At 32.0% G+C, this 63,484-nt stretch overlaps 2 protein-coding genes and 1 long non-coding RNA gene across 7 annotated transcripts; 2 read left to right on the forward strand and 1 right to left on the reverse strand.

Annotated features, from left to right (window-relative positions):
• The first annotated feature begins 1,610 nt into the window (after positions 1 to 1,610).
• LOC123546955 (monocarboxylate transporter 9-like) lies at positions 1,611 to 11,032 on the forward strand. 2 transcript variants are annotated; one of them, XM_045333645.2, is made up of 6 exons: positions 4,077 to 4,259; positions 4,678 to 4,781; positions 5,751 to 5,894; positions 6,268 to 7,053; positions 7,520 to 7,570; positions 8,049 to 11,032. In XM_045333645.2, exons 1-6 carry the CDS (start codon positions 4,219 to 4,221, stop codon positions 8,162 to 8,164), a joined length of 1,242 nt encoding a protein of 413 aa, XP_045189580.2. In that variant the 5' UTR covers positions 4,077 to 4,218; the 3' UTR covers positions 8,165 to 11,032. The 2 variants fall into 2 exon arrangements, with proteins under 2 accessions (XP_045189579.2, XP_045189580.2); XM_045333644.2 differs by lacking the exon at positions 4,678 to 4,781 and having other exon boundaries at positions 1,611 to 4,259.
• A 9,657-nt stretch (positions 11,033 to 20,689) lies between these two features.
• On the forward strand, positions 20,690 to 43,085 carry LOC123546954 (mas-related G-protein coupled receptor member H-like). Of its 4 annotated transcripts, none has more exons than XM_045333642.2 (2): positions 20,690 to 21,513; positions 41,106 to 43,085. In XM_045333642.2, exon 2 carries the CDS (start codon positions 41,171 to 41,173, stop codon positions 42,191 to 42,193), a length of 1,023 nt encoding a protein of 340 aa, XP_045189577.2. In that variant the 5' UTR covers positions 20,690 to 21,513; positions 41,106 to 41,170; the 3' UTR covers positions 42,194 to 43,085. The 4 variants fall into 4 exon arrangements, with proteins under 4 accessions (XP_045189577.2, XP_053407215.1, XP_045189578.2 ...); XM_053551240.1 differs by having other exon boundaries at positions 20,690 to 21,127; XM_045333643.2 differs by lacking the exon at positions 20,690 to 21,513 and adding an exon at positions 39,071 to 39,873.
• On the reverse strand, positions 36,280 to 37,679 carry LOC128559484 (uncharacterized). The gene is made up of 2 exons (XR_008372395.1): positions 37,332 to 37,679; positions 36,280 to 37,181 (listed from the first exon to the last, which is right to left on the reverse strand). It is a non-coding gene; the product is annotated as an uncharacterized LOC128559484 (long non-coding RNA).
• Positions 43,086 to 63,484: the final 20,399 nt, after the last annotated feature.

A 63,484-nucleotide genomic window follows, 5' to 3' on the forward strand; every position in this document is an offset into this window, starting at 1 on the left:
TAAACATGGCTTATAAATGAAAGCTTGTCAGTGCCGTAACCAGCCCTGAAAAACTACCGAGGCAGAAGAGTTGTAACATAGTTACATGTTTGTATTATCATGTGTTTATGAAATATTGTTTTGTAATTGATTTTATTTACATTTGATGCCCATTCTAATCGTATACATGTATTACATATATATTGCATTTCAATTTTGTCTTAAAGTTATACATGTAACCAACTTGCCTGATCACGAATTCTATTTGCAAAGTTGTAAACAACAGATGTTATATTAGTGCTACATCACGTTCCTTTTTAACATTTCTGTATTATTCTCCGAACGTTATCACGTGCGTTTAAATTCCTAATTTATAACTAGTAATATATTAATTCAGACGTGCTATATATGGTGTATATCTAATCAATATTCTAACTAGTACGTGATGTGTAATATCCGCCATGCCACCAAAGTAGATAGAAATTATAACTTTCATTATGCCATTCAAAGATGTTTTACTGTAAGTGCTTTGGACGAGATCTAATTGTGAGGCCCTAAGATATATGTGCTATAATAATTCAACGTCAATTAGTGAGGCGTGACCTATCCGCTATCCTCGGCGTTTACCGCAGTATTGTTATGAGCTAGAAGTGCAGACAAGCCTCGATGCATAAAGTTGATCTATAGATTCGTAATCATTTTTTTCTGTTTTGTTTTTTATCTGAGTAAACACGAAGTAAGAATAAAAGTTATAGTAAACCTTGTAACTGAACTTGTTGTTAGTAACTATACGATCACGGGTGTGACTACGCTATAGAGTGTTGCATATATGGGCTTAGATACAAACTACACTTTTACAAGTCAACAATTGATTTGAACTATAAAAACACATGGAGTTGTGACAAATGTTACTACCGTAGGGTTACAGGGGCCCATCCTGAGAAATATTTTGAAATTCTGCGAGACAGAATGGTGTATTTTAATTTATTTCAGATATAAAATCTTAACAAAACAGTTTTGGAATGTACATACAACTCGTCTGCAATATTGGAGCGGTCCTCCTTAAAATGTTTTGACACAATACAATACAACGCTGTTAAATCCAAGCGATTTCTGACAAAAATCTGAGCACATCAGAGTAAAATGTACACACTACACGCCTGCATAATTGGAGTTCACGTAGAGGGTTGGAATCGGGGTTCTCCCCAAGAAATTAATTATTTTGAAATTATACAAGACAAAGCTGTGCATTTTTAGCAACCTTCGAAAAAAAATCTGAGCAAATAAGGTAAAAACATTTTGCACATAGTCGCCTGCATAATTGGAATAAAGGTAAAGATGGGATTTCAAGGGTCCTCCCCAAGAAATTTTGAAATTATTAAAGACTGAATGGTGCATTTTAAGACATCTATGATAAAGAATTTGAGAGAATAAGGTTGAAATGCACACATTACTCGCTTGCATAATTTGAGTAAGGATTGGGGGTCCAGGGTCTTCCCCGGGAAATTTCGAATTGATACAAGATAAAATGGGGCATTTACAAATGTTTTAGCAAATCAGGTTAAAATGTACGCATACGCACTACTCGTCTGTGTAATTTGAGTAAAAGTAGAGTTGGGGTTCGGGACCCTCTTAGAGAATAATTGGAAAGTTCAATAACTTTTTAAAGGCAAAACTATGCATTTCAGTCATTTCAGACAAATGAACCTGAGCAACTCAGGTTGACAGGTTTACCATACTAGACTTGTAAATCGGAGAACAGGTAATGGGCTCAGAAGTTGTTAAGTTTCACAAGAAAATGGTACGTTTTTAAAGCCATTTAAAACATGACATTATTAGCAAAACGTTATGTGAATCACAAGAAAAAGTACAAAATTAAATGCTTACATGAGAAATGTTTGGAGGGAAATGTGTGACTATTTTTAGGAGTTAACTGTTGACTTCGTGCTCAAGTGAGCTAAATATCAAGACGAGGTATCATTTTCATCAATATATATTATGACTTGGGGCTTTCTTAATGGGACACATCAAAATGAGTTTTCAGTACACAGAAATCCTAAAATGGACAAAGAAATATATACAATCATTGCAAAAGAAATATCCACCAGTTACAAAAATAAATTTGCCTCATTGAATATATAGACTAGATCTGGTAGACCGAGTATTTCTCTATTGAACATGTCATGAAAACAGAGAAAACAGGAGACAAATCATGTTAGATATTTGTATCAAATACAATGTATATCTATTTTGTTTTGAGCGAAAACAGAACTTGTGAATGTTATAGATATATCACATGTAACAAAAAACAAGTTGCTTAAAAAAAAATCCGAAGCAGCTGCCTCAGTGTGCCTCAACGTAGTTACGGCACTGATAGTAGCGTTGTTTGTGGAGTGTAGCGGCCGTAAAATATGTTCCCGTACCTTCATTCAGCGTTTTTATATCTCTCTCTTCAGATCGGTCAGCACGATATTGATGTTGTGTTAGTGAATTGTTTAATTTTTCAGCTTAACCATTTCGGCTTGGGTGGTTCCAAAACAACCGCTTTAGTAGCTTTTGGTTTAATCACCATTTAAATACGGTGCCTGCTATATACATGCTAGATACGAACACATTTTGGAGGTCCCAATAAGCTTAAATATTATACTTTTCCATCTTTTGATACGAATTATTTTTAGAAGTCGTGGCCGTTATAAAATGTGTTGAAAATAATAATATGGTCAAGCTTGTGCCACGTGGCAATTGGACAATGGAGTAGTTCACACTTATTCACAAACAGGCACTCGGTTCTTTGTGTATCATGTCAATATAAAAACAATTTAATCATGATCAATTGACAGGTCAAGATTTAAAGAGGTGTAAATAATTTTAAACACATTATGGACGTTCTAGTGTCGATACAGGTAGGTTGCGTCTTACAAAATATACAAACTTTTATACCTCTAAGACTGATTGTTATAAAGTACCTGCTTCAATGTTGGCGGTGGATGTAAATTGGCGCTCTGGACCTCGACCGCACATTAAAATTTAGATTATTACAGTTTTACCTGTTTAAGTATGACTTTTCTTGAATAATTGCAATGTTATCTGAATAAATTAACTTAATCAGTTTAAAACTATTAACTACTTTCATATATCGGAATCTATTCACCGATGATACCGGTGATACTGCCCAAATTGCTCGGACAAATTATCTGGTCATACATTCATTAATACGAATTTCGTTTGATACGAACATATTTTTTAGGTCCCGAAGAGTTCGTATAAAGCGAGTTTGACTGTATATTTATTTTGTCTTTTGGTAGTTTTTGTGATATGCAGGTTCCATAGCCTCAGATTTCCTCTCTAGATTATCCCAGTTTGTTTAGTTATGCTTTCTCGTAAAGCTATTACTTTAACTGTGGACCATCATAGAATTGCACTCTGTACTTCAGTGAAGGTTCATAAATACCTCTGCGGATTTATCTAAATTATATTCTGGTACTTATGACATTAGTAAATGTTGACGATCTGCTCAGCCTGGGGTTAGAGGGCGTGGACTGTAGCTTGCATTTCCACTGCCAACCATGAACAGGCTCAGTCAAACCGAGCTTGCAACAGTTTAGTTTATGTCATGTTGGGTGACCTGTGGTTTCAACTTTTCTATTTTACATATCAATAACAAATAAAATGAGATATCTTGTACATGTATCAAATAAAATATCCATTCAATAAATGAGCTTTTACATTTATATAATTCTCTTGATATAACAGTGTGTAGCAAATAAAATATACATTCAATTATAAAATTTATTATATTAAATGATATTTAACATTTATGTAATTCTCTTGGAAAGCGGCCAAACGCGCACTTCAAAATATAACAGTGTGTGGTAATAAGATATCGTAGACGTATATCAATTGAATTAACATTCAAGTTTAAATATTTGACTATGCATTTTATGTAATATTAAAACATGTTTAAAATTTGAAAAATAACTGAAGCTTTTAAAACATGAGGGAGACATATACTGTTTATACAATTGACGATAAAGATGATAACAATGACGACAATGGTGCAAGCAGTTCTACAAGAGATAATGAATCAAATGACTTTAAACACTTGGATAAAGGATGGTCGTACGTGATACTATTTGCCAGTTTTGGAACATGTTGCATAATTGGTGCTAATAATTACGGTACAGGAATAATCCATAGAATACTGCTGGAAAGATACAATGAAAGTGTCGTTCTAACGTCATGGTCTGGATCATTACAGTTATCACTGATGTGTCTCTCAGGTGAGAAATACTTAATAGTCATTTCACTTTAAAGAAAAAACTAGCTGAAAATTAAATTAGTTTCATCCATTGTGTTACTTTTCAAACACTGAAAGAAATTATTGAAAAGGGTGTATAGCTTGAAATCGAAGAAAATTGTTTACCACTGAGACAGCCGCTTTAGTGTTGATGTGTCTCTCAGGTGTATATTACTCTTCGTTGAGATTAAATTGTTTTGACAAAAGATAACATTTGTAAGTGGTTAAGATACAATTAAAAACATGTATGCCTTCTCGATTTTAGCAGGAATTTATTTAAACTTTGTTTCCAAATCAAAAAAATGTTATTTAAATATTAGCTTTAAACTGTATTGAAAACATTATTTATTTTCGGATAAAAGGCTGCAGATTTTTTAAAGTTTGCCTTTCTCATTTTAAAGCTATTCTTTCGCTAAGATCTCATGCTGGCCGGCAATTGGCAGCAAAATCAAGGAAGAATATCCAACAGGGAATGCCACGTTCCAAAAACGCAGCCTCCCCAAAGGTACACACGAGCATCACTCGCAAACCACACACACAAAATAAACACACAATGATAAAACAGACAAATACAGGAACACAGTGGGGCACCGCCTTCGAACGGTCAGTAGCAAAACCACCACTGGGGAGTTTAAACCGGTTTATGGTTCAGTAAACCAAGTTTTTCCTTCCTTTTAATGGTGCCAAGGTGCCAGTTATTTTATAAACACATCTTTACCTTTTGAAATGACAATTGTTAAATAGCTAGGGTTTAACTTCAGAAGGAAATGTTTATTTTCAATTCACTGAAAAACTAAAGTGTCAGAATTTCCTCACAGCCGAGGAAGCCTGTACTATTAGATACAGAATTATCATGAAACCATCAAGTGGTCACATGAGGTAGCCAGGTTATTGCCCATTGCGATCTGATAAGCCTAATTACACATGAATACAAAAAGTAAATGTGCAATATATTAGTCGACACAAAATGAATGATAAGAATGAGAATCTATGAAGAGGCTAAGATTTCTGTAGGGTGTTCTTAAACTGTTAGATTAAAGGCAAAAGTCTAACTTGCTTACCCATCAATTGTCCCAAAAAGCATTGCAGAAACTGTCCCAGTCGGCACATTTTGAGCCGAAAACAATCAAAAAAGACGACAGAACGTGTATTATGTTCGATCCCTTCTGACATGAAGATTCGTTTCTTTACTCAAACATTAGAAGAATTAAGTTATTACCTGATGGCGTAAATGATTACAATTACAAATTATTAACTTTTACGACAATATATAAGCTGCCAATGGCAAGGTTTTGTAAAATATATATCGTTGATTAATGAGAAAATTAATTTCTTGTCCATAGGTAAGTTAGACATGTCTTAAAGTTCACTAGAAAACAGAACACAAATGTCTACTAGAGTTAAATAAAACGTTATGTTACATTGTAAAACTATAGTCTTGTGTTCTGCTCTATACACGTATTTATTTTCTCAGCTCCTCTTGCAAGTGTAGCGATAGATAAGTACAGCTGTCGGACATCTGTTATTTTGTCTGGCATACTGTTTGTCTGCGGATACTGGGCAACTGTGTTCGCCCCAAACATGCACGTGGCAATATTTACTTGTGGAGTGACAGCAGGTTATTTTCTATTTATTTTCTTTATACACATCTTCGAAGTATATATATTACCAATACAAAGATGTAATAAGGCTTGCAAACCTAACGTCTTAAGTATGTAGCATCCTATTGTAACTTTAATGAGTATTTTTGACCGGCCTGAAAAGCAAATCGAAAAGTCATGATTTTACATGAAGTTTGATTAAAATACAATTGCATTGCATCATTTATATCTATATTTCACCTGAAAAAAGATGTAAAATTTTCAAAAAAAAATGCTAGACGGATACAGTAATAAGTTCGGCCGTGTGTGCTTATCATTCAATTTTGTTGTTTTTAATTGGAATTTCAGAAAGTTTTAAGTATACCAGACTTCTTCTTAACTTCATTTCAGGGATTGCCGCAGGGCTGGGATATACTGCTAGTATAGTGGTGATAGGTTTCAATTTTAAAAGGAGAAAACACATTGCGTTAGGACTCACCTTGTCAGGAATGGGAGCTGGAATATGTGCGTTTGCTCCTCTTATGGACTTTGTTCATACGCACTATGGTTCAACTGGATTTTTCATAGTCATGGCAACACTGTCAGCAAATGTTATTACATTTGGAACTCTCTACTTTCCAAGCAAACTAGAAATTTATACACATAAACAGCGTGAAAGAGAATCTGAATCTAGATTTGGAGGCAAACATTTTGTTGGCACTATAAATATGTATTGTAACTCGATTTTAAAGAAACCAATCGTTTTGTTGTCTGTTGCCACGTTTGCATATTTTGGTGGCACAGACATAATATTTCTAAATTTACCGACTTTCGTTTTGTCCAAAGGATTTACGTCAATTCAAGCAGCATTAATTGTCTCTCTTAATGGAATATTGTCTGTAGTTGGACGTTTCATCACAGGACTTCTGGCCAGTTTCAAGAAAATTAATGTTTTTTGGTTGTATTCTGGTTGTGCATGTATAGTTGCTGCAGCAATCATCGTATATCCACTCATTGCGAATGTCTATTTTGGTCAACTTACATTTAGTTCAGTTCTGGGACTTTTCTATGCAAGTTGTTATGTGTTAATTTCTCCTCTATGTTCATATTTTGTGGACATTCATCTTACATCAGCGGCAATCGGGTTTGTGCTGTTCAGTGGAGGGATCGGTTCCTTGGTCGGACCAATGTGTGCAGGTACAGATACCATTAAATTTTATGTTCTAAACTGTGTTTGGAAAATTTGAACGTCTCCGCAATATTGATATTATCATATCTTATTATCAAATCTTAATACTTGTGATGTAAATAAATTAATTGCAAACGGTATTCTTGCAAACGTTTTATTTCTCTACATATTTTGTAACTATTATAGCTGCGCCAAACATTCACATATTTGAATGTAACTGTTACTTGTATCACAGATCTTACTAAATGCATAATATACAGATGGTGAGTTTTAATACTTTGACGGGAGCGCATACGTGTATGAATGGTCCGCTTAATAAACAAATAAAAAAATGAAAAAAGTAACATAACTTAGATTAATGTATTAGAAGATAACTACGTTTTCTATTAGGAGCAAACATTTCAAACACATGTTTAGATGTGTAGCAAAATGCCAAACGTTTTGTTAACTAATCTTACTATGCTTTATTCACAGGTGTTCTGCTTGATAACGGTGGAACTTACGACCAATGCCTTTACTCAGCAGGTACATTTTAAATTTAGTTTATAGTTTGTACATTAAACAGCCCTTTACAAGACAGACATGTTCTAAAATAATTTGTATCATTCATGTCTTTTGACGTTAAAATATAAACATATAATATAATTCAAAAAGTGTTTTCAGTCTGAAAAAAATTCCTGTCAAAACATTCCCTCAAATACATCCGCTAAGCATGTCACCTCTGACAATACCTAGTTATTACAGTCATATGCTTGAGACAAGGGAACTATAATAAGAACTATATCACTATGACACATAAAGTAAAACGATGTAACGTTTTTTTAAAATAACAATGTCTTAAAAGTATGTCTTAAAAGTATTTTGCACGGAAAATATAGGCAACACAAAATCTTGAAATGTGTTTTGTTTACCCATGTAGAGTAATATCATAATGTATAAAAACAATGTGAGCATAAAAGTATCGGGAATTGATTCTCTAGCGGCTAATATTTCTGTTTTGCAGGAGGTTGTATCATGGTTGCTTCTGTACTGGGTTTACTTACATCATGTTGCCAGCGAAAACAGAGAGACAGTTCCAGTGGCACTGAGCCTATATGTCTCAGCTACAACCATATATAACTATTATCTGCCTATCTATGGTTAAGGAACCAGCGCAGAAGCCATCTAGTTTATTCAGCTGACATACTAAGACTTTTTAGTGACGGAAATCATATTTTTCTCACAGAAGTGCTGAGCACTACTAAATCTGCTATGAGGTAGGGTTGGCAGGTCGATCAGAATAAGCACGGCTAAAATAGTTTTCATTTTGCCTTTGTCAAGACTTTAATTTATACATGTAGGGAGGAGTAATAATGTTTAGTGACAGCCTACTATACCCTGCACTTTTTCAGTTGAATCCTAGGACTATGTTTCATTTTGGATAGCTTAAGGTCATATTTTGTTGGACTAAATTGAGTATATATTTTTGACATGTTTGGTAGATATAATAGAGAAACCGTATTTGGTGAGTACCTGAAATTCAGTATTAGTCTGATTTTACTAAATCCAAGTACTGTAATTTGTACGTCTGCTTTGTCTTCATTTCATGTTTGTTTTAAGATGCCTATTCAAATTGAGGCAATGACTTAAAATCAAAAATAATACCACGCTACGAACATTGCACATTGATACAAGATATACAGGGAATAGTATTTAGAGCTTCAGTATTTAAACAATAAACAGTCTAATTTACCCATTCTTGACTTGATACAGGTTTCAAATACATGATATCTTGTTTGATAACAAAATGAAAAATTGCTACGGCAACAATGTATGTACGTCAAAACTACTAAAGTTTAACGTTTTTGTCTGGATAAAAAGTTAAGTGTGATGGTTCGGAAAGTGTACATAATTATTTAATGTATTATTACCACAGTATGAATATGTACTACTACTAAATGTGCCAGTTTTTGTCAAATGACAGTTTAAAGATATTGCTTGACAGTTGTAAATGCAGGTCGACATACACACTTTTGCATATGAATATCTTAAATGTTTTTATCTCAAACAGAAAGGCGACAATTTAGATCACGACGTTCCCTCTATTAAATAACTACATGTAGATTTGTTTTGAACTTAAAAAAGCGTTTATAACTCATCTGTCCGAAGACCCGAGCATCCGGATGTCGCCGTTTGCATCACACACTGGTAACAGTGTTTCATGCAAGAACATATCTGAGATCTTTAAACTTCAAATAGGAATTTCTAGTCATGAAATCTTCTGTATAAGCAAAGTCACATAAAATACCTCCTGTCTCTTTTACGGCCCTTCATTTTGACTTTGCATGCTAAACATGACATTTCGATGTAGGTGCTAGCATCATTTGAAAATGTAGTCTTAAACAATACCGTTTTGTCTTTCTCCAGAGTTTGCATTTGTATTGAGTACCTTTTTTGTCCTGTTTTATATCTAGTGTCATTGTTTAGACGTAGCCGCCTAAGTGGAGAGTCATGCAGCCGGTTAACTCAGTCGGTATAGCACTCTCCTGCAAGCGAGAGTCCTCGCGTTAGAGCCCCAGACTTACTGCACATTTATTTCACCGTGCGACACTAGGATATGCATACCTGGGAAAACTATGCTTTACTTTAATTTATCATATGTTTGACGTCGCGGAATGAAATAAAGCCATTGAATAAAATTGATAATACACTAGTTTAATAAAGCTTTCACGTCGACGTCGAAGTATGGGGGACGTTGGTGAAATTAATGTGTTTGTAATAGCTAAAGAAAGTAGATTTGTTGGTGTTAGAGCAGGAAAAGCTATCATGTGATATTGTATATACTATTGTATATTACATTTGTGACTTTCCACATTGAATTTATTAAACTCGTTGAATAAAATTGATAAAATGCTCGGCAGAGCCTCGCATTTTATTATTTCATTCAACTCGTTTAATAAATTCAGTAGGAAAAGACACTTATGTAATATCCCCTATGTGGGACTAATTACCACCCACAAAATCACCCCTTATTTGATGATGGTGGACATAAACCTCCATATCATTATGCTAAACAAACAGTTTAAAACGAAAACTAATATCAACGTATTTTTTTCAACATTTAATCTCCATTTTAAAACGAAACGAGTCGAAAATCTTAATGTTTAACAATAAAGAAGGCACTTTGTTTTGTCTGCGACGACTTCGTCTGTTTTCCGTTACATAAAAAAAAAATCGTTACATAAAAAAAAAATCCTTTGAAAAACAATTCGTATATTTATAGTAATGCACCGTTTTGTTACACTGACCTATTTTTTCTCAATAATTTAGATGGTGTCTGATACGCAAACTAAAACATGAATAAAGTAGAGCAGAACCTATTTAATCTTAACCTATCCTAAAACAAGTACAAAGTCTTAACAATGCATGATTGTTTATGTTAATTGTAGGAGCTATTTTCATGTTTATCAAATTTCTTGCTATTTAGAAAACAATCAAACAAGTGCGCAGACTTTGGGGGAATGTTATTTTTGAAGCTTTTATACGTTCATTTTTATCTTTCTATTTTACATTTTCATGACATTTAAATTTATATAGAGGGGACGTTTTTGCTTCGATCAGACTGAATTGTCTTTCATGAATGAACACCAGATGCAATATATTTTTTCATGAGTTGCATAGCCACGAATGAAAATGTAATAAATGATGTTTATGTGTGAAAGATGTTACATGTAAAACAAACCTATTTTCTTTTTATTTCATGTTTTGAGTAGAATTAACCACTTTATTATTTCTTACTTGTGTAAAATATATTTGATATTTTCACTGTGACAAAAAGAAACAGATATATTTTGTAATGGTCACTCTGTTGGCGAACACTGACTAATAAGTTCCCCTTCCAATATGAGGTGTTAACCTGTAAGCGTTGGTATAAAACATGCGGCAGTTTAGATTCTTGACGGATAGAGTATATCTGTAGTATTGTGCAAATAAACGTATTAAACAATTCCTTCGGGTCCGTTACTTTCTTATTTTTTTATATAGTAGAATACAACATATTTCACTCTAATATTTTGGTAATTAATAATTCCCTGAAAAACAAGTAGTTATATATTTTTATATTGTATACCTTTGTTTAATTTTTAAATAAAGATGTACTAATTTACATGACAAAAAGATGGTTTCCATTCAAAACCATCGTAATTAATTATGGCTTGACAATATTTTGATGTCGCTGCGCTAATACTCTCAGATATGTGATAAGATGCAAACATTTTCATATCGTTGGAATTTCTTAAGCACCACGCTTAAGATTAACACGTAATGTTTGCTTCCTAACAGAATGAGTAAAATTTATCCCTCAATAAATGCGATTTTAGTGTTGAGCAAGATCTTTCCAACGGTGAATGCTTGAATAAAAATCAGCCATTTGTTATCAATCTATCAAACCATTATTATTTTGACTTTTGTGTAAACACGATTTGTCGCTTATTTAAACAAAGCAAAAAAGCAACCTTGTTATAATCTGAAAGGTGCAATATGGTTTAAGCGGGAATCGATAATGTTAAATTGAGGCATCACTTCTGGTCAATTACTCCTCTGGAAAGGCCTGGACTATTTAATATATCTATCAAAAGATAATACACAAAGGCAAGAGTCACAAACACATCTTATTCTTATACAAGTTTAACTTTTAAAAAAAGCTAGAAAGTGGCTCGCTTAGCTCTTGTTCTAACAGGGCAGTTATGAAGCACAGTGGTATGCCAGTGAAAATTATAGGGTCTGTGATGCCTTGATAGGTCAGTGGTAGAACGTTTATTGTGGGTACACAGGTTATGTGTTCAATGCCTGAACGTGAGCATTTTACCAGAAATTCGCTTGCTTTTTGCTTAGCATTAAAAAGAAAACCAACTTCCTCTCTCTTGTACATTCATGGCGATTGGTATCATATAGCGTAATATAAGTTACAGCTATGGCGATGAGAAATTATGTCTTGCGTTTGCGGGAACCTCCAGTGTAGAGAGTTGCAAAAACCGAAAAATTTAAGGAGAAGAGCCGAAAAGGAAGGAAGGGAAAAAAACGAAAAATTAAACAAGAAGAACCGAAAAGGAACGATGGGTACTGTATTCTGTGTTGATAACGCCTTGAAATTTTGCCTTATTACCTATATTCATTCATTCCAGAAAAGGAGCAATCTGAATCTTTCATTGAGCTTCTTTGTGTTCATTAATATAAGATGGTGGCGGCCTATGTGGATTACATGACTTTTTCGTAAATCAGCTTTCGATTGGTCACTTTTTGTAAGCCTGCTTTCATTGGACACTTCTCGTAAAGGAAACGCTATTTTGTTTTCTTGGTTGCTGGCTTGCATTTGTAATGAAAGTAAAAAGCTGAGAGCCAGGTTTAGGAGATGGTCTGCCGTTTAGGTAGATTTAATAGTAAAATCCTATCGTCGAGACGAGCCTGCATGACAAACCATTTTTATTGCAATTAAATTAGCCACCGGTGAGGTAAAGTCGACCTACTATTCTAACATTTTTATTATTATGATAGTTTGATTAACAAAGAAAAAGGTCAACGAAAATCAGGTTTTCTTACCGACTTTCGAACGAATCGTTGTTTATTGCAGAGATTGACCCGCGGAACAGTGAGAGATAAAAGTAAAATAAATTTGTTTCTTAACAGATATGTTTATCTAGTCCTGTAGCAGCAGAGATCCCTTTTACCACAACATCATTATTGTATTTGTATTTGATTTAAATTCATCTAAAGTGGTAGGTAGGCGAAGATCAATGTCTACTATTTGACAGATACAAAGTTAGAGACTAGTATACACGTGTATCCAAATTTTCACTATTTTCACACATTAGGGGTTTCTCTCTTGCATGTATACACGCATGTTAAAAAGCATAAACGTGTGGAGCTTCTCGTGGGCAAGTTACAGACAAGGCATATAAGCTCAAGTACAGGGTGATGCGTAATATATGATAACATAAATAACTTTTATAACTTTGTCAGTTTTTACAATAATCTATATTGTAATATATATTACATTAGCATACATATGTTAGTTTTTTTACAGGTAAACTTCACTTCATTTTCACATGACACTTTTTTAAGTTATAATAGATGTTTAAAATGTCACCCTCGACTTTGCAAAACGAGCTGTAAACGATGGCGCGTTAAAAATCTCGCTATTTTGCCTTTTCGCGCTGTGTTTTCTCGCTTGTCGTTTCCTCAATCTCGCCCTCTCGCTCTGGCGCCCGCTATGAAGCGAAATGGCGACAACGTCCCACACCAAACATCTCGCCTTTTCGCTTTGTCGCGGGCGAAGTTGGCAGAAATCAGTCACCATAGAAAATTTCTTAATGACAGTTCAACTTATAAACATGGCAAAAGACAAAGAAAAAAATGCACAAAAAATACGGCTTCTGCCGTATTGTGAAAATTGCCTGAACTATTATCAAGTAATTAGGATTAATCTGCAGAAGGGAAAAACGAAATTGTTTTGTAATATTTCAGCTACCGCTGAAGTAACTCTAACGCTTCAACTGTGCAGTGGTACCCCTCACCCCACACAATAACAATCTATCTCTCAAATAAAGGTTGCCTGAGAAATAGCTTTGTTGTAATCGTTGTTTTTACAACTCCTTTGTAGTGGTCTGTACGATAGAGCATGGGATGTTTCACTCATAATCCAGCGCCACATGCGGAGGCTAAAAGTTTCGGGTCTAGCATATATACTATTATATTTCTCTGGGTCCGATCGGCTCATACAGGTACAATCATAATTAATTTGTGTGGCGAAATGACCGAAGAGACTGTCGGAAGCATAATGTTGAAATGGACGTTGACAGTGGTATCCCGGTCAAAGTCGTTAAAGAACCCAAATTTGGGACACAAGTTGGAAAAAGAATTAGTCGTCCTTGTTGTTGTACTCTATTCAGTCTTGGTGGAAATATTTATATTTTATGTACTGTATATTTAATAATACCTTTTCTAAATTCTCAATTTCTCATTCAATACAAAAGTTAAAAGCAATGTTACTATGATTATCAAACTGTATAGTATTACAATGTCTTATTATATTCTTAAATTGATTTAGAGAAATAGAGAAATAATAGCATGTTAAAAAGTTATCGCAGTCTTTCCATTTCCTTTTATTAATACATATTTACATCTCAGGACTTAATTACTTTTTAAATAACCACTTAAATATAATACTTTATTTCCAAAGTTATAGATGCTTACAATTTAGTTATATAGAACATTTTAATGCAGATTATTAAAATGTTGTATACTGTAAGCTAAAAGTTAGTATTCAGCGTTTGTTGACCTTTTTATCCATTAAGTGGTTAAAGAAAGTAGGTCGTCCTTTGTAACTCTACTTTAGCCAGGTTTATATTATCGTATCACAACTTAAATCTAGAGGCGTCTCAAAAACTAGGTCAGTTTTAAAAAACGGTTAAATCATTCAGAAATTTTGTTGCACTGTTTAAACCTTTGTATTATATTTTAATCTGATGCCCATACCGCGAATGTCGAAATTACGAAACAATGGTGGAGGAAGTCAAAATTGCGTCGAATTATACAAATGATATACAGCTGTACAAATGTTTACAGCTGTAAAAAGGAGAAAGTTACAGCTGTAATTATGTCTAAAAGTTACAGCTGTAGAACTATTACAGGTAGTGAAAAAGAGAGCATTATCTTAAGGGACGAAGGCAGAGGTATAGGATGAACCGTAGTTCTCTAGAAATGAACGCCATTATAATAAAAATGACAAAATAAATTATCTAGAAAGGACAGAATAATATAAAATATGGTAACAGTACAACAAGTGCAAAATCAGAATACAAAGTAAATGTGAATGCTTTGCATCATATCTTGTTTTAAACATTCTTTGTCACGAAAACATATAACTATCTTGTAATTATTTCTTTTAAACTTATCAACTTCAAATGTAATGATCAAGCACACATTATAGCCTCGCCAGCCCCCTACTAGAAAAGAGATCAAGTGAAAAAGGAACACAGTAAATGTAACTGTTCTTGCTGAATGGCATAAAATAACACATAAAAATCTGTAAAGTAGTCCTCAACACAACAGAAATTTAAGCAAAAACGTTAAAAATGAAAAATTAAGAGATTCATTTTGACATTTTACCTACTACCTTCTCAAGATTCTAATTTAACACTACTTATTTAACAAATGAATATAATTATTTTATGTTTTTATTAATTACATAACACAGTTTACTTTATGAGGCACTGAAATAATACAATTTATCGAATTACTATGAAAATACTGAAAAACGTGTGTATCTTACATGCTACCAAAAATGATGTGAAAACATTGTCTGACACAGGCTAACTAAAAACGTTTGTCAGAATGCTTGATAGGATTAAGTATATATTAAAAATAGGAGCAAACCCCAAACAATTTGATATAAGAACTCCCAATAATAATTATTGCATGTCATAATGCTGATGATGGAAACCATGGAAATTCCATTTGAATTGGATTGAAACTGTAAGTAGAGTTCAGTGCATACATTGTATATATAATGTATAAATGTAGTTGTAATATTGTTAATAAGAGGCATTATTAAAAAAACAAAACAAAGATATTTGGACATGAAAATACCGACAATATGCGCATATCCACTTCATGTTGGCGATGTATACCACATTTTATTTAAATCTGAATGAAACTATAGAAGATGAATACACTAGGTACAGAGGCAGTAGTTCCAAAAATAATATTTGGACAATAAATTTCTGATAATATGCACATGTCCAGATCATGCTGGCAACATGTACACATTTTTAATTGGATTGTGAATCTAGAATCTGTAAGAGGAGTTGAGTATACATGTACTCATGTAGTTGTAATAGTGCTAAATCCAGAAAAATGGGTCATTACTTAAAAAAAATAATAAAACATGAAAGTTCTGATAATATGGACATGCCCACTTCATGCTGACATACAAAGTCTTATTTAAATTGGATGAACACAGTAAGAGGAGCTAAATATACAAAATTAGGTGATGGACAGACTATCTCTCGGGGTCTTCCTCGGCAAATGGGCCACCAACATGACATTTTAGCGACTTGGCTTTGAATTTGAGTTGTTACCTTGAAGTTTTTCAACACTGTTTGTGAAAATTTCAAAACATAATTTATTCTTCGCTGTTTTTTTCTGACATCTGTGATGATAATAAATTTCTTTTCTTCTTTGTGTTTGAAATATCGGAGGCAATATTTAGAATGCTGTTTTGTAATTCTCCGTGTACATGTGTATACTTGAGAATTTCTGTAATTGAAATAGTACGGTTTACTTTATGCTGCTTTGAGTTATAACAGGTTTGCCACTAAGTAGAGGGAATGAAATTCCCTGACTTTTCCCCTGACTAAACCATACTTTTCACTGACCAATTCTTCCATATTTTTTCGGCCTTTACCTCCCCAACAGCCGTCAAACCCGCCGAAATTGATTCAGACACATTTACATTATGTTTATACACAATTACACCAAAATGTGGTTGGAAATACTTATAAATATTACTTGAAGACTGCCATAGCCACTAAACATTTTAAACATCGACCCAGAATTTCATTTTTTCCTGACTTTTCTAAAATTTCATTTTTTCACTGATCATTATAAAGATTGCCCTGACAATTAACTGACGTTGAAAAAAAAGATATTTTCCCCTGACTTTTAAAGGTAAGTGGCACTCTGTACCTGTATAACTTTGGTCAAACTTTAATGAAAATTTTGATTATATGTGCTAAAAAAATAGGATAAAGTGAAAGTTATAAGATGTAATATTTTATTGTTGCGAGCACATTTTTGCAAAAAATGTCAGCCATTTTGGATGCCATATTGAATTTCTCCATAGTAACCAACAGGAGAGAGTTATGTTGTTTAGAAAATACTTGACATACATTGTTGTTGTCTAGTATGATGATAGATAGCAGATTATTCAAAATAAAAATAAAATAATAAAAATGATATATATTCAGAATACATTTTTCTAACTTGAAAAAAAAAATAGCAAGAATCTTAAACTTCAGACATTTGCCATCATTTTGGTATATAACGTCCTTTGTTATACTTTTGTGACCACCTACCCCTTGAAATAGGCCTCTATTTCTTGGCTATAGTCACCCTACTATGTGGTAAAGAAATACTTCAAGAAACAATTTCAACAATTTAACAATAATAAATACAAAAAACGCTAAAGCAAATCATTCCACGCATTTTCTTAGACACACTAATAAACAGCATCAAATCCGAGGAAACTTACAATAGACACGTGCACTTGTTTGCTTTTGTGTAATTATCTAGTTTTTGCGCTGAGTTAACGACATATTCATTAAAATTTTTATAAGATATTAATAAAAATATACATTAACATGTTCATGGACCTGCACAATGTAGTTATTATATCATCATTGTGGCATTATCGTCTCTGAATGCTCAATTATGAAACATGATATCATCACTTTAATGTCAAATAGAAACCAAATAAACTTATGAACTGATTGCTTCATTACTAATTCGAAAATGGGATATTGTAGATAAGTGGTTTTCTTTAAAGCAGCATGCCTCCAGATTTGGCTAAAATAATATTTCTTTCAAATTGAAGTTTGGTCATATTATGAACATTAGAATATGAATTTTTGTTTCTAAAATATTTTAAAAGTTCCAAATAAAGAAAAATATATGGCCGCGCCGGGAATCGAACCCCGGACCGCCGCGGCAATAAAGACATTTTCCCGTCGTCGTAACCAATAGCGCTTTAGCTTAAATAGTGAATAATGACTTCAAAATATAGATATTTATAACCGAGACAGTTTAGCTGGAGTAAAAGCGTAACAAACGCTTTTCGATTTTCATCGTAAAAAGTAGTAAAAACAGCAAAATCTCATGTGTTTCCGTAATATAAAGTTTGTCAGTAATTAAGTTTTAAAGCTTTCTTAAGAAATACAACATTAATTTCCAGATATCTAAAAATAATACTTTATTTGTTGTCGAACGATTTGGAGGCATGCTGCTTTAAAATAGCCTAGAGTCCTCTTATCGAATCGCTGTTCATTTCTTCATAGGATAATACACCATTATCTATGTCGCCATGTCTTATGTACGATATTCTTTAATGTAACATGATATCGATCTGGTAAATAGCTCTAGACATATATCGCTATCGAACATGTCCTTCCTTTTTATATAAATGTCAACTCTAAATTACTAAAAGCTGGACAGATGTTTTAATTACGTAATTCTATAGGGTAGATCTGCTTTTCTGTGTTTTGTTTGATTCCTTGTTGATGTTTTACTGATCTATGTTAACATTTGCGTTAACACAACATTTGTCTGACGCTGATACTCTGCTGCTTCGATGCTGATGTGATTTTTTTCTGTTTTCTTCTCGACAGATACTCATTCAAGGGTAACTAATTCAACTGTATTTTTTTCTGTTGGAGGTACAAATGTACCTCTTTGATTGGATTTTGTTAATACCATTATTTTCTGTGTTTGTACAAAGCATGCAATAATTGAGTCACCCTACTATGTGGTAAAGAAATACTTGAAGAAACAATTTCAACAATTTAACAATATAAAAAACGCTAAAGCAAATCAACTTTGTATGGCGTCTTAAAATCGATAGTTAAATATTAACGTATGATGTCGAAGTAAAAAAACACATTTAACAGCTTTTACAAAACAGTATGTTTCCTTCATGAAGCTATATAGAATTGAAATTGTATTAACAGCACCAGGGGAAATTATTCCATAGTTTTCCCATTTGTTCCTCTTATAACGGTTGTTTCCCTTTACTTCAATATGTGTTTATCATAATTGACATTTTAGCTTTGCACATGAATACAAAAAAATAACTGTCTTCCTAGAAAACAACGCAAGGTTACAATGATAACAGGGTAACCGCTTAGTTTTGTCAGGGAGTGTAGTAAACGATTGAAATCTGTAGATGTGTTTGATCATCGGACAGTTTCAACTCCTGTTGTCGCTGACACACTGGCTTGTCTTCAACTATCTGCGTATTTCCGTCGCTGCAATTTGATTAATTCAAAAATGTATAATACAACTGTCCCTTGACGCTTTTACCAGAAGCGTAACACTTTTTGATTTCTTATCTGCCGACTTGATTTGAAGAAGAGTTTAGAGGAATTGTCTTTCACTGCGGGAAAGTCTATTTGTACTGTAGCAATCAATGGCCCATCTCATTTCAACATTTTAGGGTATAGGTTAATGTCTCTTTGTTTGTTTTTGCATACACCTATGTCACCCTAATTATGATCACGTCTGAGAGAATCTACTACAGTAACTTTTGTAGCAGAAACATGTTTTACAATCTTTTTAAATTGAGTTTAAGTGGTTCATTACATTAAAATGACTAACAAAGCATGAATTTTTATCCTACATTCTTATACCAGGAATGTCAAAAATTAAGTAACAGGGACCATTGATGTCATTTTGCATTTGACTTATGCCGTCCGGATTCAAACTAACTGCATTGATCTGTGAAATATGTCTAATTGATATATAGAACATATCAATATTGTTGAGACCAAGTTTTTTTGTTACTTCAAAATATGACAGTTTTTGAAACAAAATTGTTCAGCTTCTCAACAAGGAAAACATCTTTCACATAATAATATAAACTTTGAAATCCATTATTTGACATAATTACAATGTTTTATTGAACATTTTAACACCCCGATTTATTTTTCTATAAAACAAAGAAGGCTGAAAACAGTGAATTATTAAACAACAATTTACTGTTCTGACGTCACAATTATTACGTCATAGCGTCAAACGGCATAACAGCGCGCTGGAAAAGAAACCAATTGAAAACGGGAAATATTTAATGAATGCCGCCAAGAATGTACTTTAAAGTCCTTGGTTACGTGTTCGAATCGAAATGATATATCTCATTGAGTGATTTGCTCTTGAATAAAATAATTGTTTGACGTTCAGATGCGTATTATTATATCATTCGGGCTGTACCATCGTGATATAATTCTTTCGCATCTGAATCCCAAACAATGATTTATTCAGCGACAAATCACTAAATGAGATATATTATTTCTTAAATATTCTGCACAATTCGTTTCAAAGTGAAAAGGAATTCAATATTATTCCTATTTCTAAGTTCCATTTCATTTTGAAAATTAAATTTTATAATATTTTAAATGGGAAAGGCAGACTTTTATTTTTTACAATTCAACACGTTTTATAAATATGTCTTTATCCAATGATAAGTATACTTGGACTGCACCAGCCATAAATAGAGTTATTTCATGCTTTTTTTGTTCATTATTGAGCCGCACCATGAGGAAACCAACATACTACATTCACGACCAGCATAGATCCAGACCAGCGCATCCGCGCAGTCTGTGCAGGATCATGCATGCTGTTCGCTTTCAAGGCCTATTGTAATTAGAGAAACCGTTAGGGATCATCGTGGATCCTGACCAGACTGCGAAGATGCGCAGGCTGGTGTGGATACATGCTGTTCGCAAGTGAACTATGTTAGTTTCCTCATTGTGCGGCTCCATTTATGTTTGCAGGTCAGAATTAGTGATCGATAAATCATGTCAGATATTGGTTATTTTTGAATGCTTTATCACTTTCATTTAATATCACTATCGATGCAAGGGGAAATGCATTTCAACTTCAAGCACTAGTTATAAAATGAGTTAAATCTAGTTTAGAAAACTAAACATACATCATTACAGTTGTCAAACGTTACAAGGTTATATATATAACTTCACTTCCGGTATGGGACGTTTGTCGATAAGCAATTATAGTTGTTTGCTTCCTTAATATGGCGCTAAATTATTTGTATATACCTTAATGCTGGTGTTCTAGCTATAAATCTGCTATTTTCCGGAAGAAGTCGATTGTAGACAGTATTTGGTATGTTATGGGGCTTTACGATGTGGTGATTCTATACAGTGTTGGATGAGTCAGGGGATTGACTTAGACATGTTGGACCTGACAACGTGACGATTTTCGAAAATGCAGTGTATGTTATGGGTTTGGCGATCTGGAGATTTATTTAGACAATATCGGGTATGTGTTATGGACTTCACAAGATTTTCGAGATTTTATGCAACATTGGATACACATATGGGGTCCAACGATTTTGAGATTTCAGACAATATTGAGTGTGCGTTAGTGACTTTACGATTTGGATTTTAAAGACAATGTTAGATGTGTCCTGGGAGTTTTACGATGTGGGGATCTTAGACATTTTTAAAGGCAATTTCGGGCGGGTGTTTGAGGCTTGAGGATGTGAAGATATAAGACAATGTTTGGCGTGTGTAAGAGGCTTGGCAATGTGAAGATCTAAGATAACGTTGGTTGAGTTAGGGCTTGACGATGCGAGACTGTCTTACTTTTATTCAGCAAAAAACAAAAAAAAAAATGAAAGAAAGAAAGCATATTAAAGAAACCATGTGCGTGTATATTTTCTTACAATCCCTTGTACACCAACCTCTGTCCTACCTTTTCTACCCTTTAACTACCCATCAATCGATTACCTTTTCCGTACTCTTTGCTGAATAAGACCTCGGTTGTTTTGACACTTGCACGTAGAAATAGCAGTCGACATTTGAAGTTCCGCATCCAACCGAATCTATTTCCATTAAGGACAGTTTGCATGATAGAGGTTATAAAGGTGTCCATTCTTAAGCACCACAACACAAAATCCCAACTGAATATCATTTTGAAGGATAACATGAGTAGTGAATAAAATAAGGTTTCTAGGCCAATTTGACCTCACTTGACCCCATATCCAAATTTTATAAGTGGACTTTAACCTTACCCTAAACTTAAAATACTAACTTGGTACCCTTGGTACCCTGAAAATCTTTGGTTAAACCAAACGAAAACCTCCAGTTTAACCAAAAAAAAACATTTGATTTGATGGACGTAAGTTTGAAGGGTCAATCTAACCTTATTTAACATTTAGTCTTTGGTCCAGACTGACCAATGCCGGACAATTAAAAACCCACAGGTCTTAAACCCAGTAAAACGTTTTAAATACATATGATATATATGAGTTTACAGAATAGAATATATTGTTTGAAAGAAAGAAGATTTACTGATAATATAAATCCTCATTATGTTACAACAAAAAACGGGAGAAAAATGATAATGGCTACCTGTTCATCTTGTGGAAAAATGAATCAAAGTTTGTTAAAAGTACAGGGGGTAATTTAGATATTCACAAAGCAATGTTACCTTTATTACCTAAGAAAGGTTTAACACTCCCAGGATATAATTATTGTGGGCCAGGAAATCCCCTAGATAATGGACCCCCTGTTAACGAACTGGACGCAGTATGTATGGACCATGACTTTTGCTATGACAGCGGTGTAAAAAAGGGTACATGCGACAAAAAAATGCTTTCCAATTTAAATAACACTAAATCAAAATCATTTGGAGAAAAGATTGCAAAACATTTAGTTGTGAAACCTATAATTAAAACGAAATACAAACTTGGGCTGGGACAAAGTCAAAAAACGGGAAAAGGGGGTAGAGTATACCCCCGGAATCACATGGAACGATGAATTAGCAGAAGAATTACACAAACCGATTAAAAGAAAATTTAGGAAACGAAGAGTGATAGTTAATGATATTGATGATACTTGGTCAGCTGATTTAGTTGACATGCAAGCTTTTTCAAAATATAATAAAGGAGTAAAGTACTTGTTAACCGTTATTGATATATTCAGTAAATATGCTTGGGTTATTCCATTAAAGAATAAAACTGGAGAATTTGTTACTGAAGCATTTAATAGAATAGTTTCAGAAGGTAGAACACCAACAAATTTATGGGTAGATGAAGGAAAAGAATTTTATAATAAAAAGTTTGAATCATTTTTGAATAAAAATAAAATTAACATGTACCATACATTTAAGGAAGGAAAGGCTGTAGTTATTGAAAGATTTAATAGAAGTTTAAAAAGAATAATGTGGAAATATTTTACAGCAAATAATACTTATACTTATTTAGATAATTTGCAGGATATTGTTGATAAATATAACAAAACAAAATATTCTAGTATAAAAATGACACCAACCGAAGCTAGTAAAAACTTAAATAAAGGTACTGTTTACTTTAATTTATATGGTGATTTAAAGATACCAAAGAGTAAAACAAAATTTGAAATTGGTGATCGAGTTCGCTTAAGCAAACTTAAAAGACATTTTGAAAAAGGATATACACCAAACTGGACAGAGGAAATATTTATAATTTATAAAATTAATAATACAAATCCAAGAACATACATTATTAAAGATTTAAATGATGAAATAGTTCAAGGTTCATTTTATGAACAAGAACTTTTACCTTCTACACAAGAAGTTTTTAGAATAGAAAAAGTTATTAGACGAGACTATAAGAAAAAACAAGCTTTAGTAAAATGGAAAGGTTACAATGAAAAATTTAATAGTTGGGTACCATTTAGTGAATTGGAAGAAATTTAATTTAAAAAATATATTATATAAATGAGTCATAAAAATCTAATTTCTAATAATGGAATAGAAACAATAGATCAATTAATTATTCACTTAACTAAACTAGCTGCTGCTTACAGAAAAAGTTATAAATTTTTTTTTGGGAGAGTAAGTACCGGATTATATTACAGCAGGTATCTTTGGTTGTTCAGCTGCATTAGCACTTGTTCCAGCTATTCCTATATTTGTAGCAGTTGCTGGCGCTGTTCCATCAGTAATTACCATATTTACTAACAGACTAAAACTTGACGACAAGAAATTTATTTTAAAAGCACATCATCACAAAATAAAACAACTAATAACAAAAGCACGGATTGGAAAAGTAAATAAGGAAGATAAGAAAAAAGTTATTCAAGATATTTTTACAATACTATTAGAAATGCAGGAAGAAAAAAATATTCAATGCCTTTTGAAACGTATATGAAGGAATTTAAACTTAACGGATATAAAAGTAAAAAAGAGGAGGAAGAGCTGTTTTAAATTTTACGTGTGTTTTTTAAAGATTTTTTCTATAAGTATATTATATATAGATGGTTAATAGAAAGGTAGATTTAATGATTATACCAAAATTATCTAGCACTTTAGGAGAAATAATGAATCCAGACAAAAATTCATATAAAAAAGTTCTTAAAAGAAGAAATGTTATTAAATCAAAACTTGATCAAATAGTTAGCGATGAATATAAAAATCACGTTATTGATAAATTACAAAATGTTATAGATCCTTATCTTTTAAAAAATAATTTATTTGAATGGAACTGTGGTTGTCTGTTAACTGAAGAAGAAAATGCCGAAAGGTTATGTGATTGTCCCAGACCAAATAATCATCGAAACAACCCTAAAAAAGTTATTGCAACCAATTGTGATACTAATGAAGAAAAAATATATAGAAGCACTTACGCAGCATTTAAAGACCTTGATATTTATTCTGGATTAATAAAAATGTGCTGCGAAGGGAAAAACAGAGTAAAAAGTGGAATATCAAAAACTAATGGAAAAAGATATAAATTTAGATATTTTATTTCTTCTTAAACTTTATTTATTTTATTATTTTTTTAATCCTTTTTTGCTTAACGAATTTTATTTTCTAAATATAATATATATAGATCGAAATCGAGAGATCTACAAACCAATATTATAAGAAATTTGAAATTAAAGTTGAATATAGACAAGATCCAAAGAATCAATTATATTTAACTATAAACGACTCTTATGAAATACTTAAATCTGAACTTAAAACTTTAAAAGGTATAAAAATAAACGTTGTTTTAAAAATAACTTTTGCAAAAATGGATAAAACTGATACAATATATAAATCAGCTTATTTTCAATCAAAGGCTTTAGAAATTATTAACACAAACGAAATAAAAAACACTTTACGTCAAGCTTTTGATGAAATAATAAATAGAATTGGTAATTGGATTTCTGAAGGAAGCGGCTGGAGAATAGGGTCAGTTGATGCTCATTATATAAATAGATATAAGTATAGTCCATTGGCTGCTTCAAGTTATTTAGAATTACCAAAACCATTACAAAATCCAAAGAAAGGATTGATAAATATAAAGAATGATGATAATGAATGTTTTAGATGGTGTCATTTAGCTTACAAATTTCATGTAACAAAACATTCTGAAAGAGTTTCAAATTATAAAAAACATATAAACGATCTTGATTATAAAGGAATAAAGTTTCCTGTTACATTAAATCAAATACCTAAAATAGATGTTTTAAATGAAATATCATTTAATATATTTGGTTATGAAGAACCTGCAGGTATTTATCCATTGTACATATCAAAATATCAATACGAAGAACACTATGACATGTTATTAATTAATAAAGATAAAATAAATGGCGACTGTAAATCACCAGGGACCCCGGTCCATCATTATGTTTGGATAAAAGACTTTAATAGATTAATGTTTAAAAAAACAAAATGTAAAAATAAAAAACATTTTTGTAAAAGCTGCCTGCTGCATTTTTCTCAAGAAAGAATATTAAATGAACACATACCAAATTGTTTAGCTATTAATGGTACCCAAGGCGTAAAAATGCCAAAAGAGGGAAGTAAAGTACAATTTGAAAATTATCATAAAGGTTTAGCAGTACCTTTTGTAATTTATGCTGATTTTGAATCAATAACTAAAAAAGTTTTAACTGCTTAACCATCAACTGAATCTTCATTTACTGAACCATATCAAAATCATATAGATTGTTGTTACGGCTATAAAGTTGTTTGTTGTTATGACGATAAATATACTAAACCAACCCAGATTTATAGAGGTCCTAATGCAGTTTATAAGTTTATTGAAAAAATGCTTGAGGAAGAGGAATATTGTAAAGAAATATTTAAAGAGCACTTTAACAAAGAACTAAGAATGTCTAAAAAGATGAAAGCGAATTTAAAAAACAAAAGTTTTGCCATATCTGTGAAAAAGAATATATAGAAGATTCAATCAAAGTAAGAGACCACTGTCATATAACAGGAAAATTCAGAGGAAGTGCTCACTCAGAATGTAATATTAATTTTAAACTAACACACAAAATTCCTGTTATTTTTCATAATTTAAGAGGTTATGACGGTCATTTTATTATGCAACAAATAGGGAAATTCAAAAAAGAAATTCATGTTATTCCTAACAATATGGAAAGATATATGGCATTTATGATTTCCGACTTGGTTTTTATTGATTCATTCCAATTTATGTCTCAATCATTGGATAACTTAGTAAAAAATATTCCAGAATTTAAATATTTATCTCAAGAATTTGATTACATTGAATTATTAAAAACAAAAGGTGTTTATCCATATGATTACATGGATTCATTTAAAAAATTCAAAGAAATAAAATTACCTTCTAAAGAAGATTTTTATTCAATTTTAAAGAAACACACATATCTGACAACGAATATGAACATGCTAAAAATGTTTGGAATAAATTTAAAATTAAAACAATGGGAGAATATCACGATCTATATTTAAAAACTGACGTATTACTTTTAGCTGATGTATTCGAAAATTTTAGAAAACTATGTTTAGAGTACTACAAATTAGATCCTTGTCATTATTTTAGTAGTCCTGGTTTAGCTTGGGATGCAATGTTAAAAATGACTGGAATTAAGTTAGATTTAATAACTGATATTGATATTTATCTTTTTATTGAAAAGGGACTGAGAGGAGGAATAAGTTATATTTCAAACAGATACAGTAAAGCAAACAATAAATATATGAAAGATTATAATTCTAAATTAGAATCTAAATACATTATGTACCTTGACGCCAATAACCTTTACGGTTGGGCTATGTGTCAACCTTTGCCCTCTGGAAACTTCAAATTTATATTCGAAAAACAATTCAAGAAATTACTTGCAAAAGGTAAAACTAACTTTATAGTTGAATGTGATCTTGAATATCCAAAAGAATTACATACTGTACATAATGATTATCCTTTAGCTCCTGAAAAAATTAAAATACTAGATCAATGGCTTTCTGATTATAGTAAAAATATTAAAACAGAATTTGAAATAGGAAAGAGTAATGTAAAAAAATTAGTTCCAGCTTTAATGAAAAAACAAAAGTATGTAGTTCATTTTAAAAATCTTGAACTATATACACAATTAGGGTTAAAAGTAACAAAAATACATAAAATATTAACTTTTAATGAAAGTCCTTGGTTAAAAAAATATATTGATTTTAATACTCAAAAAAGATCTAAAGCAAAAAATTCATTTGAAAAGGACTTCTTTAAGTTAATGAACAACTCTGTATTCGGTAAGACGATGGAGAATTTACGCAAGAGGGTTAATATTAAATTAACACATGATGAAAATATTTTATTTAAATACATAGCCAAACCTTCATTTGTTAGTTCAACGATGTTTAACAAGAATTTGTTTGGTATTCATAGAATAAAAGAAAGTTTGTTATTAAACAGACCTTGTTATGTTGGAATGTGCATTCTAGATTTATCAAAATATTTAATGTATGATTTTCATTATAATTACATTAAGGAAAAGTACGAGGGTAATTGTAAATTACTATTCACTGACACTGATTCATTATGTTATGAAAAAAAAACCAAAGATGCATATGAGGATTTTTATAAGGACAAAGATTTATTTGATAATAGTGATTATATCCCATAATCAGAATTTTATTTTGATAATAATAAAAAAGTAATTGGAAAATTTAAAGATGAAGCTGCCGGCATTCCCATTGTTGAATTTGTCGGATTAAGAAGTAAAATGTATTCATATTTATTAGAAAACGAAGTAAATGTTAAAAAATGTAAAGGAATTAAAAAACTTGTTGTTAAGAAAACAATAGTTCATTAAAATTATAAAGATACTTTGTTTAATTCAACCCAAAGTAATCACACCTTTAAAGTTATTCGTTCTGATAAACACAATCTTTCCAGTTATGTTATAAATAAAACATCTTTATCATGTTATGACGATAAAAGATATATTCTTGATAATGGTATTGATACATTAGCTTATTCTTAAATTATAGAACCATAAATTGTTAACTGAATATTCATAACGTTTAAAGAATTAATATAAATAACATCATTTATTTTAAATTCATTTGCATAATTAATAGAAATAGATTCATTTTTTCTGTTATTTTTTACATTATAACTTTGAAGAATTACATTTTCTTTATTTCTTAGATGTAATTTAGCTTCTCCTTTATCTAATTTAATTGCATCAACAAGAATAATTAAGATGCAATTTTGTTTAATTATTACATTATTACCATTTTGAACTAAACCAGGACTAGCATTTACAGTTTTCCATTGAAATAATCCACTATCGGTATCTTGAGTATAACATGTTAAAAACAATGGAGGTTTTCTTATTAATTGTCTTTCTATTTTATTTACTTTTTCATTTATATTATTAAATATTCCCATTATATTAATTATTCCAGTTAAATAAAAACACAGTAATTAATTAAAACTAGGGATTAACTCAAAAGTTTGTTTCTATCATGGAATGCATGTTCATCCGATATAGATTCATCCGGTATAGGTTCATCCGATATGTAGAATCTGATGTAACTATTCTTTATAAGCGAAAATATTACTTCTGTAGATGTTGAATCGTTATAAGGATGAATGTCAAACATTGTTCCTTGTGTTAGATGAACTTTAATTTTTTTTCTTATACATAGATATTAACTGATCAGTGTCAAAGTCCTCAGCTGCCTCAGCTGCTATATTTACAATATTGATAAATGTACCAAGAATTAGATCATCAACATCATTCCACCACCTAAATATAAAATGTGATATTGGGCTTTTAACCGGTTTACTCGGTTCACCTATAGGGCTCGCACCCGTTAATAACATCTTAATATCTATTATATAAATTCCGGTTTTTTCGACTATAAACACACCCCTCAAAAGCAAATTTAGTACAGCTATTTTATATTCTTGGTTTGTGTTTATAAAATCTCTATAATCTAAGATAATTCCAGGTCTTAATTGAAATTCATTTAAATAGTTCAGACCGCCCATATCTTCATATGTTGAATATATCCAGACATCCTGACGGATAAAATACTTTTTCATTTTTACGTAATGATAAAAAGTGTTATTATAGTATTCAAAGAGAAACACTTCATGTTTTACTTTTTCTAATTTTTCTTCTATTTTCCTGTCTTTTTTTAAGTTTAAGAATTATTTCAGCTAAATCATCAAGTCGTTTTGTTGTAGCAACTTCAGAAGCAGACAAATTGTCAACAACAACCTTTGTTTTAGCTAATTGTGTTTCTTGTTTTAAGAAAGCATCTTTTACTTCTATAATTTTTTTCCAATTATTAGAAATTTTTTCATCATTAGTAGAAATTTCTTCGACATTAGCGGTTATTGCTTTAGTATAAGCAGTAATTACTTGGGTATTAGCAGTGATTGATTCTCCTTGTTTAGCTGATATTTTAACTACAGAGTCCAAATCATTTATTATTTTTTTAATTTTATCATTAATTATGTTAATTGCTTCAGTATTAGTAGTGATTGATTCTCCTTGTTTAACTGATTTTTCAACTACAAAGTCCAGTTCATTTTTATGTTCTTCAACTTTAGCATTAAGCTGCGTCGTATCTTCTTGTAATTTTTTTTGTAATATTACTTAAGTCTGCATACTTTAAAATATGACGGTTGTCAACAGTACTAATCCAAATTCGAATTTGTTTTTTAAAGTCATCTATTTTAGAATTAAGCTCTTTTTTAAAGTCCTCTAATGCTGTGTCATGATCATCACCTCTTTGTGAAGCTGCCTTTTCCAATTCAGATTTATATTCTGCAAGTTTATTTGAAATTAATTCTAATAAATTTCTATGCTTTTTATCAGTTTCAGTATTTAGTTTATTTATTTCTGTTCTAATTTCTAACGGATACATATTTTGTAACTTTTTCAGCTTCAATAATCTTGTCTTTTAGTTCTTCATGTTTAATCATAGTATCATTTATTTTCTGAACTTGAGTGTATAACTTTTCAAAATTGGCTTTAAATACTTTTTCTATGTTGTCATCTGTCAAATCAGATTTCTCTTCAAGTTCTTTAATAGAATCAACCATAGCTTTCATTTCTTCTCCAAGTTTACCTTGTAATTCAACTATTAATAATGAATTCTTTTTAAAATCTTTTGCTAATTCTTCAATATTCTTTACTTGTGCTTCTAGTGTTTGTTTTATACTTTTAACATCTTCAAGATTATAGTCATCTATTACACTTTGAATTTTTTTATACACCAACCGTCTTGGAACTGCATCAGCGGGTTTATCTGGATTTCCTAGGTTGATTATTTCATTACCTCCCATATCTAATGCTCTGTTCATTGTGTTATCAAGTTCCTTATTTCTGTGAAGATATGATCCCATGTCCTTTTTAAGCTTTTTGTATTGTTTTTTAGTAGCATAATCACTTAAATTAATATCAAATTTAACTTTACTTATACTGTCAGGTTCACTTATTTGTTCTATATTATTAAAAACTCCCATTATATATTACCAGTAAAGTTTTTTCTTAAAAACTTCCTTGGTTTGTCAATATATAAGAAATCAAATTTTTGATTTGTTGCATTAGCAAAAGAGTTAGGGTTAATATTTTGTTCATTACAAATCATATCATTTTCTCGTTTACCTGGACTTTCAAATAAAATATAATGTGAACAGTTAATTCGAATATCTTTTGGTGTTTTATAGTAAGACTGACTTAAATAAATAACACAACAGTTTTTGTGACGTCCTTGAATAAAGAATTTTTTTTTATTTCATTTTGAACCTTTTTATCTTCACATACAAAATCATCAAATATTACTACTTTTGTTTTTCTGATTCAAGGTTATCGCATGGTTCAATTTGGTTGGAATCAGCCGAATCTTCAAGTATTTCATTTGGATCTACTTTAATTTTTTTTGCAATTTCATTTAAGTGATTTATTAAATATTGATATTTAGATTGTTCTAGGTTTTTAGCATACAAGTATAAATTATCATAATATATAAGAGGTTTTCGAAGTATATGCATTAATGTATTTGTTTTTCCAGATCCAGAAGATCCACATATTAACATTCTAAAACATGAATCTGGCATAAAGGGATATTGCTTAAATTGTTTAAAGTTATTAGATTTATCACTTTTTGTATCATAATTTGGAATTTCCATTTATATATAATAATACATTATCCTACATTATATTACATTATTTTACATTATCTTACATTATCTTACATTATTATATAAATGCAATCAAAACTTAATGAAATAAGAATAAGAAAAAACTTAGTCGGGCAAAAGATGAGAGATCTTAGAGAAGAAATAATGAGAGAAAATATTAAGAAAGCTACAAATCGGGATATGTACACTGAAATTTATAAGCCAATTACTGAAAGAATAGAAAGTCAAAAAGAACAATTATCAAGTCAGTTAAAAGCATTACCTGAAATTAAGGAGCAATTAGCGTTACTAGGTGATGAAATGAAAGACATACAAACATATCAGGGTTTACCACAGCTATTCCAAGAACCATCAATTACATGGTCTCCTGAAGAACTGGCGAGGGAATATAAAAAATACAGGGAAATAAACAAAGAACCTACTGAAAAAGAAATTAAAAAAGTACTGAAAGATTATGAAAAAGAACAAGCTTTAAAATCGGCTTCTTATATACCGATAGATTGGGGAGATAAACCTGTTGGACGGGTTTCTCAAGATGAATTTAAGAAATTAGAAGATTTTGGAAGAGAAAAGATGGGAATAGCTGAAACATCTGATGATACAACTAAAGATACAATTGAAGAATCAGAAGAATTTGTGGCAAATTTAGATGTAAATATTGGTAAAGATGTATTATCAGATTGGTACTTACCTGTATTATCAGAGTTAGTAACAAACAAAAATAAAGATGATTGGATAAAAACAAGAAAAGAGGTTACCGAAAAATTAAAGAAATGTACTCGTAGAATAAATGAACACAGTAAAATAAATCCAGATGAAATAGTTGAATTTACAAATGCAGAACCTATGGCTGCAGGTGAGTATGTTTCGGAGTTAGAATTAGACAGAGAAAATCTTAAAAGATATGGTGAACGCTGATCAAAAATGATTAATGATTCAGAGGTATTTGGAAAGGGAATAAGATATCATAATTCATATAAAGTTTCACCAAATGGACAATATGGTAATTTAATTATTAACTTAAATAAACTTTACGGACAAAACAAATTGGTTGCTAAGGATCGAAGAACTGGTAAAGAAGTAATTAACACTAAAGTAGATAATGATTTAATTGATTTGATTAATAAAAGATATAACAATAATAAAAAACATTCAATTCATTCAAGAAAAATATTCAAAGAATTAACAGAAAAATCAGGATTACCTATCAATAAAAGATCTATGAAATTTAAAAAAGTAATTAGGGGACAAGGTTACGACGTTTGTCCATGTAATCCAAAAGAATTGGTTAATGACTTGGAGTTAATTTGTGGTTCAATTAATGCTGGAAATAAAAATGAAGAACTAAAAAATGAAGGTATTAGAATAAGTGATGAACTATTAAAAATGAATAAATTGTTACCAAAAGAACATGAAAAGTTATATAAAAATTATTTTTCTTGAATATATAAATGGAACAAAAAATAGTATTAAGTTCTGAAACAGTTAAAAATGATAACAAAAATACTCCAAGTGATTTTACAATCAGATTTAGTCGTTCTTTAATTTTAGATAAAAATAAAACTTATGTTGTTGGTTTGGATAGTATTAACACTATGACCTACTCTTGGCATAATATTAGTGATGAATATAACAATAAAATAATTCGTTATAATAATGGTAAGGATTGGAAAAATATTATATTTACAAATGGTTCTTACAGTTACACAGATATTAATAATTATATTAGGGAAACATTAATAAGTAATGATGATTTTGAATTTAATAAATCAGAAATTGCTCCAATAAGTTTGGAATTTGATTTAAGTAGTTTTAAGATTTTGATTTCAATTACAGGTATTTTATGTTGGATTTAAGAATGTCAAATTTTCATACATTGCTTGGATTTGAGAAAAAAGCATTGAGAAATACTGAATGGGGAACTACAACACCAAATATAACTAACTCTGTGGATACAATTTACATTCATTGTGATCTTATTGATAATTCACTTGTTGATGGTAATTTTAGTGATATTATTTATGCTTTAAGTACTGCAGATTTAACAAGAGCTTATCCATTTACAAAAGAACCACAAAGAGTTGGATATTCTGAAATTAATAAATATATTATAAATTTAATTAGAATATATATTACAGATGTATTTGGTAGAATAATTAATTTTAATGAAGTTGAAACAAGTTTTACACTAATTTTAAAAGAAATATAAATTTTAGTTTTATATAATGTACAAAAAAGTTTATGACAAAAATAAGGGAATATTTATTTATGTTGATGCTCACACGGGAAAAGAAATTATACGCGGCACAGGTATTTTTGACACTTTAACGAAATTGTTTTCAAGTGGAGTTGCATCTTCAATTAACACAGCTGGAAAAAAAAGCTTTGGAAACAGCAGGAAAAGCAGCACTAGAAAGTGGAACAAAAAAGGTTGGAACGGAAGTTGGAAATTTAGCTGCTAATAAAATTGTTGAAAAACTTAAAAAGAAACCTGCTCCGGCAGTTGGTAATTTAATTGCCAAGGAATTACAAGAAAAGAATAACAGTAAAAATAATAATGATAATGAGGAGGATATTAATATAAGATTGAATAGATTATTGTCAGGATCTGGGACTTCAGCTCAGCGTAAACGTATGAACAGATTAATTTATAAAAAATAAAATAATATATAATATATATATGTTTAGAACAAAACAAAATTGTGAAAGATATGAATTAACTCCTATTCAATTAGATACAGCTTTAATATCTGTCTTGGGAAATAATGTTAAGCAACAAAAAAAACGGATATCACTTTACAATTAATGATAGAAGCTCATATTTTGATTGGTTTAATGCTTATTTTGAAGTAAGTTTTAAAGTAAATAAGCTTGCTAACGGTAATAATTATGCTGATGGAGATCAAATTGCTCTAATTAATAATGCAGCTTCATTAATTGATCAATTAGTGGTTAAACAAAATGGAAAAATTGTTTATGATTGTAATAATTTATACAAAGTAATAAATGTAAAAAATTTAGTTGAACTATCTAATGATTATGCAGAATCAACTGGAACAAATGAATTTATTTATTTAGACGTTAACGCTAGTGCTGAAAGCAGAAAAGACCAAGCTGAATATAATAAAGGTTTTGGTCTTAGAAAAGGATTAATCCAGGGTGGTAATGAGGTAAATGCTAAGATTCCATTAAATAATTATTCATTTTTTCAGGGTTTAGAAACTAATATTATACCTCCAAGTCAAATTCAAATAACACTGCAGCGACAGATGATGATGAATTAATTTTTAGAGCTAATGCTGCTGATGCTGGTAGAGTAATTGTAACAAAATTAAATTTATGGGTTCCACGTTTGATTTGTAATGAATTTGGACTTAATTTCATTTATGAAAGACATACAAAAGCAAGATGGTCATACCTTCGGGAAATGATGACGCAATCAACTGATACACAACAAAATAATATAACCTTCAGAATAACAGCTGGTATAACAAAACCACAACATGTATTTGTTTATTTACAACGACCTGATAAAAGTAATTCACAAGAACATAATCCACATTTATTAGATACATTTAAAATTAATGCAGCAAATGATAATTGCACTTTGAGCTCTTGTCGTCTTGAAGTTGGTAATGGTGTTTTTTATCCAGAAACAGAATACACAAGTATATCAAGAATATACGATGATGTAATTAATTATTATTATAAACAAAATAATAAGACTATTGGAAGTCTTTTAAATAGATTTAATTTTCAAAGTTTGTTTGGATTTGTTTATTTTAACTTGGAATATAAAAAGGAAGTAACTACAGAAGATCCTAAGCATATTACATTAACAGTTAAGTTAAATATTCCACCAGCAGCTAATATTCGTGTTTACGCAACTGTATTGTATGAAGAAACAGTTGAAATAAATACTACTGGAAATGAACTTGTTATTGTTTAAATAAAATAAATTTTAAATATATAATGTCATCAAATTATATTGAATATAAAGTTAACCTTACAGATGGACAAAAGAAAAATTTAGCACAAGCTTATAATAATAAAATTCCACATACGTCTAGATTAAAACATGAACAATTACGTGGAAACTTCCCTTTACTTTTAACAAAAACACAAATTAATCAAATTAAAAAAGCTGTTGCAAATAATAAGGGATTAGAAATTACAATTTCAAAAAAACAAATGTCCAGTCAAGGTCAAAATGGTGGATTTTTAGGAGCTTTGGCTGGTTTGTTAGGAAAAACAATTCTTCCAATGGCAGCAAAAATAGTTCCAATATATTAGCCCCTCTAGGCATTGGAGCCCTTTCTGGACTGGCCAGTACTGGTGTTAGTAAAATACTTGGAAATGGTATGATTTCGGTAGCTAATGATAAAAGAAATATAATATCACCATATCTTACACCTAATCAAAGAAAGCAACTAGTAGGATCTGGAGTGATTAAATTAACACAAAAGCAGAAACAAAATGGCGGCTTTTTAGGCATGTTGGCTGCTAGTCTAGGAATACCTTTGATTACATCTTTGTTAAGTGGTAAGGGACATGGCAATGGTATACAGATTGATTCACAGCGGAGACCTTACAGACGAATTCCTATAGTAAAAAAAAATAAAATTTATAAACAAACCAATTTCTAACTTTGAAATTGAACAATGGGTAAAACAATTAAAAATTAAAAACTTTAGGGGTGTATTTAGTAGAAATAATTTACCAAAAACGAAAGAAAAGGTTGAATGTGGAATTATAAATTAGGACGACTTTGTTGGTCCTGGAACACATTGGGTTTGTTACTTGAATACTTTGTACTTCGATCCATTTGGACTTCCTCCGCCGAAAGAAGTAATTAAGTATATACCTGGGGTTAAGTATAACAACATACAATATCAGGACAAAACAAGTACACTCTGTGGATATTATTGTTTATTTTTCATAAAAATGTTACAAAATGGTATAAACATTTATGATTTATTGTATAAAATACTAAAAGTTAACAATCAAAGAGTAAATGAACAATGATAAATTATTTTAATAAAATGAGTTAAAATGTATCAAGAACATAATATTCTTTACTACTAACAAAAATGTACCATAAACGTTATATTCCATACTACTCTCAAAAGCGTATGTTCAATCATGCATATGCCTATGGCATACTCAAACGGTTGAGTGATTTTCACAACATAAAAGTATTATGATATTCAATCATGCGTATGCCTATGGCATACTCAAACGGTTGAGTGATTTCAGTTGTTTGTACTTAAATCTTGTAATACTTGTTTAATAGTTGTAAATTTTTTGTAAATATATTCAATAGATACAGCATATTTTAAAATGTCATTATATTTCATGCAAAATCATACAAACGTATTAAAAAGTTGCAATGTGATAATGAATAATTAAAATTATAATTTTTAAGTGTTACCATGAATCCTTTTTTTTCCCCTTTTTGTTAACATTTTAAACTTTTTTAAAACTTTTCCTTTTTGACATGAATTTAAAACTATATTTCTTGTATCTGAGCGTATCAATTTATCCAGCATTTCTAAACATTCGACACATTCATCTGAAGTTGAGGGGTCGCGGGTAAATTCGTCGGTTATTTTTCGTTCATCTGAGAAGGATTCTTCCAATTTCTTTTTTACTTCATTGTATCTGGTTTTTCTTGTAGTGCGTGTTGTTGTTTTTTTCGATGCCAATTGATGTTGTAATTTTATTATATCTTGTTTTAAATGTTCGTTGTCTTCCCTAAGTTTTTGTAATTCGTTCGGTTCCCAAACGTATTGGTTAAGAAGTTCGTAATATTGTTTGCAATATGAATTATTCCATTTCTGTATTTCGTGGTCATTGGGGTATTTTTCTCTTAAATATACAGTCAGACCATCGATATCTCGGTAAAACTCTTGAATACTCCTGAACTGATATAAAGAAATAGTTCTTTAAAGTTTTGTACCACTTACGTATTCTACAACGTATATATTGTTTACATTCATATCAAAATATTTAAGCAGCGGGCTAATAGTCTAAAATTAGTAAAACGATATATAACAAAATATAACTTACATTATAGTCCTTTAAAACTCCTTTCTGTTCTGTTGTTGTAGGTATAAGTTAGCAGTATAAAGTTATTTACTTTCATGCAACTTTTTTATGCTAGCAAAGAAGGTTTTGGTGTTAATCAATTACGTTTGTGTTGCGAAATACGTTATATTTGTTTACACGTAACTTAACAACCGTTCATAACCATTTTCAGAAAATGTCACGTAAATCCCATATAACATTTTCAGAAAATACGTCAGTTATTTATAACCAGGTTTTCCGAAAATACGAAAACGAAAGTAAAGTAAATATGTCAGTTATTTATAACCAGGTTTTCCGAAAATATGAGAAAACGAAAGTAAAGTTAAAATCTATGTTTTTTATTGTCCGGCATTGGTCAGTCCGGACCAAAGACTAAATGTTAAATAAGGTCAGATTGACTCTTCAAACGTCCATCAAATCAAATGTTTTTTTGGTTAAACTGGAGGTTTTCGTTTGGTTTAACCAAAGATTTTCAGGGTACCAAGGGTATCAAGTTAGTATTTTAAGTTTAGGGTAAGGTTAAAGTCCACTTATAAAATTGGGATATGGGGTCAAGTGAGGTCAAATTGGCCTAGAAACCTTATTTTATTCACTACTAACATGGACCAGTATTGAGATGTTTGAGATGTTGATCCTGGCCAATTTGTATATAAGGCTGGAAACTAACAACTGCAAGCTAGGTACTGTTAGGCCTGCATGATCATTTCACATGACTCTTTTTTTTTCATTTCAATTCTTGCGAATTACTGTACATAATAGTTATTATTAGTTTGATTGTGTAATTACTGATTACATTTTTTTTCTTAAAATGTATGTTGAGACGATATGGGTTATTACGAGGTAATATGTAAAATACTCGAAAAAGCCTGCGACGGTATCGAAAACGGACAGGCAGACAGGCAGGCAGATTCAGTGGTTTTTTGGGTCATAGACTCTGACAATAACATGTACTGTTTGATACAATAAGAGCAATGATAATTTCCAAATGCACAATGCCAGTATAATGAACCTATTGATGGATCTTTATCACACTTGGCCTGTGCCATTCTTATAATGTCCTCTCTCATATCATATGTTTTCCAAGGGAGCACTTAGGACCTTTAATAGGCCATTCAATCTAAAAGTAGTTATGATACGAATTACTTTTGCTTACTGCTTGATAGATCTTTAGAAAACTTGGTCTGCAGCATCATTTATAAGGTCCTCTTCCAAGTTTGTTCAATTGGAGAACTAAAGCTAAAAATAAAATACATTCTAACACGATCCGATTCATTTTCCTATTAAACAAAGAAGGTTGAAAACAGTGAATTATTAAACAACAGTTCACTGTTCTGACGTCACAATAATTACGCTATTGCGTCAAACGGCATAGCGGCGCGCTGGAAAAGAAACGGATTAAAAACGGGCAAGTATTTAATGAATGCCGTCAAGGATGTACTTTAAGTCCTTGGTAACGTGTTAGAATCGAAATAATATATCTCATTTAGTGATTTGCTCTTTGTCGTTCAGATGCTTATTATTATATCACTCGGGCTGCGCCCTCCTGATATAATTCCTTCGCATCTGAACTCCAATCAATGTTTTATTCAGCGACAAATCACTAAATGAGATATATTATTTCTTAATTTAAACTATGAAAAATGAAATACTTGACGGATCTTTAAGAAACTTTTTGGCACTTAGTCCCTTTAAAGGAGTAAAAATAAAATACATTTAACCTATTGTCTCTAATGAACTACTTGGCGCATCTTTAAGAAACTTTTTGGGCACTTGGTCCATTTATAGGAGCTATTAGAGCTAAAAACTGAAATACCTTAAAACAACCATCATGAAAAGCTTGCTGTATGTTCTTCAAACTTGATCTGTGTAGTATTCTTATAAAGTTCTCTTAAAGTTTTTCCAAAATGGTAACTTGGCAGAAATTACCAGAAATGATAATGATATAATTCGTCTAATATTATCGTAAGTGACTCAATTTACATTAAAAGTCTAGATCATAGAAAGAAAGCTGGGCATGTATAATTGTGAATATGTTTATCTAATTTTAAGTGTTTGCCAGTTAAAATCAGTGTTATAAGTATCAATTTACTTCAGTTAATAACATTTATCCATCACGGAAGTTAATACTTGAATTCTGTCGTTAAAATCAGTTTTAATTTTTGTGTCAAATGTCATGTATATATATTCTTCCGATTGCTTAAGTGTTTCAATGGATGATGTATGAAAGTTTATCACTGTTGTGATCTCACCATACACTTAACCATGGCTCAGTCTTATACCATCGAATAACCGATAGATCTATGACAAACTATAACAAATCCTACTATTTCAGATTGCTAGATTGTTATAATCTATGACGGCCCATATGAAATGCATGATTGCTGTATTGTAACTGTAATTATTTGTCCCTGGTTTATATTGGAGATATATAAACGTTGTTTGATTGCCCTGAAAAACTGAGTCAGCTGTATTCAAATGTACTCGTTTTATCTTGAACATAAATCAAACGTGTTTGCTATATCATGTACGTTAATCAATTTTATGTTTACTATAACTTGGATTTTAATCAAATGTATTTTCTGTACTAGTACTTTAGATAAAATTTATATCTACTGTATCTTGGACATTAATCAAAATGCAATCGCTATTATCTAATTTATTTGCTATATCTGGGTTTTAATCAAATATATTTGCTATATTTTGGATTTTAACCAGGTATACACATTTATACGTATTTACTTTATCTTTGGTTTTGATAAGATATATTTGCTATCTTTTGGATTTTAATCAAATACATTTGCTATATCTTTGATTTTAATAGAAATATATTGATTAGATTTTGTTATAACTTGTATTTTTCTTATCCAGGTCCAGGCACTGGAAATTTCTGAGATGCTCTCGAGTGTCTTCTACCTACCTAAGAGGTCTGTACTGGTTCGTACCAGGAAAGACGGTTTCGCGTGTATCGGTGCAATACCCCGGGCACATTAAAGGACCAGACTGTCTATTCGCAACTTATAGCTAGGCTATGTTAGCCAGACAGGCCTGTTTCTAAAAGTATATCTCTCTATATGTTCTAGGGGCTTATCTCACTATATCCCTATGGTCAAATCGCTCTGTGTTTTTACTAGACAATGAATTTCGCGCCCCGTGTGGCTGCGTTTGCTTTGTGGAACGCGCCTTTGATCGTGTTTATCATGAAAAGGGCGCTATATATATTTGGTATAATAACGATATCCTAATTTATATTCTTTTTTATCATCTAAATTGTGATTATTTTGTTATTGGATGTAGACTTTTTCACAATATTATAATTCCTGTTATAATAAAAAAAACAATGGTTTGTAAGAAAGCTTCTTATTCTTGAGCTTGTTCTTGAGGCATGATTAATCTGTTTACATACTGTAGTCTTTAACTGCACGTATTTAGCATATTATCAACATCTGTTGTCCGAGACATTTCTAGTATAAATGTGGAAAAAAATCCATTGGGAAATCGAATATAATCAAAAGATAAAGAGGACAGATTATTGTCATTATAAATCACGTGCGTGTTTACTTTTCTATCTGATAATGGGGTTGCTTTATTCGGTCTAAGCTTGGTAGTGTGGAAAGTGTTAATCGGTTGTCATGGTAATAGTCATATCCGTTTCCGAAGTATAACGTTAGAACGGATCGAAGATATAGAGAGAAAGAGACTTTCTTCCTGCACAGTCACAAGTTCTATATGTGTATAATATATTTTTTTTCATTTTAGGATATATTTGAAGATTCATTGATGTTGGAATTTATTGCTTACAAGATCAGTTACCTCAGCTTGAGATGATGACTTTATCAAATAACTCGAGTCTTTTTCCGGAAACGAATAACCGAACCCTGTATATGGAACATACAATAGCGGTTTATGTATGGACATTTGTTCCACCATTGATTATCACACTAGGAACTGTGGGCAATTTGACAACAATTATCGTGTATGCCAGACCGTCAATGAGGAGCAGCGCTTTTGCAATCTACGCAGTAGCTTTGGCAATATCAGATACAGTTGCTCTGTATTCTGGTATGCTGTTTGATTGGTTGATGTTAGCATTTGACGTAAACATCAGTTTTAGAAGCTCTTTCGGATGTAAGATCGTATGTTGGCTAGTTTATACCTCCGTGTGTTATTCAGCTTGGATTATTACAGCAATAACTGTTGAAAGGGTAGCTCTTGTTTGGTTTCCACTTTGGTCAAGACGTAGAAATGACAAGAAGTTCTCGAAAAAATTGATTGTCAGTATTTTTGTTTTCTGTATGCTTTTAAATTCGCACTTGCTGTATGGCATTGTCCTTGACACTAGACAATCAATATTTCATAGAAAGTGCAATACAGTTGATGAAAGCTATCAAATATTTTTCCAACACGTGTGGCCATGGATTACTTCAAATGTGTTCTGTTTTGTGCCTTGTTTTCTCATTATAACATGTAATATGATGATAATTTTCAAGATGTTAAAAGGTCCTAATTACACATGCAGAAGTTACAGACCGAATCCGTTTTCTCCAAGAAATATCTGCATGAAAGATCAGAGGACAGTGATTATACTTCCGCTACTGCTCACATTAAATACCGTCTTCTTAATAACTACGTTACCTTTAAATATATATTTGCTAATTCTAAAGTTTACAGACGTGTTAGTAAGTGACGTGTATTCAAAAAAGGAAACGCAAAACTATCTTTGTTGGACAATACTAAACATGCTTTTGTTTTCGAATAACGCAGTCAATTGCATTTTCTACTGTTTAAGTGGTTCCAATTTTAGGAAAGAACTGAAGGCGATGTGCTGTAATAAAGGGTTCCATTGAATCTCGTATACAAAACAATGCAATAGTTTTATCAGAACTTAGTGTGATATTTTGTTGTTGTTGTTTTTGTTAAAATTTGAAAAAGTTTGCAGTTTTGATATACTACCATACCTTTGTTATCTGTCTGTTGAAAAGTTGATGCATATTTTCGGACGAGTAATATTGTTAGCTGCCTTTTATGTAAACGACTAACAGATATAACGCTCTAAACATGCGTAAGGTAGTTGCCTTTCTCTTTATTAAAACGGAAGACATTCATAGTTATATTCATTTTTACATTATATTGCTTTGTTTAAAAAGAGACAGTTCCTTTTTAGACTTCCATACATAAGATATCATGAAATGTAAGCAATTTAAAAGTATTGCAACAGACAATTCAGTATTCAAATCGTAAACGCTTTAAAACATTCAGTGATAGTGTCTTTTTTTTCTTTTTTGTGCAACATACTTATGTCTGAAATGATTATCACGTTTCGGTCATTCAAAAAACAATTCACCACAACCATGCCATTATGGAATATCAGTAAATTCAGTTCTTTATTATAAGATCAATGCCGTGCGTATTTTAAACCACATTTAAATATTGCAATCTTTAGTCAGATATGACGTTTTAGCCCTTGCATTGTCATTTCGATACATAAGAAATCTACAATTAATTGTTATGATAATGTATATGCATCTTCTATTAGATAAGATACGTAAATAATTCTGTGTGTTTTAACAAATATACAGGCATTTTATTCTGTATGAATCCGAATATCTTCTAGGTGACTAATTGACGGGATTACTACGCATGCGGTTAGACAAAAGTATGTCATGTGAGAAAAAATTAGCTGACGGATTTTTAACAATAAACATGGTAGCAACTGAAAAACAGCCTATCCAATCGAGAGATAACATTTCCTTACAATACTTCAATTTTTTATTAAAAAAAAAAAAAAAAAAAAAAAAAAAAAAAAACACACACAGTTACTTGTGCCGTTTCTCAGCAAGTGCACATCAGGGTTAAAATGTTGCTGCCTATTCGACGTGAAAAACTGAATGTGTACGGTCATTTTGGTCCATTCACACATATATGTTCCCTTCCGATGTTTTCATCTATTTGCGTGCTGAAAATGCTCCAGAGGCGGCCATTTACACACATTTATACTCGGTTGTCATTTGGCTTAAAAATTCATTTGTTTTTGCATAACTGATCTCAACAAACTCCAGACTGAATCATTTCACTACATAAAAATGATGACATATTTCATACATGCATTAAGATGAATTTTAATCATATTAACTCTGATGTCGAAAGTTAGCCAATATACGCCAGTCTTTCTTGGGATTAAAGGCTTGAGATTAAAGACTAACGCAACTCCAAAAGCAATAAGAAAGAGACCGGCTCACCTATACCAGCCAAAATTGAGGTGTGGACGGATGGTGGATATTGACGTTATTACTCGACAATATCGATTCAAACAACGAACTTTAAACAAAGAACTGTTTCGGCGGCTTACACATGCTTTGGTGCGACTTTTAAGAGACAAATTCTAATTCAGAGATTGGCTTCTATCACATGATGCATTTATCAAAATGGACGTTACGAATTTGCGTATTCATCACATGTTCCAGAGGTACATGCTAAGCACGCGAAACATAAACTTGAACAGTTTAGTGGAGATATCAAGGTCACTGACGATATTGCACGTTCCATTCTTAGACGTATGAGGTCCGTTAAGATGCATGGGACAATTTAAGATATTAAAAAGAACTACCAACAGATTTCTGAGAAATTAAAACCAAGTACGTTAAAAAGGTGTCTAATGTGGTAACTGAGCATAGTGTTCCGCATAATTTGGTGATCAACTGGTTTTCAAGTCCTGAAAACAAGGCTCCGAAATTTTAGGTAGGCGAAAGTAAAGTATATGTCCGTTATGCACTAGTTTTTAAATGAGATAACGAAACGAAAGTAGATTTGATGCATCTACACATTTTTCACATACAAACTTCATTATATTCACGCTCTCTAATCCTCATTACGGGAACTTATAGTTTATCAAGCACTTAATTCAAGGTGACTTCCAATAAACCAATAGCGGTATCAGAACAAAGGCATAGTTAACGTAGGGTGGTTCTACATGATAAAGCAAACCATATCACATACAAGTCGGACACACTTTTATCAAAGGACCTTCAAAAAGTTTAAGTCTTTGACTTGTTAAATCCTTTCATTATTGTCTTGATTTTCTAACCTTATTTTTATGGACTTGTTTTACTATTATTATTGGAATCATACATATTTGTAGTTTTGTCAATCTTCCACTGGTGGCAAGGTTTCGTTTGCCATTTATATTTCTTTTAAACAACTTCAAACCATATATATCCCTAAGTAAAGTAAGAATCCATTTGAATTACTACACTAAACATACGCATAATTATTATTTTCATCGATTCACAAAAAAAAAAAGAAAGAAAAGAAATTATTTGAAAAAATAAAAGAGTTCAGTTACAATTGTTTTCATTATTTGCAAATCTTACACTCGGTCAAAGCAAGATTCAATATATTATTTTAAAGCTTTCTTAAACTATATGACAGTAACTCATATAAACTATTGTAGAAATCTGACAAATTGAGTGTATTCTTCGCAATATTCCTATCAAATTAAATGTAGTTAAAATGTAGGCTTGTACGAGCGTTACATATTCTTTGGTGTGACACTTTTAGAATTTTACAATTCAATATGGGTCTTGTAACATTTCGTATATGTACAAAGTATTTCTACTAAATATCGCTAATAAATTTACAAGTTTAGTAACCGGGTTTAATAATTTGTTATGAAATACCTTTCTAACTGTAATGGACAAAGTGCTGTAAACAATGTCATATAATCTGAAGGGCATATTATAACCGGTAATTCGGTTATTGGCCCGTCAGGTATATGTGACGTCGTTTGACGTCTTTTTACCGTGTTTTATTTCGATAAAAAAATCGTTAAAAGTCAATATTTTATTTGATTAACTAACTACATGTATCTATTAATCGTTATTGCATTTAAACATGTAATACATAACTTATTTAACGACAATGGCGTCCTTACGTGGTTATTGGCACTCGCACTCTTGAAACCTGTACTGGCGCTCGGACTACGCACATGTGCAAACTAGGTCTAGCCGAATTAATATCTACTTTAAGCTGGCTAGTGCCATTTAAAAGGTGTATATGTAGAACCATTAGCTGTTATTTCTGGATACCAGATATTCTATTCCGATTCTATTCTAATATGGATATTCTATGTTAGTAATATGTGTCCTGTTTGACGGTCCCTTAATGTAAGATTTTGGAGACTTGGTGCAAATTGCACGATCTTTATAGCAGAGCTGAGTTATATTTCAATGGCAGTTTGAAACAAAATAGAAATCAACCTGAGGTGTAGTTTGTACTTGTCTGATTCTGCTGTCCATATTCTTAAAAATAAAAGCACTGATCTGGCACTGCGCGTTGTAGAAACAACGTGAAAACTTTAAAAGGTCTCACTTCTTAAGTATTAAGTTTTAATTCTTAAGAGTGATAATATCGTTTCCAACCTTTGATTTTTATCGAAATATAACAAACATTCTTCTTTATATTTGCCTGTTCAATGCCACGTATATTTCATGATGTTGAAAACTGAAATTATGTTACGCAGTGCCTAGTATCAGTCTAGAACCAACAGTTTTACATCAACCAGAAAAATAGCTGGTCCATCATATCAGAAGCAGTGTTAAGTAGATAATTCGAAGTCGGCGAACCAACTTGTTACGGGGACATTCTACCATTGACTTAAACTAATCTTGCACAACATTTTATAGTCCGTTGATTATTTTTAACTCGGCCAAGCAACAACTTTAGCGTGAACACAAAATACGATTTCCATAGTTCGGCTTATTCGATCACGTAAGCCGGAACAAAATGCGTTATCTTTGTAATTAAATGTCTTGTTTCGGATTATTCGATCATGTAGACCGGAACAAAAAGCGTTTACTTCGTAATAAAACACATTGCGTCACAAGGAACTCATTCATCTTTCATTCTTGAACACAAAACACAAAAACGTTAAACGTTTTAAGCTTTAATGACCAATAAGTACTGAAGCCAATCTAAACAAATACATATGCCGTATACTATTTTCATTTTAAGGCTGATTTAATAACTTATACATATATATAGTCACTACTGATTTGTGAGACATGAAAACAGAGATTTGAGTATATATATGCAAATATTGAACCAGTACGAATCTGTAGTACAATTCGGGCTCGTATATAAAGCAGCATCAAAACTAATCTTATTGGGTTAGTGGACTTGCTGTGGCAGGTGCGCAGAATTGGTCTGGTATATTGTGGTGGTGATTTATTTCGTATAAATTCTCTCTACTATATATATATATATATATATATATATATATATAAAGCTTTAATTCACTCAATTCGCCAAGTCAGTCTAAAAAAACATATAGTAATAAAAATACTTAAGTTATTATACTTCAGCAATATACAATGTTAACCCTTCAAAGTTATGTGTCTTATAAAACATATATTTGACATTGCAGAAGGATTTGTTTTTCCGTGAAATATAGAAATATCATCAAATGAAATGTCCAGTGATGCAGCTTTATGATGTATACAATATAATTTTATAATGAGTCATACAGTGAAATATTATATCAGAAGAGAAAATGCCTTGCACCATTCCATATTAACTCCAATTTCAACAAGAAAAACACAATTGAATAAATTATAACAGTTCCGCAGGGTACAAATTTACAATCAGCCGTTTAACCAGATCTGATACATCAGTATACATTGATTCAAGGTACATCGCAATTCTTGTGCTATCTAGCGCAATTATATATTCTAAAATCTGCTGCTTGCATCTTGTACTATTTTGGTGGTACCTTAGGAAGATTTCAGATAAGTCTCCACTTGGAACAACATCAACAGGGTTTTGATAATTTGATCGCAAAACAGTTTTTATAGAACACATGACGTCATATACGCGATTCTGGATTGACGCCAAAGACTTTTTAGAGAAACCGTCATTTGCCGTATAGGTCAATTGTTGTAAGTAATTGGCAAGTAGATTGAACTTGTCGTAATGTTCCTTCATTGTCTGTAGAAATAATGGCTTATTGGTTTTAAACTGAAACACATGTAAGAAAATTAAACAGATAGATCTACACTTATTGTAGAAACTACAGTGTAAAAAGGTTTGTTGTATCATAGCTGCTTCCTTAACAAATCTTTAAAACAGATGTCTATAAGATTTTTTCTGTGGAAGCATATATTATAACCAGTAAGGTAACATCCAATTTACAAACTAGACAATACAAACAGTTCAGAAATAAGAACAATAACGGTTTCGTATCAAATTTGTAAGGCAGGAACAAAAAGAAAAAAAAACATGATCTTATAAATTAAATACTATTACTGAAGTATCCGTTTGCTGCAAAGAATGCAGACAAGCAACAAAAAGATTTATTTGATTTGTCGATTTGATTGAGCGGGTGCATATGAGGTAATGAAATGTGCCACAACCCTCAAGCTTCCTAGTACCAGCGCATTCATAAGCGAAATTTTACAAATATGTAAATACTTATATACTGGGTTAACGGCGGACACAGTGGTTCACAAAATATCATTCAATATTTGTGTACGATAGAAAAAATATCTGTTATTGCACAAAGATCAACACGATATAAAAGTTAATTCGCCATAAAAATGATATAGCATAAAGATAAACCTAACATGTGGTAAACTATATATATGATAAACCAAACATAGAGATCGACACAACACAAAATAATAAATTCTACATAGAGCTTTATGTGAAAAAGAAAGAAAAAGAATAGACAATTTTTTTAACGCGCAGCGGTCCCTCAATACATAGGAACCAACATTAGAATATTTACTGTTATAAGTTCAAATAAGAGAAACGTTTACATTAAAATTTTGAAATACATACATCATGTAAGAACTCCTCCTTATCTGTAAAAATGTTCATAGAAAAATCAATGAAGCTGTCATCTTCCTTCCCTATACAGTATGTTTTTCTCATCTGAAAAAAAGGGCATACATGAAAGACACATTTTGCAACGGATAATGAATATGGCCATTAGTGTGCTCTAGTTCAAGCAAACGCACAGGTAAATATGTTACATCAAATATAACTGAAAATAGGTGTAAAAATATTTTATGTTTTCAAATACCATTTCTTTTTTTCAGTTTCTGCTTTATATATTATATATATTAGAAATTAGTAGTTGTGCAGTTGTACTGATTCAAATTACTAAGGAATTTAACTTTCGCTTTTCCTTTTGCATGCGTTAATGCAATAAGTAGGTTTGAAAATACCTTGTTCACCTTAATTGATAACTCAGAATTATTTTACAACTCTCTGAACCTTGCCCGAAGTTTGGCAAGAATTTATGCCCTTTTCAAGGTATGAGAACACTTACGTCATAATAAATTGCCTGCTTCCGAGACAGTGGTCCGTCATCGTTCTTTACAGACGTGTATACAATACCTCACATAACGAAAATTCTAGTAAAAATTTTCAAATCGTTTGTGTAAGCCAAAAATATTTCGAGAATTTCGTTAGTTAGTTACTACATATCGGGATGTTTTACTTACCTTTGGTAAAAGGGATTCAGCATCTGATTTAAGATCTCGTATTTGGTCAACTACTTTTAGTAAATCAGTGCTATACGGTAACGACAAATATTCCACAGGTGGATCGTCATCGTTGACAAAACAAGGCGGTTTTTTCTCTGAATATGCTCGGCCAACAAAGGAAGCCCCCCCCCCCCCCCCCCCCCCCCCCAACCACTGATATACATGCACCTGAAATAAAACATATAACTAAAGAACAACACTTATTACATACTCGTTTCTATTCCCCGTTAAGTTACACTTGACGTCAATATTTTTCCTTACACTGACGCCTGAATTTCATATCGGGTGCGTGACGTAATTCAGTGTGTTGTTGCACTATTTTTTTTTCTATTTAGTTCAGTATTGTCAATCCTATTCACGCTATTGAACATAGTCATGATACTTACATTGAATTTATACGTGTAGATGCGTATGTAATAAACAGGTTATTATCTTTACATCGGGAAATATGCACTCGTTCTTCAGCTGAAAAATATTGCGCTCCTAAAGTCGCGCAATATTTCCGCTGAAGAACTCGTGCATATTTCCCGATACAAAGCTAATAACCTATAATAATCATTAAACATTCTCTAGATTTTTTAAAACAAACGAGAAAGTGATTTCAAAGAAATAGGTGAAGTAAACGTATAACCGAGAAATAAAACCAAACCAATATTTCGTACCAACAATAAATATATTCATTCCGACGGTTTACAATTTTGGATAAGTATAAATCAATTCAAGTTTGAACATTTTTATATACTTGCCAAAGAAGTGGGTCTGACATAAATGAAATTGTGGGTACCTTGTGACATTTAGTTGACATTTAGTTTTGGGTAATAAAGGTGCATTAATTTATTTCAGATACCATAATAATTGAATGTTCAACGGAAAAGAAATACTCATTCAAAATTCCACGTAACAATCCGCCTTAAAACTCCGGGCAGGCGGATAGCGTAGATGGCCTCCTGTTTGGAATTAAAGCATGAAACGAGACCATTGAGAATAATGGGCTCATACAAGCAGGTTAGTATGGAAAAAAATATCAAGCATTGTTAAATGCAAGCGGATAAACATAGCCATTTCTACGTCAATAAAAGTGATGAAAACTTAATATCATACACCTAAAGTAATTAAACACATAGGATTGGCTATAATTGTTGTAATGTAAGATTTCAGCAATTCCCATTGCGATGAATAATTGACAAATGTAAACCATACAAACGTTTACCTATCTTATTTCAGTAATTCTCTAAAGGTTAAAATGTTACGATAAAACCAAATAAAATTGTTATTATTATTAAATGAACAATAGGCACTGTGGTAGCTTTGAATGTAGAGGTTGTACTAAGTCTTGTAGTCATGAAGTGCCGCGCACAAATGACAAAGTCATAAATAAAGGAAATGTTGTTTGTTTGTTCTTTCACACTACTGCGTGAAAAGAAAGGACAACATATTCATGTAGGATTTTATTAGTAGTTTTTTATTCTGATATGATGTTTATTGATATATAAACAACAAATAGATACGTTCGTTTTGAATCAAGATAGAAATGAACTATGTAAATTATGTGGCTTACCAATGCAAACACATAACGATGATGTTAACCCTTAACCCGTGCAGTCTGATCATGGTCTGCACTGTTCTCTATTCAGTCAGAGTCGTTTTGGTAAGCACCCCTTTTAACAGTTAATGGTACTGTCCAAATTGAAAGATGGACAAGTTCATTAAAGAAATTTAGCAGGGTAAGGGTTAAACGAGCATTTTATAGATTGAGAATTATTATTATTACTTAGTAAATCACAAACTGCTCATTGCCAACATGAAGTCATCACTAAAAGGTGCAGCATCTCTACACCGGTCAAATGCTGATATGGCTTTTCATCAGTTATAAAAATTGGTAAATGGGCCTGACCGGAAACAATTTTTTTCGCCCCTTAATCTGTACAGATTTGCGGTTATACTGTATCAATATTAAAATTTTAAAGAGAATTGAACATTTGGAGTTCTTTACATGTCAATGGTATTTGTGTTGTTTATACATAGTTATAAAAATAGTTAAAGTAATTCGTATAATATAAGAAATTATTTTATATTTATTTATTTTGTTGGGTTTAACGTCCACGACACGATTATATGTCATATGACGACATTCCAGCTTTGGTGGTGGAGGAAGACCCATGATGCCACCCCGTGCATTATTTCATCACAAGCGGCAACCTGGGTTTAACCACGGACCTTCCGTGTGCCAGCTGGATGGCTTTATCACAAATTCATGAAGTATTCAACGCCTCGAGTGAGACTCGAGTCCACATTGATGAGGTGGAAGTCAGCGACCTTAACCACTCGGCCACGGAGACCCCAAACAAACTAGTGTATTTTTATTTGACTATGTTAATCGAGTTGGATAATAATTAATAATAATTACGTCCTGCAGAAAATTTTTATCATTTATATTTAAGGAGTGTAATGAGGTCAATGTGGAAAGGTTCATATTTAATATTTTTAGCATATGTTAGCTTTTTCTGCTGATAAAAGTAACAATTTCTTCTTTCTTTTCCCGTCATTAACAAAGCTCGGCCTATATACGACGTTAACGTCATAATGTTACTATAGTTTTGTCATACCAAACTGAAGACAATGTTTTATTTCGTTCCCACGCCCTTTCACGACGTCAAAATATGAGCTACATTAGTATCTGGTCTTTGCAAATGTCGCTTTGAGGAAAAAGGGAAAGGAAACGTTGTTCTTAGGTGAATTTCGTCAGCTAGGGTTTTTTAAATCATTTAAAGAAGTTAAAGAATTTTTAAAATCGGAGTAAAAATGAGAAAGTTATAAGCATTTAAATATTTGGTCAAATTGGTGACCATTTTGTTTCCATGGCAACAAAAATCAAAATGGCAGATTTATTAAATTTTTAGATACACATTTGAACTTAATTTACTTATTTCTGTAAAATAATTTCTCTATTTTTTCCAGCTATAATGAAATAAATTATTATGTTTTACGCCTCACACTCTAGAAACGTATGAAAATTAATCTATTTAAAATGGTATTTGCTAAATAAAAAAATTTAGCAGTGTGTAAATGACGTCATAAACACACTAAAATGGCCGCCTCCATGATCAGCCATTTTCCTAAATTTCAAACTGCAATATCTTTTTCAATAGTGGTCCGATTTTGAAAATTCTTTTAGCGTTATGAATGGCTTGAGGATGGCTTTCATATGAAATTTACATATTGTTAGACTTTCCGTACCCTTTAACATAACACGCCTCCTATATACATTGATATTTTTTGTAATTTGTGAATAAACTCCCGTATATTTATTATTGTAAGACAATTATAGTAATCGCTTCTAAAACTGCTGTAGGCTTGTGCGTATGTATTAGGTATGAAAGGTCACTAGCGGGTTATTCCCGCATTATAGTACTAATTGTTTTACCTGTACGTTCAGTTCTCCACAATATTAACTTAAAATGATGTTGATTTATGAAAGCCAGTTTAAAGACATATATAAGATGTCAAAATGAGAGATCGAGCTTTTTTTTTATTTTTCAAATACACAGAGTAATCTTTATCAACCTATATCCCACCGCCTCAGTAGCCTAATTGTAGAGCATCCGCTTCGAGTGCGGGAGGTCGTGGGTTCGATCCCCGGCCGCATCATACCAAAGACGTAAAAAATGGTACTAGCAGCTTCTTCGCTTGGCGCTCAGCATTAAGAGGGTAGTGCTAGGACTGGTCAGCCCGGTGTCAGTATAATGTGACTGGGTGGGGTATTTTATCACGTGTCTACGGCGTGATATTCCAGTGAGGCAGCACTATAAAGCTGGGCATTGTGCTCACAGCTTGAAGTAGACACCGTTGTTTATATGACTGAAAAATTGTTGAAAAAAACATTAAACCTGAACACACTCACACACACAACCAATATCCTGAAAGTTGTTCTAAGTCCAAATATTGATCTGTTACCAGAATATATATGTATTTTTAAACGTAAAGAGTATAGAAATGTAAACAAGATAACAGTTTGTTATCCTTTTTTGTATATATATTAAGGCCATTTTTATCAGCTATTCATGAATTAAATACTACCGTTGATGAAAAATCTGAATCGTGTGCTTTCACGTTTTGGCAGGGTTAACCCATCTGTCGCATTGTTATAAATTTCTTATGACTTCATCACTTTTGCTTGATTTTATCTGACTATTCCCTTACCAGTTTGAATCAGTCATGATAATAATTAAAGACAAAAACATTTCAGTGTGGTTACATCAGAAATTTTTGTAAATATTAATTAATGTTTTGATTGTTTAAGAAAAAGACGATGATGCTCCCTGTTTTTTTCTCTCACTTTTTACTTCAAATGTAGCTGTCAGCTTTGTCTCTTGTCGCCCAGTATGAGTTATTCATTGCTTCTAGGGCTTATCAGTTGACCAGTTATTATGGAGTGCAAAAGGAAGATGATGTAACTACGGTGAGTATTACTAAGCGGTTAATATACTGCATTATTGTGCCTTTTCGTCATTGTGCCATTACTGCTAGAAGGCACACACCAGTCGTTTATTGATCTTTTTACATGCCTTAACTTCATATTTATCTATTCTTGGTGTTTTTATTTTACATATCAAACACTAATAAATTAGAAACGTTTGTATTGCTTTCTTCATAAACAATGCCATCACTTTTTGACAATTGAAAGTGATTCAGCACCTTTTCACTCGCCATAAGGACGTTACAACCTACTGACGTTCTAGATACCCGGGGCCATTATGATTACTGCGCACTGCGCCATTATATGGATACGTCAATGGTGGTCGTAATGACCGTTTTTAACGGGTTTTTTTTTTGTTACTATTTATAGTAGGGGATATAATTGTATATTAATTTCATGACGACACGAAGAAGGAATCACAGTCTGAATCATTAGGCCTAGTAATGCTAGGTCTTATATGGTTGTCTAAATAAGCTAATATGACAGAAATTGTAACTGAGAATATTCGAGTGGAGATCGAAAAAATCAAGGCACAATACATTCCAAACATATTGAAATATTTCAGGCATCTGATTATCAATAAATCGAACATAAGGTTTGACTTTGTCGTAAATTCTCATTGATCACCAACACAAAGAATAAATATGACATAAACATAATACATTTATGTTTTGAAAATATTTTATTCATATAATATTTACAAGTACAAGAGCCGTATACTTGTTATTAATTCATTTTGAGTCGAATTGAAGATACAATTGCTTAAATGAAGGTCTGTTTTTGTTCCGCTCTCAGAATTTATATCATTTGTAAAACAGAATTTCGTGAAGGTTTGATACCTCAAATGTTACATAATTAATAGTTTTATCATCAAATAACAATTAAGAATTAATGTTGTAACCGGATATATTGGCAGCCAAACTAGCATCACAAAACTATTGATGTTTTTTTTATATTAGAAACATTCTATTGATATACGATACAATTGCATTAACTATACCCATGTGTATACTTCGAAATAGATTACACACACTGGTCGTTTTCGAAAATAGAGGGAAACCTCAAAACTAAATCTTACAAATAAATTATTTATACAAAAGTGACGCAATGCAAACCTACTAATCATATTCACACAACAAAACCTAGATTATTCTTTTGTTCTGTAGGCCAGTAAAAATGTATGTTTCTCATGTCTTAGTATAAAGCTGTGATTACAATTTACACCCTAATTTTAGTGAGCAAAATTACAAATTACAAAACAAAAAGTGTTGTACCATTATAGCAGAAAAAATATGTTTGTTTTGTAAATCACCAATAATGGGAAACATTAGTCAGTTACTTCCCCTGATTATGTCCAAGATGTAGATAGGTCCTTCCTCGGTTTTTATCGTTGACTTCTTTTTAATTTGCAAAAGCAATATCTATACTAAATTTCATTGGATTGGAAAATGATTAAGGACAGGTTTTCTCTTACTGGCCCTCTGTTAAATTTAGGCAGGATTAATTATTTTATTTAGAAACCTACTCATAAAAAGCATATTTATTTTGACCAACCGCAACATCTTGGATAAAGGTAATAACGAAAAAGTCAGAGGAATCCAACTGAAAGGGACCAATGTAATAGTTGGTTATCCTTGGGCTTTATCATACAACAATTCAAGGGAAGTAACAAGCTAATGTTTCTCATTACGTGACATTAACGGTTTTAGCATCCCGCCCGAAGAAGTAAATATTCGTTCGAAGCACTGTTCAATTCATTTTAACTTACGGTGTTTGTAAAGCATGTGTCCCTGCGAAAGAGTTTTACACAATGTGTGGTTGGAAACTGCCAGCTCTTAGAAACAATAATAAAACGTTATTACTTAAAAAAAAAATGCGCTTACATCATCACTGGTTCTTTGATAGGTCAGTTAATTATTTAGGCTATTGTATTTTGTTTCATGTTTTGATCTGCTTACCTTTAATTTAAAACGCTAGGTATCTTATAACCGTAATGTAATTTTAAATTCATTCTATAATAGTTCAATTACCTTTTTTATTGAACATTATATAGATGCTTTTATGTAAAGCACTTTTGAATGTATTATTATATGAAAAGAGTGCTATATAAATGTGGTATATTATAATAATAATAAACTGGTAAGAAACTATAAAATGGGTAGATTTAGTCAAAATAATGAAATAGAAAGAAAATGTATTTGTTCTACATGTAAGATCAAAATATCTTTCAATCATGAACACCACATCTTTCATTTTTACTCGTGACTATGCCACCCGTGAAAATTTTGCATCTGGTATTCACTCGTGAAAGATATTTAAATCTTACACTGATAAAATCAAATATCCTCTAGGTCTTATTTGATTTTATAGACGCATCATTGTCTAATAATACCCGACTGTCAAAGAAGCCAATTTGATTTATACCACTGTACAATGCATCGATAGTACAATAAGACTATTTCTGGTGTAAAATAAATCAGAAAGACAGATTGTTAGATCCTTACACGTTAGTGGCTAGGTAACGTATTGTAAAACATAAATATGCATTACACATTGGGCAATGGGCGTGATATTAAATTTCCGTTATGTTTAACGTAATCGAAAACAAACATTTTATTTGGCTAGCCTAAACGGCATATTCAGATCTACAAAAGCATCATAGATATTCTTTTATTGTATCACTTTAGTATACATAATCAGTTTTAAGATTTTTTAATTTTAGGTATTGAGTACTCTCCCATCAAATAAGGCTAATGTAGTTGGGTATTATACTAAGTTAAGGTAGGTGTATACAAGCGTTCAGAGATGACAACGATTTACAAGCATTTCGCCGTTATTTGTATATAATAAGGGCGTTGTCTTAAGCAAAAAGGTATACCACTGGATATCATTTTTCAAAAACAAATACAGTACTTAATTTAATTTCGTTAATAAGAAATAAGCAACCTCCAAAAGCTAATGTTTCACTGCTTTCGCAGTATATACGTGTAAGTAAAATATATATATAACTTCTAGGTAGAGTCTGAAACAGTTTTATTGCCCTGTAGATTTATGTAGAATCTGTGGTTTTCAAGTATAGATACATCCCTAGTATCATATAATTGAAGTTTGAGAATCTCATCTAAAGTTCCGACCAGCTCTCTACTGAGATATTTTTCGCGCATAATAATCAATGTTATGTGTGCAAATTAAGTGAAACACCATTCTGTTATATCATATCGGTTCTGAAACGTCTTTGCTAGAAGATAGTAGATCAAATGTAGTAGCACTCTTTCTCCGCGCCTGTAAGGCGCTAATGATACGTCAACGTGACGTCAGATTTCCGTGTTTAAACGGAAATGTACATGAAATGTTCATATAAAATTAAACAAACGTAAGCTTTATCTAAGCCTTATCTAAGTATTTGTTTTAAATATGCGTACTGCATGGACTTTTTGGTTCACTTATATTCAAACATAGGGTACTTTCTTCGAAGAAAAAGTGATTTGGGTTGACCTGTTGGACAGTTGAACATTTTAGTCTACCTTCAGGTATCATCCCTTTTAGTCGGGTGCTAATTATCATGGTGTGAAGATTTTATGGAACCGCTGCGTGATCAGTGCATGATTTCTTGGTTAAGTGACCTAATTACGAAGCGTGATAGGGCAGTAATAGCGTGATCGCTTCAGTAGCCATTTTGGATTTGCAATGTACGGAAAAAGCACAGAATTGAAAAAAAAGAAAATAGGGGGCAGGGGACAGTAAATTTGAAAATTCCACAAATTTGCGTTGATACCAGTGCGAAAAAAATCATTTACATTGTACATTGCACTTCATCAAGTGACATATCAGTCTGCCGATTGTTTTATGATAAAAACGAGCAAAACACTAAATGTTGAGGCTAAAATGGCCCAAAAATGCACACATTACGCTACCTTTTACATATTATCTGCAAATGAATCACCTAAAACATAAATTATCTGTATATTTTAAAACATGTAACCAGACGAAAATAATGGTGGTAAGAAAAGTGTATCATAACCGTTTACATTTTTCCCAAATTTTAGCTGAATCTAGATGGATGGATGACCGTTTCCGTCCGACTTCTGTTATCTCAGGTAAGATTTTAGACCCGACCTTCTCTACGAAACTAGGAAACTCGATTCTAGGAATAAGGTCAGTAATTTGTTCGAACATGCGCGTCCGTGGTGTAGTCGAAAGAAGTCCAAAGTAAAAAGAATCTAAATCTCTCTATTGGCACAAATTCGTGCAGAGCGAGTGCTTTAATCTCATTTATTTTCACTGCTAGTATATATTTTGCATGAAATGAGACGGTTTTGATGTTTATACTCCAACGACGACGAGTGTTGCAGACTGAAGCAGAAAGTAGGGGTTTATTGTGCGGACAAGAGCACATATGCGCCAATTTTTGGGTAGCAGACTACCACTGACTGGCATTTCGCTGGGAACTATTCAACCCCCTACTTTCTTTTCATTTTTTTTTTTGTTAATTTATGATAGTACTTTTATGAAAAATAGATGCAGGAAAAGGTGAGGTTCTATACGATGCGTAAATGCGATTTGAAGATGTCGTTTTACAATATAATATTGTGAAACCGGCCCTGCCATTTTAATACGGTTTAAAATGGTGCACCTGCACCTTCCCACCACCATCTTTCTGTATTTTTTTTTAGTCTCACCTACGAAAAGACATGTTTCACACTATCAAGGTGGTTTCTCACCTTAAATTCTATTGAACATTATTAAACTGGGAAAAATTGAATAATAGATTCTCTTGTTGTCTGATATTAATGAATTTAAAAATGACAGTTTTAACTCATATTGCTTTACTCTGTTTTACTGCATCCAAAGCAAATGAACTTACTCCATGCATCCGTTTATTTATTGTCTATTGCTATTTACCGAGAATATGTTAAACAATGAGTATTGCCCTGTCCAACTGGCTCAATTGAAATATATTCCATCTTTACTTTAATTCGTGTTGTTGTTTGTACATATTATGCTGCATAGCAAATACGGATTTCATTTCTTATTGCTTACTTTGAGGTTTGTTTCCAGCACTTATCTCATAGTGCCATTACATTTCATTGGACAAAGTTGGATCTATTGTTATCAATGGTGTTTGTATGACGTATTTTTTTTTGTCGATTTGTAACATTTACCTAATCCTGAGGGATTAGTCGTTGCCGGAGTCCGTTAGTTCCACTTATGCCGGTGCTGACATGAATGTGTAAGTGGTGTTACATATTTCATTACCTCTCTTCGAAATGTCTGTTTATGTTTTGCTTGGCAGCGTTCTTAGGGATCTTCTTACAGATTTAAATAATTACGCTTTTTCTGAAAATAAAGCGTAAGGCGCTTTATAGGAGATGTTGGCCGCCATTGTACAATATTGTGGTGTAATGTTTCTCCGTCATTCGTCATTTAAATCTAGAAAATCCGCATCAAATATATATTGAACCCGGCTAGATATATAAGAAGTGCAACAAAAACTGTTATCTAGTGTAATATCTACAGATTTTACAGTGGCATTGCATATTCATGCGGAGTTTACATATACATGTGTAGTTATATAGACTAAGTAATGTTAATAAAATTTAACATGTCTATTCTATGTTAAAATACTGTGTATACTGTTTAGTAATTGTTCATATTTTTGGATACGAAATTGTGCAAAATATGTCCCTTATGACCTTTGTGAAACAATGCCAATAGAATGGTTGCCTGTACTTTCACAGATGGACAGTAAAGGTGTAATGCTTATAACAAGGAAACAAAACAAAAGTTTTTTCGGACGGGTCGATATTTACCCCAACACCGTGCCAATTTGGTTGGTCCTAATCCCCGTACCGTACATCCGTATTCGGGAACTATCGGTTTTGTTCGGAGAATAGCGGAACCCTACATCTATGACATCAAAACACTTCAGAAACACGTAAAAATCCCCTTATTAAGAAATCTGCCGTTTGATAATTTGATATATCTCTGGGTCACATGTTCAAATCATTGACGTTTAAACACTGAAAAGAGTTTCCGTAGCATTTGTTGAGATGCCTTTAACCTGCACCCTTCAAACTTAGTGAGGTGATTTGCCAAATGGAGAAGATAACCCCTATTGCTTTTAAGATGATCAATATATTAAAGGCTAAGGATGCAGCAGCCGGACTGATTCATCTCTGTTTCTTCCTTTAAAAAAAACAGAAAAAAAAAACAGTTTCTTCAGTCACACTTTCAGCGAGTTTATTCCAGATGTTCCTCAGGTGAGCGACCTAGGGCCATTTGATCCTCTTGTTAACCATCTTTGCCTTAAGCTGTGGACAAAAACAGAATACTGTCAAAGATTTTGGCTGAATATATGCCTTGTTTGAAATAAAAATTGATTACGTATTTCGTACCAACCTGCGTTCTATAAATGCCCGCCACACCCCACCTCGTTGTAATTTAATTCAAGCCAAATCTAATATGGTGACCTACAAATTTTCTTTTTGTTTTATATTAGGTAGACATAAGCAAATACATGTGCAGAGTTTGGATTATTTCTATTACTAGTATGTGAAACTCGATAAAATAGCAGAAATACCAACTTAAGATTAACAAAGATATGAAAAAATAGCCATCGGTCTGCTGAACAACTATTGTTCTTTTTTACAAAGTCAATTTCTTTTTTCTTTTGATTTTTCTGAGCATGTCTCCACTAGAAATACTGTTTTCTGTTATAAAAATGCTTAGATTTCAAATTTATACTAGTTATTGTACTTTACTGAAATACATGGTAGGAGTATGGAAATTTTGAAAAATAAAACTGAAACAGTGCTGGTGACCTAGTATTTTTATTTCATTTTTCAGTACATCATAACATGATCTTGTAATACAGAACATTTCATCAAAATCTATGATTGTGAAAAAATTGACGAAACTGCCGCGAGCGTCTTTAAAATATTTATAATCCGTTTTATTTGACCTGGCGGGGCGAAGTTAATCTCTGACATATGCAAATAATGGTAATCTCAAAAAACGAGCAAAATAGATAGTCTAAGAGCAATATAATAGTTTCATTCCGTAATCTTCGGTAACCAACGACTAAAATTCAACGCTATATTGGTTACATGTACTACATACCTTGCATAAAAATGTAGTCGACCGTCGCGAAACCACGCCCCGCCAGGTAAAATAAAATGCACTATACCATTTCAACAATACAATAAAGGTAGGTTACGCGCCCGAGAGGCAAATACAATTTAACATACCAGATCAGGGTATTGTAAATATGTTTCCTCGTTATAAAAAAGCCATATTTTAGATGAAACACTTTGTGTTAAGTACGCTGTTTAACACTTCGTTTAAGTATGTAAAGTCATAATAAAGATGAATAAAAAATGACATTAGGTAGCAGGGTACACTTCGAATTTTGGCCCCCGTCAGTATTATTTTTTAATAAATAAAACTTCGTGATTTTGGATGTCTGTAAATTCAAGTGAGACATAATGATTGTTAATTCTTTAGGAAATTTATACAGCCGATACATGTAAAATTCTGATGTCAGTTGTAAATCTAACTGCTGCTAGCTTTGTGTGAATCAATGAGACATCTTTTCGCGGAAAAATGCAAATCACGGAAGGGTTCTGTGCTTGTTGATTGATACTCAGAATCATTTTCGCTATTTTGTGGGAAAAAAACGAGCTGGATGGGCCCCCATTCCGTTCATATCCTGAAGTTCAGTAAGGACTATTAAATTGAGAAAAGCAATAAAATTGGGCATTGTTCTTGCAGCGGGATCATTGCAGGCTGTTCAAAAAGTGCAAAATTGATGATTTTGGCATGCTATTTTTAATGGACGGTGTAAAACTTTCGTTGTGATACATTTCTTTATTCTTGTATGAGAATCCTGATCTTGCCATTAACTAAAAGCACAAAACATGCACACAATTTATAAAATGGCCACCCTGATTCTGCTCATAAGGGAAGTGCAATTTTGCGACTCGCTACATGTAAGACTGTCCGTGCCCAAAATTTTCGAATCTAAGTGTACCCTGCTACCTTGCTATCAGTATTCTGCAATATTAAGTTAGACAGGTTATGTTGGCTTTTATCGTTTCAGTTTTTGTTCTTTAAAGTATTTATAGGACCGGGTCATGAATATTAACGAAATAAGTACGGACGCATGCATGATAAAGACTCGTTATATCCACATTTGGGATTCCTAAGTTTGCATTTATTTGAAAACTGCGGTCCTTCTTTCTTATTTCACAAATGGTGTGAGGTAATAGATTTGGGTGTTCTATCATTGCAAAATAGCAGAAACATGCGAAATATTTGTTTAATTTTCATGCAAAAACTACTAGACTAAGTACAGAACATTATATAAACGAAGATTTTCTTAGATATAGCCGATTTCAAAAAGGAAATATATGAGCCGCGCCATGAGAAAACCAACATAGTGGCTTTGCGACCAGAATGGATCCAGACCAGCCTGCGCATCCGCGCAGTCTGGCCAGGATCCATGCTGTTTGCTACCGGTTTCTCTAATTGCAGTAGACTTTAAAAGCGAACAGCATGGATCCAGACCAGACTGCGCGGATGCGCAGCCTGGTCTGGATCCATGCTGGTCGCAAACCCAATATGTTGGTTTTCTCATGGCACGGCTCAATTATCATTATTTAAATGTATTGTATCTGTTTTATCGTACCTTCTCCTTTAAAATCACAAGCGTAGCAGAATCTCGAGAAAGCGGATATGTAAAACATCAGCGGATCTGTAAGAAGAAATGGACACGAGCATTACAATATTTCTCTGGTAGGAGTACAGCTAAGATTTCTCACATCTTGCGACGTGGTTTGATGTGGGTGAAACATAAGACACAAAGTTAATATATGACATTAATACATAAACAAATACTGCACACAACACACTGTATAGCATACTGAATCTCTTTCTTAAATATATCCTGTTTACATAAGGAAGAAATTGTTTTTCACGAAATAACACGATAGAACAGCTAAGTTGGTTCTTGAACGAAGTCTGTTCTATGTATGACGGAACGAATATATATTTCCTAATGTAAAGTGATGCGGCTTGTCTTGTCCGTGATTCACAAATTTTAAGGTCAGAAATTGCCATTTTTACAAGGATACCAGAACCAGTTGTCTACAATACAGTAAATGTTACAATCTAAACATACCTTATACAATATTGTGAACCCCTCTACTATATTCGCTGATGTTTAGGCAGTTAAGAACAGGACATTGTCTCCATACAATGTGTTATGGCTTCGGTTGCGTAATTGTCACTTTTTTTCAAGCGAAAGTTATTTTTGCACAGTGTGTAGCACCGATAAACGCAAACCGTCTTCCCTGTGAAAAACCACTACAGTATTAACTGCCTTTTTGTTTGGTGGGAGACACTCAATTTTAGATATTTCCAGTGATTCGAACCCCGAACATGTTGATTGACAGCCAATTGTGTTACCACTAGACAACCTGTATTTTGAATGTTGTTTCAAACATATTCAACTTATGGCCAGACAGTGCAAAATGTTCAGCATTGCAGTCTAAAAAATTAAAACTGACCGCTTAAAAACTGCATTTCAGCAACCAACACAGTTTTATGAATTTAAGATACGCAAAACACGTACTTTAGTGAAACCATATCTTTTAACAGATATCAATTTACTCTAAATATGTCATTTGCAGATCATTACAGATGCGGCGTATTTTATTCCTTGCATAAAACATTTTCTTGATCAATAATTATGCTAGGCTAATTATGTGACTCATGGTATTCAAGCGTTGTCAATTCTCTGTTTCAATGTCTGCAGTCTCCGCCATCAGAATGTCGGCAATATGACATAGGTCCCATAATTCTTTTATCATTATATGTTATAAAATTTTTTCTCTTGGACGTATTTTAAAAACAATAACAATTTTTCTTAAAATTATTGAGCAGTTTACTCATATTAGTGGAAAATATTTCCCACCTAGCGTGTAACATGGTCGGCGGAAGTTACTGTACCTGGTTATCCCAATTCATGAGAAACAAGCATCAGACAGGAACTTGCGATGGTTCTCAGGTATAAAAAACTGACAGCCGGAAAGTCGTCATATGAACAGTGTGTCGGTCTG

This window comes from Mercenaria mercenaria, chromosome 9 (genome assembly GCF_021730395.1).
Source record: "Mercenaria mercenaria strain notata chromosome 9, MADL_Memer_1, whole genome shotgun sequence".
In the NCBI taxonomy this organism is placed as follows: Eukaryota; Metazoa; Mollusca; class Bivalvia; order Venerida; family Veneridae; genus Mercenaria; species Mercenaria mercenaria.

What these genes read in the sequence shown, in the direction of transcription:
- LOC123546955 (XM_045333644.2), top strand. Translation starts at nt 3,974, where the DNA reads ATGAGGGAGACATATACTGTTTATACAATTGACGATAAAGATGATAAC. An exon ending in ATCACTGATGTGTCTCTCAG is followed by an intron (nt 4,260 to 5,750) that starts GTGAGAAATACT and finishes TTATTTTCTCAG; the next exon opens with CTCCTCTTGCAAGTGTAGCG. An exon ending in CCAATGCCTTTACTCAGCAG is followed by an intron (nt 7,571 to 8,048) that starts GTACATTTTAAA and finishes TCTGTTTTGCAG; the next exon opens with GAGGTTGTATCATGGTTGCT.
- LOC123546954 (XM_045333642.2), top strand. Translation starts at nt 41,171, where the DNA reads ATGATGACTTTATCAAATAACTCGAGTCTTTTTCCGGAAACGAATAAC.